Raw genomic sequence first — 71263 nt, forward strand, 5'->3', positions numbered from 1 at the left:
TCAAAGCATCTGCAAATCTTCATGACATTTCAAGATAAGATCATATAACCTTGAATGGTCTCTGTTCCCTTGACAATTGGTGAGTTGAACATAAGAGAGCAATGCCGATTACTTCATTTTAGATTAGCACCTCTCATCTAGAGCTGTTAAAGACAAGGTCTGCCCTCACACCAAGCAATGTTGAGGCATCTTGGAGGCAACATCATCAGCAGATCCACTGGGAAACCGATGAGTTACAGAGTGTTTGTGAGTCAAGACATCCTTGACCTCATTCCCTTAAACGGTATCATCACTACTAAACACATTTGATTCGTGTTCAATATCTGTATACAGGGGATATGACACATGGCTCACGGGGTCCGCGGAGACGATGCCAAGCTAACGGCTACTGTGAAAACAGCGTTTCTCATCTTGTGCCAAAACAGCTGTTGGTGATCAACATTAATCACACGTTTCTGAACATAATTAGTCGTGTGCATGATCGTATTTATTAACATGATCAATTATATCGCCAGACTCTGGCCAAGTTTGTGCTGATGTTGGCTTGTTTCCAAGCCACAGGGGAGATGTGAACATTAAGCCTCTGAAGTAACATTAGTGGCAGCATGAATTCAAATGAAAATCAGTGAGTGATGCCAATCCATGGAAATGGCTTTCCAAGGAGAATTTTAAAAGACTGTTGACATGCAAATGGATGCAGATTGTTGAAAGAAAACTTCACATCAAATAGATATTAAAATAGGAAAATGATCAAAGTCTAGATTTATTTCAAAAGACAGAAAAGAACGTAAGTAGTGTCTAATGTTTCTGTGAATGTCAAACGCTGATGTGAGACTTGCCAGAAGCTGTCTGACCCTGTCAAAGGGAAACTTTAGAAGCACTTTAAAGCCTCTTTTTTGTCTTTATCACATTTCAAAATGCTTTTCAACTCTCCATCAATGGTTCTTGTGTAGCTTGTCTACATGTAACAAGGCCAATGTCTGACTTAACTCTCACTATGACTACAACACAGACTATGTCACTGTCACTGCAGTTCTGTTATTTTTTCTAAATTTAAGCAAACACCAAAACCAGTGAAGCCACTCCATGGGATTATGATATATACCGGTGCTGCTGACACCGACCTGGTCTTCTATTAATATCTTTGTGATCGGGGCATATTTATACCTTAAAAGAAGTTCAATGACCAACAGATCTATGTTGAGTATATTTAAATTCCTCTGTGTCTTAATCAGATCACTGTGCAGCATTGTACACGGTTTGCAGACACATATTTGACCAGTTTTTCTTTTCAAAACCTCACAGACTCTTAATTGACATCTGCAATTAATTTAGTATGATTTTTTGTATCCAAAAATGTATTCATATACTTACTATAAAGACTATAAGTAACATATATTACAGATATATATATAAATATAATCAGTACAATTTCTAATGTTTAATTTACTTATTACTATTCAATGTATTGAAGACACTGCACTGGTAAGATCTGGTTCACCCAGTCCAACTTAAGTAGTTCATTTGTGTCACTGAGTGTTGACGCCTGTGTGATAGCTTGACTGGATTTAACATTGTGGCCAAGTAGGCCAAGTAAGCCTGGTATGCGTTATCACACATATTAACACATGAAAAATACATGCATTGAAATACATTTGCATTAAACTAAATGGTCTATAAAAAATGTATGTATCATAAATGAATATTTTCAATTGGTCCACAGAAGGGATTTTCTACGAGTGTGTTTCCTGCAGTTGTGTGTATTTTCAATATATATTATTATTTCACAACACTACCATTAGACCGAGAGTGATCAGAAACACAGGGTGATGAAAGGTTGTCATAGTTTGTGTGCATCTGTGTAAGCGTGTGAAATGAGAAACAGAAAATGAAGGACGACGTGGAAGGTGGAGAAGTGGGAAGCGAAACGCCCGAGGCTTCATACGGCAGGCACAGATGCTAGTTGACATTAGAAATAAACTTCTGAGCCACCGCTGTCTTCCTTGTAGAACAGCACTCTCTTTGCTCACTGATTTGCATTCCTGTACACGGGAGGGAAAAATTACGAAATTAACTGACCTGAATAAAGAATTCATCTTTTTTCCTCTTGTAATTTGAGTTAGAAAAGGGAGAGGGGTTATACTTTCTATTTTGTTCACTGACTCACACTGAACTGAGTAATTCTTGTGTTGCAGAGTGGGAAGGCAACTTCACAGAGCTCTACTGTATAGAGGCTGCTGCTGCACACTAGAGGATTTTCAACTCTTGACTGATTTTAAAAATGTTGGAGATCAAGGACATGATGACAGATTTAACTGATTTTGAATCATATAATCCTCAGAACACACACTGGACGATTTGGCTCAATTGCCGTTTGTAGGAAACGATTTCCCTGTGGCCATTCCAGAGACTTGGAATCTCAAAGAATCTCCCAAGACTCTTCTTCTTCAGTCTGTTATGGCAAATTACTTTTAGGCACATTACCGGCCACCTTCTGAACTGGAGTGTGGAACAACCCTTAATGGATTGTTTACAGTATATTCTTAATGTTGCAAGAGTCTGTAGAATTAGTGAGTCCAAAAAGTTTCTATTTTTCTGCTGGGTAAGTATTTAACTCTGGTAAAGAATATGATTACTTTATTGTTGTTGGTTATTGTATGATTAAATATTGTACTACCCATAATTCTGTTAAATGTTATAAATTATATATGTTACATTTTTTTATCCCTTCCCTGAAAGAATACAAGTGAAGCATTAAAAAACATGGTATCTCAAACCTTCAAGGCAGTCTCGTGGGATTGGTCTGGTTCAACATTTAACAATTAAACATTTGTCCAAATTCATTGCAGCTTCCAACTCTGCTATGACATTAACTGATAATGTGTGAATTCACCTGGACGTTGGGGTCAAAGGTTGAATCAATGGTTTTGATTTAAGCTTCTACAACACTGCTTTTGTTTGTAGTTCCCCTACTCATGATTGCTTTATGGTCCATTATTTAGCTCCAGAATAACTCTGCAAATCCAAAGTGGGTTTGAATATGAAGATTCATTAAAATACTGACGACAATGATGGAACAATGTGGTCCACAGTCATGACTTAAAATAAAACAATTAAAGTACTTGTAGAAGCCCATTGTACTTACATTATTTCATTGCAACCAACAATGGAGATGTTATAAAACACCATACAATCAAATTGTACACACACAGAAAAAAGATATTTCCCAATTTGTAAACACGCCTGCGGGCAAAATGTCTCATAATGAGGAAACTTACAGCTCTGACTCTGGTAAGTCACACAATCAAGATAATTAACATAAACTGGGACAACGATGAATATGGAAGCAGTATCTTTTAATTGTTCAGTACTGCAAAAAAACAACAACAACAACATGGTAAGACGGTGCCAAGCAAAGGAAACATCTTGGTCATCTCATCAGATGTTTACCGTATGGCTCGCTTTGAACTCTCCAACCTTGGGATACCCAGACCACCCCCCCCTGCAGGCCTCAGTGATCACCCACTGCCAGTGTCGATAAGACTATTTGAACTCTTTTGATAAACAGTGGAATGAAATGTAATTCAGCTGAAATGCTGCTGGATAATCTCCTCTCGAATGCAGCTCATGCACTGAGGGAATTGAATCGAGCGCAGCAAGAGAACCGCTGGTCTAACTGTGCCTCCCACCTCGCATCCTCCCCGAGACCCGTCAGTCTCATCCATCAGGCTTAATCACCTCCACTTAAACAAAGCTCGTCTTTCTTCCAATGGCTCATTGATCCATCAAGCAGAGAGTAAAGGAAATTACATTGATGGCAAGATACTTAGCGTTTTTTTCCGCCCTATATCTATATATATATATGTCTATATCTATAGGGCTTATTGTGAGGTTAATCCATTACCTACAGACTGGGATTAGTTAGCGGTGGAAATCCATACAGCGTTTGAAGGTGGATTTGTGGTTTCCTCAGGCGTGATATTGTGGACATTCCTTCTTAAATGAGGAGTACAGTAAAGTAAACGTTATACCACTTACACAAAGTAAAGCAGGACAGCCCACCAACGCAAGACAGGATCGTCTTATAAGAGCGAATAACACGCACAGGTTACATCATTAGGAGCAAACATGACAATAACTCATCATCATCTCCCTTACCTGTTGTGTTAAAATAAAATGTTCCTCTCCCAGTATCGGCCAGATTGACATCAAACTGATTATAATACTTACAATCCAGGATTATGTAAATGTATGGTCATGGGTCATTAGAGGTCATAAAGTTCCCACAGTCAAGAAACCTCAACCCAAATACTGAGGATTGTAATATTTTCCCCTTTCGCCGGTTTACTTCTTTCTACATATTTATCAACCAATTGAGGATCAGAATAGGGACAGAGGGAAGTATGGGAAGTTTCGGGACAAACCTGACATACAGACCATGAAATGAAAGGAAACCTTATTTTCTCCAAACTTGTTTATTTGTTATATTTACATATACAGAGATAAGACACCTTATGACTTAATCATCAAAATCATTGAGTAACGGAACCAACCTTTAAATGACAAAAGAAATCATAATGGAATGCTGGACGCCTAGTGCAAACAATTTGTATGGTAATAAGGGAGAGAATTATGAATGTGACTGTTTCTATTGGAAGAAATTCCTGCGAGCTTTTCCAGTAGCATAATATGATGGATAGATGTCCCCTGGTGACAGACTGTCAGTGTTCAGGCAGTTGAAGTGCTGTCGGTGTGACAAAGATGGTGGAGGCAGCGATCTGTGGCAGAGCTACACCACGCAGTGTTGGGTATGAATCATTTAAGCAACAAATCTTATCATGGAAGCTAAAACCTGATTGAGTGGATAGTTATATATTGAGTTTCCAAGGGGTTGGATGGATGTGATAGAGAAAGCACTGCAGGACTACCCTGGAGAAGTCCTGGCATTACGTCAATATGGCTTAGGTTTCAGTAAAAAAAAAAGTAAACCACTGTGCCCAGTCCATCCACTGTACCTCACATTTGTCACACTGACATGTTGACATCAATCTACTGAACTTGGATGCAGTTTATTTTCTGGGCGTCTCTCTGGCAGCTCGAATCACTCTATATTAAAGTGTATGTCTCTTTTACCCTCTTAACTAGGATTACCACACTGTGCTTGTATGGATCCGCCAACAAGTGCAGTTTCAGTCTACATTGTTTCCCAGAGGGACATGTGACTTTTGACCTTTGACCACTCAAATCGAGTCAGTTAATCTGTGAGTCAAAGTGCTGACTGGTCAAAGTTAGAAGAATTAACCCAAAAGGTAAACTTCAGATTCAAGATGCCAAGAACATGTTTTGTGAGACCACCTTGATGTTGGCCTTTGACTTTTGACCACGCACCTCTAAATCAGTTAATCAGTGAGTGAACATTTGCGCCAATTTTAAAGGATTCTCTCGATATGTTCTTAAGAAAACATTAAAAAGCTAAAAACAGTATTGTGAGGTCACTGTGACCTAGACCTTTGAGCTTTGGCCACTTAGACCATACTTAACAAATCCGTTAATCTTTGTGTCTAAGCGTTCATTTTCACAAAATTTGAAGAGAGTGCCTTAAGTTGTTCCTGAGATCTTGCGCTCACAACACCAAAATGTGTTTTGTAAGGTCCCGTTGACCTTGACCTTTGACCACAAAAATCAAATCAGTCCATCTTTGAGTCGAACTGAAGACTTTTACCAAATTTGAAGAAATTCCCTCAAGAGGTTCCTGAGATATCATCCTCACAAAAATGGGACGGACAGAGAACCTAAAAACAAAATGTCTCAGTGGCTATTTCCACTGCATAGGAATAATAATTCATTTGTTCAGGGTAAAAATGACAATGTTAACATTATCCAGGACTAATGGACAAGAAGGAGGATGGCCCTCCCGTCAACATGACACCTTGTTAGAACAAGCAGGCACACTTAGTAACAGACTTTCACATCTGTTGACATCTGCTGTGATCTGAGGAGCGCTTCAGAAAGTCTTCTAATCACATGTAACCATGGGCAACAGAACATCTTTAGAAACCAACACAGTCAATGTAATTAATTCATGATGGAAGAGTTGCAAAGCTTTTAAAAGGAGTAAATCCGCTTTGTTTTTGGGGGCACTTTTATTGTCTGGAGAGTCTAGTGGCTTTGGCTGTGGGGATAAGACAGACATTTATACAAGGAGGAAATTCTTGTTAGACCTGCCCTGATTGGCCAAACTAGTATATGCAGATTCCAGTGCAATGCTCTGCGGAGGTTAGTGGGCCATTAAATTGCCCAGTCTGCACCCATAGAACAAAATTCACAAAATACAACCTTTAATTCCTTTCCTTCAAAATGGATGTACCTTTTATTATGTTGTGTGGAGACGTGGAACAACCTCAGGGGAAAGCAGGATTAAAACCCATCTCTTCATACCTCCATCCACCTGTCTCTTTTTCACTTACAGCCACCCTTACTGCTCTATTCATAGATTGTTATTACGATTAAAGGATTCCTATTTGACATTTGAAATCAAAGGAATATGCGGCACAGGACAGGTTTAAGCTTGATTAAGGATCTGCAGCAGCTAAGGACGCTGAGCAGTTTGCAAAGTATGAAAAACACATCATCATAGCACACGGCATGTATGACATTCGTCTCCATCCGAGCCTCGGTAATGTGATTATTAAAGCACTACCATGCCGCAATGGCTTTTTGTGGAAAAGCAAAGGCAATAACCTCTTTGACAACATCATACACCTTCGCGAGGCTTGTGTTGTTTGATCACTGAACCTGGAAATAACCTGACGATGTGCTTCAGTGCAGCGCGCGAGGTAATGTTTGTTTGTCCTTCGGTCTATTCACCGCGAAATGACACATTCAGTAGATGTGCTTTCACAGTCTTTGTCCAGACGTCTACAACCGTCTCTGTACGATAAGCACCAATAAGTGCGTCCTAAAACTTTTGAAGTAATGTGCCACGGAGTGAACTTGTGACTCGAGCCGGGGTAAAGCGAACGCAGGAGAGACCTCGGCACGAATGAGCAACGCTGGGAGTCTGTGCACGCATGTGATTGAGGGAGAGACAGTCGACATCGAAGCACGCAAAGTAAGCAGGTCAGTAAATAAAGAGGCCCTAAATTGACATTTAATTAATTTGTCATTAATTCCACTGTCGTTCTCCCGCCTGTCATTAGTTTCCTCTTCCTCTCTTGCATCCTTTTCGACCCCGTTTCTCTTCGTCATTTTCACTCCACCTATTATCCTATTAGTCGTTACATTCTCCTCCCTTCAATTCTGTCCCTTTATTCCCTTTTCTGCTAGTGCACATCTCCCCTGTCTTCTTTCCTACCTTCCGCAGTGGTCAGCTGCTGAGTGACTCATGTTTCCCCCGATGTCTGCGGCCACTCTTCAACCTCATCTGCAGTAAATCAGTGTCCCATAAACACATGGATGCGACGATACAGGAGGGAGCAGGACAGATGACAGATAGACAAACAGGGCATTAGTCATTCTCATAAGCCCTTGTGGGCTCTCTTGCCCTTTTAAAGAGTTGTGTCGTGTTCTGATTAACATTCCAAACCAGCTCTGAATTTATTTATTTGCCTCTGTAGGAAATAGGTATTGGAGGTGGATCTGAGGCTCGGTGAGAGTCCTGGCCGGATTATTGGCCAGCACATCTTTGTCACATATCACTTTTCAAGTTTGCAGTTTTTTTAAATCACACATATTAGCGTTTCACCTTGTTGATATATTCAATTTAATTCAATATTCCTTATGTATTATTACATATGTACATTAATAATCCCCATTATCTATTATAAAGACACCACTTAAGTCTCTAAGCATTGATAAAGATACAGATAGGTAGTCTACTGCTGCTTTATAGTGCTTGCAGTCCTTTGAGTGTATTATTTTCCATTAAACCATCCTTCTGCTCTGTCAATGCAGTATCCGTACAACTGGCACGTGAGCAAGAGTGGAAATCCCATGACAGCATTGATGTATCAGCTCACATGATTGACTGAGGCTTCAAATCATCAGATGCTTGGGCAGCTCTCTTGTATCCTGGGATTCAAAAGGCCCACTGCACAGTCAAAGCAACTGTGAGTGGGTTAACTGTAGCTAGGAGGGGGAAACCACAACATCCATCCATTATCTATACTGCTTATCCATTGAGGGTCACAGAGGGGCCGGAGCCAGTCTGTCACAGAGCTGCAATACGGATAAAATCATTCACGATCACAATCAAACACACAGCTTTCCCCAAAGGTCTGCCTTCCTATTTATATTGTGCTTTTTCCATTTGCTGCGTTTATAATGATACTGAAGAGAGAAATCAAACACAACTCAAATTATGTTTTAGTTCTCTGTATTTCTGTACCTGGCTTCACCGAAAATAAAAAGGGAAATCAGAGCCCAGCAGTCTCATAAAGACGATTCAACCCACTCATCCATCAATCCATTCATTATCTATAAGACTTACCCATCAAGGGGTTGCAGAGGGGGTGAGCTGAAGCCAACACCAGCTGGGCGAGAGGACATGTTGCCAGCGTACAACATACAGAGACAAACAACCATTCACACTCACGATCACACCTATTAAAGGCCTCTAGTTGACCTAGCCCCAATCTGCATGTCTTCAGGCTGTGGGAGGAAAGCCCACGCAGACACAGGGAAAACATACAAATGCTACACAGAATGACCCCGGGCCGAGGGATTCGAGCTGGGAACCTTTGAGGCGACAGTGCTAACCACTGCTCCATCCTGACGCACAGCCCAGTCAAGCGAATGGTTACATTTCTCAAATGCGATGGGAGAGACATTTGCCCCGTTATTACCACATCATTAAATTGGACTTGGTACTGATTCTTGTTCAATAAGATAACGACAGCTGATAACCACCAAAAGAGGGAATAGGGAAATGAAGTGCATGCTATGTAAATGCAGGGCAATTCTCTCACGCAGTGCAAGCGCGGCTTTGGGAAATCACATTAGGCGACATAAGACTTGGGAGGCTTGCAGAGGTAGGATCCTTCCACTGCAGAGAATATATGTCTCTGAGATAATAAATCATCAGGCATAGAGGAGGTGGTCTGACAGCAATGTGCAGGCCTATCTTGTCTGTGCATCCAGGTACAAAACACAGCCACGGTTTGTTCAGTAAAACTGAGGGGGAGATTCTTTAAGGCTTTTGTGACATTTAGTTAAGCATGAAAAGTTTTGCGTCTCTGGAGACCAGGCATAGAAATAGCACAAACTGTTTACACAAGCCAAGGGGAAGATTGCCGTGAGAAAATAAACATGAACCAAATATATGTCTGTGAATAAAAACAGAATCTTAATTATAGAACAGAAGGTATCAATGAAGAGATTATCTGATTTGGGTAAAATCTAACGAGACAGGTTATGGTCTGTGATGATGAAAAATGTCATTCCTTTAAATTACTCTCAGGAAACTGTAAATTTACTGCAGCTCAACTGCACGGTAATTTCCTCTAGGAAGAAATTTGGCTGCAGTAAATGATCATCATCATCTCTGCCACATGCTTTGCTCTGAGCAACTGGACCTGCAGCTCTCACTGTGGTCAAAGGGACTTGAAGATACTCGGGTTTGGTCTATGATTTCTTGATTATGTTTGCACTGTGAAAGAACCGGGGACTATCACACTTCAGAGTGGGAGAGTAAAGGTCCTTCGAGCATCTTCAGTTATTCATATGCGAGCCATGTTCAACACCTTGATAAAGTGCTCATACTCGTCCAATGCATGCAAAAGGGCCAAGGACCACTCTCTCTTATGCATTTTACATTCTCAGGTTTCTGCACGAGCTTTAGTCACTGCCAGGATTGAAATGTAATAACCGATATGTCATTTTCTCGTAATGTGTAGCCGCATCAACATGACACAACGTTTCAGTATTTTTCGAAATGAATGAGTCTTAATCAATGTGGATTTCCTAAAAGTTTTGTCTACCTAGTCACAACTGATGGGAAATGGGATCTTAACCTGAATCATAACATTTAAAATAGTTTTTTTTACATTAACAGCCACCTTTCAAGCCCTTAAACAAACCAATCTACTGTAATCTTTTACATTGTTTTGCATTAGTAACAGTTTATTTCCAACGATTGTAACGGAAAATGACATGAAAACGTCAGTGGCAGTGTTGAGCATGAGCATCGTTTTATTTTCTCTCTGCCGAGTCCTCTGACTTGAGGGGTTTGATGAAGCCAGAAGAAATAATATGTGCTCGGCGAGATTTACTTGCAGATAGTGTCTTAGCCATGATTTTTTAAACGATGGGAACCTTTGTCACGACAACACTAAAAGTCCAGTGACCAGTTCACAGATGGCAGCATTTTACGAAACCAATTAAACTGTGGACACACTTTGTTCACGTCTTTCAGCACAGCAATAATATTTGGCGTCATATTAAGCTGTATTACTTTGTTATTGTAACACATTGTCTTTTGCTCAGTTTTCTTTAAGGACGTTTTCACACTTGAAAGTCCAAACCAAGGTCTTAACCAAGGTCCATGCCTTTGTCACACTTTAATCCTGATAGTTTTGCTATCGCATTGTAATTTAAGAAGCAAACTAAAGTGACCTAAATTGAATCACTACTTTAAAGCTGTTAATGAGTTTCTTTTAAAGCCGTTACAATGCGCTCAATTTCTCACTGGCTGTCTCTCATGCACAGTATTTCTCAGGACAGCAGTTTTTCCAAATGAAACAGACGCCTTATACACATGCCTTTCTTTTGCAAATTTTCTGGATTCAATTTCTTAATTGCTGAATTAGTAAAATAATTAATCATGTTTTGCCAGATAATAAAAACACAATTACCCCGGCAGCAGGGCTGGACTGGCCATCTGGGACAGCAGGAGTTTTCCCTGGTGGCCGATTGACCCTGTGGGGCAACAGTTACTCAAGCAACATCAATTTGATAAGACTATAAACCAGTTTTCATTATCCTGATTAGACCGACCATTTGGCTTCTTGTGTGACACGAGGTTACATTAATAAATCCGTCTTAGTCCACTCATCAACTTTACTGTTGTGCATTTCTGCATTTTCTTCTTCTAACTATGTTGGCCTGACATTGTGCTGCTTCTAACTATGCTGCCTTTACAAAGGGAGTCAGCTGTAAACACCAGACTTATCATGATAAAACTCCTATTCTTGCTGAAACGGATTCACAGAAAACACATCATACATTCAGTGGTGACGACAACACAACACACGGTACGAAAGTGGGATTTGAAGCTCATATTCAGAACCGAAAGCAATTTTCTTGGTTTCACCAATAAAAAACTAGACTAGGAATGTGGTTAAAAATTCAAGGCAGGCAGATGAGCTGAGGATGTGCTCGGTGACCTTGCCTGAAGGCATCAACAGCAACAAGCTGAGTGGAAAACGAGGAAAAACTTTTTCCTGTGTGATGTTCACATCAGTCAAGGAATTAAAAAGTGTTCTAAATTCCTCTGCTGCCATTTTCCAGCTCCACATTGTTTCCCATACCTCAACATGGGTTGTGTCGTGTTAAAGAAATGTTGGTTAGTTTCTAAACAACATTTCTTTAACACGACACAACCATTGCTCTACTTGTCCTCTTTAATGGCTTAATGAGCCAAGAGTCCAGGCCTCTATGTGGTACATTTTGACCTGGAGGCAAAAATGTACTGAATATATTAATATGCACCATGTTAAGAGAGGCTGATGTCAGATTCATGAAGAGACTGATACTCCTGTCAGCATGCAGATGCATTCGAACGACTAAGGTTACATCTAAAATGTTTGATATGAAGTAAGAGTAAAAATCCTGTTGAAAGAACTGAATGTTTGATTATGCGGTGACATGGGTTCAGTAGATTCTGTAGGTTTTTTTGACTTAGTTCTCTGATGCTATGAAAGGCCTGTAAGACGTCAATATTGACAACAGGTTACTCAGCTGTCGATACGACGACTCCCCTCCCTGATCACTACTGTGCAGATGGCAGCGCCCCTATGAAGGAAATCTAGGCTTAGTTTTTGTGCAATGGAAGGAGCCGTGCATTTTTATATTTCTTAGTTCTCTCCCCTCGCAAATGACCTATGGGAGTGTCTCTGAAAGTGTCTAACGGCGGAAGGAACTGGACCTTCATCGCCATGGTTACAATGAAATAAGAAAAAAGGAATGGTGATAGTTTGATTACGTTCACTCAATCCAACCAAACATACCTGCTTTCCATCGACACCTTAGCTGAACAGTACATGTTTGTGTATGTAACAGTGGATTTCAGTGGGATGGAAGTGCACTTCCTTCACAGTCTTACAACTGGTAGCACTGCCTTTGGGATTCCAAATCCACGCAGAGCATATTGAATCAATAAATTGTGTTTTTTTTCCTCTCATAGCCGGTAGCATCATGTCTCCAAAGATTATGAATTGATTTAGGTTCAAAACAGCCAACCATGTGCCTCTGCCATGACAATTTTAGATTCTAGACATGTAGAACTGTAGAATCCTTATGGAGTTTTTGATGGTCAACCAACCCACCGATGCGGCAGCTCACCAGGATTTATCCCAGTATTCCCAAAGTTCGATGTACCATTGATTTAGCAAGAAGCTAGCCTCATTTTTATTTCCACCAGAAGATGCTTCACCAGCTTTGAATGTGAGATCCTGATCCTGATCCTGATATCCAGACAGAAAGCTCTGCAACAGGTCCTGGAACAACTCTCACGGAACATTGAGATGGGTCGGTGGTGAAAGCTCAGAGATCATCTCTTCACTGCAGCCTTGTTAGTTGATTTGCCAAAAGTCAAAAAGATAATGCTGACAGTGGCAGTGGAAACACAACACATACTTATTAGAAACTTTTAAGTTCACACAACAAACTCGTTGGCACATTTCTTGTTTACTTATCCTACAGATTTAGCAACATTAGCATATTTTTGTCCACCTGATGAATTTAACTTCAATATTCATTCCTCTTTTTACCATGACCATTTACACGAATCTGTTTACCTCTGTACAGGTGTCCACCAACTCCTCAAGGAAAAATCGGACTCTTTAGCTGAAAGCAGATGCCTGTTGAAGCCGATTATTACACCAGAGCTGATTTAAGATATGCACTGAAGTCCGAACATTTCCCCCCCCCCCTTACAAAACGCCCTGAAAATGACCGAATGAGCCCATGTGAGAGCATAGCAGGAAAACGTCCGAAAAATTCATAGCAAGTGAGTTGGAAAGTTGTTGACATTTGTAGATATAATAAAACAATAACTCAGGATTAAAAAGAGGTGCCATACACGAAGAAGACAACAGGTTTTGAGACATTTTGGCAATTAAAACCAATATCGAAATTTACAAAAAAATTCCAGGGACTGGATCAGAATTTATACTTCAGTGTGCATCCACTCGCCTGAATGTTCTGGACATTTAGTTGTGAACACGTGTGACCCGGACAATCTCCTGCTGCGCATGTGTGAAAGACAAACTCCGGTTAATGTCCCTGCACAATGTTCTAGACATTTCCCACAGTTCATGTCTGAAAACGACTTACGAGAACCAAACTGAAATTCTGTCTGAGAAAAGTGAAATACGAGTTGAAACTCACTTCAAATTCTCCATAGAGTTGAGTGGGTGGATATCTACAAGCAACCGCTTTGACAGACAAGGACCCATGTGTTTTACTCTTAGTAGAACAATGGGCAAAAAGCAAGCCTGGATATGTCAATACTCTCAGTTTCCATCAGGTTCAGGCGAAGTTGTGGATCTTCAGTACACAAATATTTCCTGCTGTTCGCTGTACTTTTTTCAAAGTCGACAAAATTTTCCCCTTATTCTCTGAGTTGCTGAAGGCTGATGTGTTGACTCACTGTCTCTTTTTATTCTTCAAGTGCACAGCTGGAGCCACCAGTTTGTGCTGACCACGGCAGAAAGCAGAGAGAAACATAATTGAAACTGATATCAGCAGGATGACTGTGCAGAGACAGAACTATTGAATAAAACAAGCGGTTATCAGGCCTGTGAATTATGTTTATTCAACGTATCGACTACTGTCTGCTTTCCTCAGTCTAATTTTAATTAAAATTAAGATTTTTCTCCGAGTATTTGGAAATATAATACAAGTGACTCCATTAGTTACTTTATTATTTTAAATTACTTTTTTATTAGTTTGTGAAATGACCTTGACGTGTTAAAATGACCTTGATGTGTTGAACACCCTGGATTTATCAGTGCTGTGAAAACGATTTGCAAGTGAAATGTCACACTAAAAAACTTTAAATGCGACTTTGTGCAAATTAAGCTTTTGTGAAATCGGAGGGGGAAAATATGCACCCTCACACGTTGCAAAATCAGTTTTTTGGTGACGATGTAAAACAATATTCGGGTCAAGCAAAGGTAAGTATGGACCAAGGGAAAATGGGCGAGCTGATGTGACTTGAGAGACCATGTATTAGCATTATGACAGGACGATAATGAGAAGTGGAAGAGGAACCTGGGGTTTTCCATGCAAACCAGGCTCAGAGCGCGGATAGAGCCGAGACATAGCAGACGAGAGGCACAGCAGAGTGTGCTCATGAATAAAACATGGTATCATAACAAGAGAGTAAAACTTTACTCCTTAAAACCTGAGTTTACAGATGCAGAATGCTTCCCTCTGCCCTGAGACTGCCAGGACCTGGGACATTTTTGTTTTGTCGTTGTCACTCGGAACAGATTTCATAAGTTGTAAGACTATGATAATAAAGAAAAAGCTTCTAGGCAGTTGCCATCAATCAAATTGTATCTGTATAGCCCATATTCACAAATCACAATTTGTCTCATAGGGCTTTAACAAGGTGTGACATCCTCTGCCCTTAGTCCTCAACAAGAGTAAGGAAAAAAAAAAAAAAAACCTTTTAACAGGGTAAAAAGAAGGTAGAAACCTCAGAGAGAGCCACATGTGAGGGATCCCTCTCCCAGGACGGACAGAAGTGCAATAGAGCCTACTCTGTACGTTTAAGAGTAGGCTTAAAACCTTCCTTTACGATAAAGCTTATAGTTAGAGCCGGTCCAGGCTTGTCTTAGACCTGCTCCTAGTTATGCTGCTATAGGTCTAGATTGTCGGGGGACACATGACACACGGAGCTTCTCTTCCCAGCTTCTCCTTCCTCTTCTCCTTCCTTATCACATCAAAGAAATTAATATCTCATCAATACATGTTACTGGCTTCACTTCTTCCCCGGAGTCCCTTTGCCTTATCGTCCGCAGATCCAGGATTATGATGGTGGATCGCGTATCAGAGATCGTGATCGTAATGGTGGATCCAGTATGGCGGATTCTGTATCGTGCTGGCTGATCGTGATAATAATGGTGGATCCTGTATCGTGTTGGCATCTGATAATGGTGGTGGACCACGATCGAGGTGGCAGCTGATGGTGGATCCTGATGGCGGCAGTGGACAATGACTGTGGACTATAGTGGCATCCGATCTTGATGGTGGATCGTGATCATGGTGGCTGCTGACCATGGACTATGATTGCAGCAGGACTGCTTGATATATAGTATTTCTCCTCAGATACTCGACCATTACTGACAATAATCCATCAATTCATTGACCTTCAGTTATGCTTCACAATGTTTATTCTAATCAATGCTACAATTACCTTTATCTTGCTGATGTTCTCCTTTACAGTTGACATGTATTGCACTTCTGTCCGTCCTGGGAGAGGGATCCCTCACATGTGTCTCTCTCTGAGGTTTCTACGTTCTTTTTACCCTGTTAAAAGGTTTTTAGTTTTTCCTGACTCTTGTTGAGGGTTAAGGACAGATGATGTCACACCTTGTTAAAGCCCTATGAGACAAATTGTGATTTGTGAATATGGGCTATACAAATAAAATTTGATTGATTGATTGATGAATAGATGTCACGTGTAAAGGAGAACATCAGAAAGATAAGGGTATTTGCAGCATTGATTAGAATAAACACTTTGTAGAATAATGGAAGGTCATTGAATTGATGGATTAAGTGAAGCTTTTTTTTAAATTTCTCCTTTGGGCAAATGCAGACTGATTTACATGCCTCTAGTTCTTCATTTTGTAGCCCTCCGTCAGTCATCATGTGCTGCAGCTCATCCAAAATGCAGCAGGAGGGCCACTCAACTAGAATTAGCTCTAATTATGACAAAATGTATTATTCAGTTAACCTTAATAACATTAATGGCCTTTTAATTTGAAAGAGTACCTACTTGTATTAACTTTCTCTACAAGAAATAGACTTCCTAATGGTTTACTATTTTACTGCGAGAGTGAAACAGCCTTCTTGCCGTAATGAAAAATGCCTGAGTTGATTCATTCCGTGATGAGATGAAGCACTTCACACCAGAGGGAGCGTGAGTCACTCCACTGCTTGGGGGAAGGAGAAGAAGAAAAAAGACGGGAGGAGACTTAGAGGAGAAGGATCAAGAGTAAAGGGAAGGAAGTCAAGGGTGTGTTTGGAAGGAGAAAAAGAAAGAGGACACAAGAGAGGAGGAGATGAGAGGACAGGTGTGGTTCTGGCTTCAGAGGGAAGTAAAAAAAATGTAATTTCGTCTGTAGATGCGATGGCACAGATGCGTTTTGCTTTCAAAGTTCGTGTCTGAAAAAGTTGTAACAAGATTTTATTTTTCGTCTTAATAAAGTTGGGCAGGTGCTGCGAGCTCTTTGCAGACAGACCTGTGAACTTGTTTGGTTTCCTTGACAAAACTAGTTTAATGGGAGAATTTGTTAATTCTACAAATACTGCGTAAAAATGCAAACAGTTTGTCATGTCAGAATCGAATTAGTAAACCCGATAAAACAGGATAAATTTTGGAAATGTATTTGGAATAATAAGAACTGGTTATTGGGGGGGAAAGTTTGAACACCTGCATGTAACCCAGAAAAGAGACAGGTGTTGTAAAGTTTTTGTCGAGCTTCTGGAGAAACTCTACAAAAAGAGACAGATGAAGGTTTTCATGCAAGACATCCCTGAACTAATGGCTTAAAAATCGCTCACAGTCAAACTATTAATGATGACAGATGGGGCTCTGTTAGAGGGAAAGAGTCTTTTGTTCATGGCTTCCAACAGAGACACTTACCAGAATTATAGCATTAAAAAACAAGGGTTATTCCGGTTCCTCAAAAAAAAGGGTCTGAGTCACTCTTTGCTCCTTAAGACTTCACGGCATTTCAACGTTACAGTTGTTCAAGCGTTGTAATGCTCCAGTCTAATCAGTGTTTCCTATTTTTTTTTTTATTCTTCAAGGGAGCAAAAGAGTCAAGTCTATGAAAGTGATTGAAAGCCCCAGCTCCTCAGTGGTAAACAGAGGCCGTTGTTGCTGTCAAAATGGTCTTTGAGAGTTTGCTGGAAGACACAGAGGTAAAGATGCAGCTCAAGGACATGTCCTGTGAACAATTAAAAGACAAGATGCAGTAAGATTAATAAAATGAGACCCTGGTTCCAGGGATTTAAGAGGAAAGATATGTCAGGAAACTCTGTGAAACTAATTTGGAAAAGTTAAAAGATGTGGGTGAAGATTTAAGATGAGTTCTGTGGATTTTCACCACAGCCACATTGCAAAGAGGGTTTTTCTGTCTCTTACAAAGTTTTTGCCAAGTAACAAATGTTTGTATCTAATCATAAACCGGCAAGTATCAATGATGAATCATCACCTCTGCCAGGGAGGTTGTGTTTTCATTGGTGTTTTCTTTGTTTGTTTGTCTGTCATCAGGATTTCTGAGAGGTCGGACATGATCCCAAAGAACAGAATCAATTTTGGAGCAGACCCGGATAACATCTTTCAGTTTCTTTAACATGGTGAGATTCAGTGTTATCCTCTGAAGAGGAGTGCATACCTCCACCAAAGAGGTCATGTTTCCAGCCCTGTCTGCTTGTTGGTTTGCTTGTCAGTTGCCTTAGTGGAGGAATGTGGCCTTAGTGGAGGTATGTGCTCTATTAAGTGCCAGTCCAGTTTAATATGTGTATAACAACCAAAACTTGAATGTCAATGTATCAAGGTCCCAAATCAAACAATATTAAAAATAAATAGTTCAATTTCACGTTTTCAATGGGTTAATACAGTAGTAGGAAGGGCAGCTGAAATAATGTCTTAAGCATCTGAGCAGGAGGAAGAGATTGCCTGTAACTCAAGTTCGCACTTACAATTACACTTGATTAATCACTTAATTTGTTCAGTAATAGGCAATTATTCACGTGATGGTAGTGATAGTGAATTTGTGTAATGAGCACATAGATACTCAAACCTTTGTGTCTGGTGGGTTTTGTGTAGAGCAACGTCTATCTGGGGGGAAATCCCTGAAAACAAAAAAAGGTTTTAATTCAAATTCATCAGCAACTGTGCAGGGCTCCAGTGTTCAGAGACGAGGCTGCCTGCTGCTCCTGTTAACTTAGGACTGAGCAAATGAGCTGAATGAGGGCTGGTGTGGTTACATAAGCACATTACAGCCCGTGCATGCATGCAAGCACACACTCCACACTCCACACACACACACACAAACGGGAACAACTCGGTGTTGCATTTTGCTGCCTGCAGTCTATCATTAACCTTGACTGTATTTCCACTGTGACCCCCACACACACACACACACACTCCTGCCCTGCTCTCTCTCTCCCCCTCTCTCTCCCTCTCTTTCAGGCTGGATCAGGAGAGGTTAACTATCAATACGCGGGGCTGATGAGGGATGTGCCAGTGTGTCACAAGTGCTAGTTGTTTTCGCAGATCTTTCCCATAATTTAGATGCATGCAGCTGCAGTTCTTCATCGCGTAGCGACGCACTGGGCACTCACAGGATTGTCCGTCATGTCACCATATGCTGTACCAATTAAAATGATTACAAACCTACATTTAGATCTCGGGCTTTGCTGAATTTATGTCTCTTTTTCACTGCAACTCGTGCCAAATAAAACCCATTAAACCTGATGGAAAATATGCCTCCCAATCCACTTTATAAAAAATATAGAGTGTCTTGTTTTTAGACAGTTTGATGCTAATCAGTTGACATGTAGGTTTGTGTTAAAGCCCTGACGCAGTATAATAAATCTATTCTGTAAATATCTGTCTAAAATTAAGGTTGACTGTTTCAAACCTTTCTGGAGTTTGCATGTTCTCTCCGTGTCTGGGTTTTTGTCCAGGGACGCAGGCTTCCACCCACAGTCATGCAGACTCGGGTTGGTTTGATTGGAGACTCTACATTGACCTGAGGTGTAAATGTGAGCCTGAATGGTTCTTTATCACGTTGTCCCAGGGATCCACCACCTAACCTGTACCCTGCCTCTCGCCCAATGTCAGCTGGGACTCGCTCCGGCAGCTAACCCGCTACACGACCCTCCGAGGATAAGTGGTGTGGATAATGGATGGATGTTTTCAAACCTTATCAGGGTTACTACTTTTTTTTTCACCCTCAAATACTTTATTTAAACATCTCTCTACCACTGTGATTCAGTGACTAACAGAGCGGCTACAAAAGGTCACACCTCACCAGGACATTTAAAAGTATAAAATACACCAACCATTGGCTCTAGCTCATTCAGAGGTCACAGGTTCACTCAACACAAACTCAAAAAGCCAGTACATCTGAATTTGAACCGGTCATGGAGTTCGCAAACAAACGCTATCTGGCAGCGGAGTGCGGGGCTGCGTGGAAGAGGCGATACAGCTTGAGAGGCTGAGTAAATCACAGACTCACTCTCAGTTCTGGCAGCCATTTTGTTCGTGTAAACAAATCAAATGCCGTTTGTACTTCCAACTGTCATTACCGTTTGGAATTTACTTTGCAGTGCCACAACGGAGGAATGTGCTCCGTACTGGCGTGCGAGTGTAATTCATCGGTCCGTGCGGGAAACAAAATGATCAATTGCACAAAAAACACTCCACAAACCGTGTAGATCTACATCTCGTATTCATTTAGTGCTGTAAAACAGACAGACAGCAGGAGGAGGAGATTTTATTTCCCTTTCAACAAACTAACAGCACTGATTGAGTTGTTCAAGCTCTTAAATTTGATTTTTAAATTTAAGAGTGTGTGCGTGCGTGCGAGAGAGTGAGCTGAAATCAAACAGACGTTAGTTAAAGCTGCATTGTCACTTACAAAGCAACAGAGTCATCCAAATGTTTAATATTTTACCTCAGTATGGTTTTTCCTGACTTTTCCTCTTTCTGTTGGTGAGACTAATCCTGAGGTAAATTCCCCACTTTCAATAAATTGTCCCTCACTTAGAACTGCCCGTTCCAACCCAGGCTGTTGGAAATGGGCTGTTTGCTCGGGCCTGTGGTGATGCTGGTTGCAGCTTTTCTTTCTGAAACTGTAAACGTGACCTGCAGTAATTGAGCCGCAGCAAGTAAGGACCTGCTGCAGGACTCAGTCCACAGAACCCTGAAGCTGCACCACCGCTTGCTGCACAAAGTTCACTGAGGCTGGACTCAGTATGCAGAACCAGAATCAGTTGTTGACGCTGCGGTCGTGAAAGTGCCTGTGAGCACGATGTTGTCGTGATGGACGATGTCACTTACATTAAGGAGTCCCAGCCGTCGCTGATACAGAGCGCTCTACAGAGATGTCTGTTTACTGATGTTTATCGATGAATCATGTGTCCAAATCGCACCATATTTGACATTACACTATCTTGGGCCCTTAATAATGCTTGTGCCAAGTGTGGAGCTGATATGATGAGCAGTCCTTGAGTTCTGCTAGACACAGACAGACAGAGATTTCTGGAATAAGTAGATATAAGACTGTTCCTTACTTAGAACATTTAAATCAGATGTTTTCAAAATCGAGACTGAGCCTTTGAGAAAGTAACGTCCTCACCACACCTTAGTTTACTTCTCTTCTTTCATTGAGTTTCTGGATGCCTATATGAGCATGATTACATGTTTTAATCCCATTTAACGACTGTGCAAAGATATCGTAATGTTATTGTAATCATATTATAATTACACCAAACACATTAAATAGGTCTATTCTGAGACATGTTTTGGTTTCTGACCAAAAAAAAATGAGGGAAAATGAGAAAAAGTAATAATCCCATAAAATAATGTATCTCTGAACCATCTCTTGAACCAAATCACACACATTTAGCCTGTTTAAAGTGATCTCATCTTGACTAGCTAATGTAGTAATTAATACAACATACAGTTTTACTTCCATTCACTGAGCCTCCCATGAAACTGTTTGCACCCGCTGCAGGGGAGACCCGCCTCCCACTTTAAAAACCTCTGATTACAGAGCAAATGCACATATGTGTGAAATGGGATTAAGCTAATTTGATCACATCTGCACGGGGTTGATTCTTACTGTGCTTGGTTCAGCGGGGATATGTAAACCAGTAGTTTGAAGTATAACCTACAATGAACACATAGTTTTGCTGCAAGGTGTCTTTTTGAGGTGTCCTACTGAATTAGATTTTTATTTTTTTTTACCTTCAGGTTAAAATCTGATGAAACAAGCTTCACCCAAGTGAGTCGAATAAAGATTATTGATCATTATTGCAGTCTCTATAGGAGCAACATAGAAGGGCAGGGACCTTGTAGAGCTGTGGGCTACATCCAATTCAGATATTTACATAGATTACAAGTCTGACCTTGTTCGGGCTGATGACATTTCTTCAGCCCTCGTAGATCTTAGTCCTCAAACATAACACATCAAAAGGTACTTTGATTGTCTTTCAAATGTTAATGTGTACACATCTAAGTGTGCGTTTGTGCCCGTGTTTAAGTTAACAAACGAGGTTAGCGGAGCGAGTGGAGGAAGGGGACATGTCAGCTGTCAAGTGCCTGTCAGGTTATGTAAATGCAGGGCGAAGGCAGGAACACAGCGAGGACACCACGCTCAGGGAGCTGGAAAAAAAGATTTGCGTCACCGTGCATGATCAATCCCCCATCGATCCCCTGCAGTGACATGATCTTCCAATACCCACTCAGTGTCAGAGGTACCACGCCAGTCACATCCAGAACCCCCACACACACACACACCCTCAAATAAACACAACTCATTGAGCACGGATGGAAAAAAAAATACATACATTTATTTTACAAGAAAGGGCACATAATTTTTTTTGTACAAACTGTAAACTAAATACTGTAATAATTCTGAGGGTTATAAGCTTTGACATCACTTTCATGAATGAAACACCCAAAAACATGGAAATAAATAAATATATATTTATATATATATATATATATATATACTGCAAATAGACAGTGAATGTTGCATCTCACTGTAAATTATAATCCCACGCCGGAGAAAACATACAGCATGTAAATTTGCTACACACATTAAGGATTCTCGAAGATAAAAAGCACTTGTGTTCATCACGACTACATTTTGAACATCATTGTACAATACTCTATCTCTGCTCTCCCATCCCTAAATACTGCCATTTCTATTTTTCGTAGTTTTCGTATTTTTTTTGACATGAAACTTTGAATTGATGTCGAGGTAGGGACTCCGTCGTTCTCCTAGACAGTTGAAGTGAGCTGAAACGTCATCATTAGAATAAAACCCACATTCCCAGGGCCTGGCAGTGTTGCTTTGAGCCTTTGCGTCTTAACCCGTGCCCATCCCACCACCAAAGGAAGAGGAGGAAGAGGAGGAGGAGGAGGGATTCTGCACTGTCAGATGTACAGTCAGATGTTAAGTTGTCATTATTCATGCAACTACACTGACTGGGAGACCCAGTGCTGTCATTAGAGCCTCCCCCAAAGCAACTCGTAGGGCAGCCTAGGGGGAGACACTCCAGATCAAACAAAGCATTCTGCTTGTGGGGCGGTTTCCTGCATCGCCCTGCTCGGAAATCACAGCAGTGGCAGATGGAAAGATGAGTCACTGAGTTGACAAGGTGAAAGCTCAGAGGGGGGGCGGGCGCTTTTACATGGAGCCAAAATACAGCAGAGATCATTTCAACTCTCAGCTGGAGGTACGCTTCTATAAAAAAAACATCTGGTAAACCTGTAAATGCCAATGATGTCAGGACAGATGACAGATTAATCTCTATTATCATTAAAAAGTACACCCCTTCACTGCCCCCACGAACTTCGGCTTATAAAACACTGGTTAACTCACAGTATAAGCTACAGTACAGCCACATTCAGCCAAAAAAGAAAGATTTTGGCAACAGCAATAGTATAAGAACAATAATGAAAAAACAGCCAGGTGGGGCTTTGATTCGGTGCTTTGAACTACAGCAATGGAGCGGTAGGCCCTGTCTGTTTAATAATAAATTCAATCTGTGTTAACATTGGGAACGCTCATCAAGTCGACAGAGGCAGCCAAGAGAAAGAGAAAAGGGAATAGGAGGATAGAGTGCGGAGGCGGAGGGAGAAGGGGAGGACCAAATCGTCCTCAAGGCAGTTCTCTCCCATGTCCGATCCTGACAGATTATGTGCAGTCCACAATTTATTGCCTGTTCGAGACGGCTTGTGTTTTGGAATAATTAGGGATGAGCTGGTGAAGAGTGAAAATGGAGGGCCGTTGAGCTGATATGGTCGAGAATTTCTAAGAGGCAATTGGCAGCACTTGTGATGGGGTGTAATGTGGCAGTGGTAATAGAATTTGAGCAATTGGAAAAATTTAATTAATTCACAATAAAAAAATATAAACAACTTAGTCCAGTTCATAAATATTGGTTTTTGAAGTGATCGAGCAGCAAATGGCAGGGGCAGAGGACATGGAGGCAGAGAGGACAATGAGTTGCTTTTGTGTCACTGGCCGAGCCATGTATTGAGCTAAAAGCTTTCCCCCGCTCTGTTGCCATCTAGATAGCATTGGATTTTCCACAGCAGGAAAATCAAATGCTTCGTTCAAGACCAATTGCTTTCTATCGGATCAGTTCTTCCCTTCCCTGACGAGCAATAGTTTCACGCCTTCATGGACAAACACAGCACAGGGTGGACGCCCGACTAACAATGGCAGAAAAAAATGCAGAGACTTGAACCAGAGCGCCAACCGTGTCCAGCTCTGACAGTTATGCTTAACATGCATTGACTTGCATTTACATAAGCTCTGAAAAAATGTACACTTTAATTTCATTCAAGCTATGAAAAAAACTATAATCTTCATAAATTCTGGTTCAAATTATTTAGGTAGCGATAAAAAAAAAGTCTTGAAATTGTCCATTACAATGGCCACAAACACATACAACTTAAATTAACCAACAACTGAAAGAAGATATAACAAATTTAACAAATTTAATAAATAAGCGTTAAAATGCACCATAGAAAAATTTGATTTTTCAATAGATATTCTCGGTTTGTTAGCTTATAGCTTATGGTGGCTAATGTTAGCTTATGTTAAAAAATGTTAGATAAATTAAAACATATTCCTGCTGCTTGGCTGTTTTAGACAATTATTATGTAAATTTGTCTAACTTTTAACTCAAATTTGAATATTTCAAATGTCAATTTCATCAGTGCACAGAGTAGAAGTAAGTATAAGCACTGCAAAGTGTTGAAAACTATATCATTGAAATGTATCAGGCAGCAGTAGTTTTACAGCAAATCTGTGGCAGGTACATTCATTCATAATAAGGACTACCTTACTCAAAACTGCCTTTTCTTAACGACTTTATTCTAACGTCAACACTTTCTGTACATGGTAATCATATATTTTAGTGCTGCGTCCTTATTTTTAAAATGCAACTGTGCAAAGACAAATCTCTGGGTGAGGAGAATCAATACAAATATGTCCAGTATCTTCAAGGTATTCCTCATCATGACGATGTTTTATCCTGGACTCCCTGCAAACAGAGCCGTCACACTGCATGCTCCACATCCCCACTACAGCACAGCATGGATTCCAGCATGAGCAATTTACAAAATCAGATATCTGCAAGTTTGCAAAAGGTCACTAAGTGTCACTTGGATTCCAGCTGAGCAAACTCTGCTGCTGCTGCTGCTCTGCTTCCTCTGTCCAAGTGCGGAAGTTTAGACGTGTACAGATTTACATTCTTTTTTAATTACGTACCGACGGCCTTCGCCAAAAATAGAATCATTAGTGCCGCTTTAAGTGGTCAGAGTAGGGACTTAAAATGGAGGGCTGCCAGGGGAGCGAGAGAGGAGGGAGCAGGCCCGAAAGAGTGAAAGAAAGCATTAAAGAAAACGTGGCGCAGGTGTAAAGGGCCCGTGCTGATTGAGGAAGTGGTGGGGAGGAGGAGGAGGAAGAGGAGAGAAGACTTTGAGAATGGTGAGGAAAAAAGGGCAGCAGGAGGGAGAATGGGACTTTGCTGACAGAGCAATGGAGAGGAAAGGGCTCAAGAGGTGGTTTGCAGAAGAGAAGCAGATGTGGGAGACAAAGCTAATGAAGTGAGCGAGCCAGGAAGAGAAATGGAGAAAAGTTCAGGTGAGCCCGTCCGGTCGGTCCCAGGTGGAGATGACCAAGGAGGGCTCAGAATAGACTACAGAGGAAGGAGAGTTGACCTTATAGGAGCGCCTCGTTCTATGCCCCATTCTTTGTTTCTGTCTCTCACACACATCTGTCAGACCCTGGACATTTCGAGCTCTATGAGGATTTGGATCCGGAAAATAATAGGGGGAAAGGGGGTTGTAAAAATGAAATATCTTGGCTTAAGGTATGGAACTCCATCACGTGCATCCCACCTGTTTTAGTTTGGATCAGAACATTGTTACTTTGGTGTATGAAGTCATCTTTAAAAAAATAAATAACAACTGCAATACAGGTGATTCGGTTTTGCAACAAAATCACCCATAGAAACGTACTGAAGAGAAATAACTGCAAAAAACAACTAATTATACCGTACCAAAACCAATTCACCAACATTGTTCTCGCTTCCATGAAACACACATATAAAGCACCTATACCAACAAGACATTTTTTCTAATGGTTACTACATCTTGCTTGACTGTATATACTGTGTTGAAGTCCTCCCAGGACAGTGTCAGTACTGTACAGTATGCACGTGCAGATATACACATCTTTCTCTGAATACTGTTCAAAAATGTATACATGTGCACATAGCTAGTGTTCTGCTTTAATATTCACATTATCAACATTTATCATCAAATGTGTCAATTTCATCAATAAATGCTGAGAGTATTTTGCAGATAGTTATATCCAGGATAAAGTGCCTTTACTTTTAAACATTCTGTAGGTTTTTCCATGTGGATTTATGTTGACAGTCTTGACGTCCCTGTCCCCCTTACTGTTTCAGGCATATTCTTAGAGATGTCTGTCTCTTTTGTTTCTCTTTGCTGTCCTTCCATTTAAGCTTATCTCTTCCCCTTGTGCGTACATACATGCCTCGGTGTACTCCAATCTATCTTTGCCTTTTCTCAACATGACACAGCTTTATGCTGTCCGTTCTGCGTTATGGGATTGATCTTTTCCAGCGTGACCTCAGTGTCGCTGTCTAAATTCCCAGAGATGGCTGGGGACAGTTTCTCCAGGGCGTTGTTTACCATCCCTACCTCGATCTCTCCTCCACATCCGTCCTTCTTCTGTAACTCCTCCTCCTGACACAGGATGCTGTGTGGAATCACGTAGTTGGCCGAGTGGTTGCCCTCCTTTGGGATGTGACTCTTGGGCTGATACTGGCAGTTTGGGTTTGAGGTAGGGGCACCCATGTTGTTGTTAATACTGACGATCTCAATGGCGTTGCTCCCTGGGCAGAGCCGGTGGCAACCCAGGAGGATGGAGAAGGCCTTGCGGAAGTCAGCGTTGAAGGCATAGATGATGGGGTTGAGCGAGGAGTTAGCCCAGCCGAACCACACGAACACGTCAAAGGTGGTGGGGCTGATACAGAGGAAGTCCGTGGCACCATCTGGCAAGTTCGGCTCACAGAACGGAACCATGCAGTTAAGGATGAAGAAGGGCAACCAGCAGCACACAAACACCCCCATGATGACTGAGAGTGTCTTTAAGACTTTGGTTTCTCGTTTGAACGACATTTTGAATGAGCTCTCACTCTCTATGGTCGAACTGTTCCCCATGCTGCTGTGGCGGTTTTTGGCACTCTCTGCTGCCCGCTCCAGGGCAGATATTCTCCGTATCTGTTTCTGGGCAATGCGGTAGATCCGGGTATAGGTGACGATCATAATAGCCACAGGGATGTAGAAGCTGATAAGGGAGGAGGAGATGGCGTAAGTCCGATTAAGGCTGGAGTCACAGTTGTCAGGGGGAAGATCACCGGGATAAGTTCCATTTAGCTCTGCGTAGCTAGTGGTCTGAGCTTTGTGCCAGTTAAGCTGCACAGGAATGAAGGAGATAAGGACGGACAGGGTCCATGCCACGCTGATCATCAGACACGCCACTTTAGGGGTCATCTTGCGTTCATAGCGGAATGGGCTCGAGATGGCCCAGTAACGGTCGACACTAATCACACACAGGTTCAAGATGGAGGCAGTGGAGCACATTATGTCAAATGCCACCCAGACATTGCAGAAGGCGCCAAACGGCCAAAACCCCACGATCTCTGTCGCCGCCTTCCATGGCATTACCAAGATAGCCACCAGAAGGTCAGAGATGGCCAGAGAGATGACAAAAAAGTTGGTAACCTTTGACCTGAGGTGTCGAAACTTGGTGACAGCGGCACACACAAGTGTGTTGCCTAGCAGCGTTGTGAAGATGAGGAGGGAGAGGAAGCATCCTGTCAGCACGCGTTTGGACGAGTCTCTCTCTGGTAGCAGCTGCTTGCCGTCTTGAACCGTTGAGAAATTCTGATCCATTGTTTATGTTACACCGCTAATAAAGTGAGAGAGGGGGTGGGTGAGGGGGGTGTCAACAGTCACCCCATCACATCCCCAGCCCGCAGCAGCTGCGCCTCTCTGGGGAAGAGTTTTAGACGGACAGCGTAGCTGGCGGAGAGGTCAACTGTCTCGGCACCAGCTCTCCCACAGACTGGGTCATCCATAGGCTCCTTGTCACCACCACCATCCTTGCAGAAGAGTTGCTATAAATATTTCAGAAATATCTTTTCTGAAATTTGCCCCACAAAAATTCCTGGTCGATAGATTCCTGCAGCAGCTGTACAGGCAGCAGACATTCTACTGAGGAAATAAGGAAGAATATTCCAGCAGTTCTCTCCAATTACTCAAAAAAAAAGGCTGCAGTAAAAAGGATATTTAATGAAAAGTCATCGTTTGCTCCTCTCACTGTTTGCCACAGCTGTCAAGCCCTCAGCCAAAGTTTCACAGCATATTGTTGCCGAGCTATTGAGTAAACAGAAGCTTGGCCAATCATTAGACTTATATACCACCTCATCAATAACTTGTATTGATGGATTTCGCCCTGCGTTTATCTGATTTGTTTAATGATCCTCGAGGCGTGTCTGTGTGATTATACTGGTGCCTGCATTGACGCTGGTCCACCCCGGGCTGCTATAGGTGCTGTTTTCTATTTTTATTTATTTGTATGAACGGAGCTCCCTGTCGGTACATGGCACCGTCTCCAGCCAGAACATTTCCACCTGAGCGTTGAGCCAAAAGAAAAAAACGAGGCTGAAAACAGCATTGAAAAGTCTCAACAGTTCATTTGGAAAAGCAGAGGCATGCGTGTTAAATGTCTCAGAAGCGCATCAAAATCTCAGCTCCCTTTTGCATGCTTCCATGTCGCTGTAATCCAGGTGCGAGTCCATGCGTGTGCACACAGCAAAAAGACGACTGGTCAGCTTTTAAAAACACATTCAAGAGTTGTTATGGCCACCCACCTAAATGATCTATGGCTGTGCACTCCCCGTGTTGAAGTCTTTAAAAACAGACGAGTAGTTTATATTCTTAATATTGCGCCAGCGTGCGCTCCGCTGCGCGGATGAGGACAGCTCAGGACCAGCGGCAAAGTCTTGTGCCGGTTGAAGTGAATCCAAAATCAACTCCGCTAATTAAGCGGGCAAACGAAAATATCCAGTCCTCCAAAGATCCACATCTCCTCGGCATACATCCAACTTGTATCTTGGTAAGGAGTGAAAGGGAAGGAGCTCAGCCTCCTTGCGCTCCCCTCCATGGGAAGTCAGTCATGTCCCCCCCGCTGCCAGGGGTCCCCAGGTGTTTTATCGCTCCTTATGCTTTTCTTTTTGGGCTCATCCTTCACGCAGTTACCCTGCGATGTGTCTGCGGTCCGACTTGCCGGCGGAGAGTGATGGGAATGACCCTGGTCTCTCCAAGACCGTTTTCCTGCGCGCTCCTCTCTCTCCGCTCAGCTGCTGCCCGCTGCTGTGCGCCACGGTCTCTGCCACAACTGCTCCATCTATCCAGGGGGAGACGTGAGGACCAAAGCCACCCAAATGTTTGCTCCTATGAACCCCCTTTGTGGCTTAAGTGTTTGGCCACACGATTTATGATGGCATATACTCCTGCAATCAAAAGGTATAACTGTGTTGTATTGATTTAAACTTAGAATTTGGGGAGAAACTGCATAGAAAAACAGTTTCTCACAGTTTATGTGATGTCAATTTATAAAACCTGACATCCTTATTTTTCTTATATATTTCCAGGTTAACAAAATGATAAACTGTCAGCCTACAACCTCCATCTGAACCTCACTATTATACATGTTTTTACAACAACGGTTATGATGGCATTCTCTTTATTTGCACAAGCTGTGTTTTAGACTTCACCTACAGTGAGAAGAGCTGAAATAATAGTGAAGTCACAAAAAGAAAAGAGGAGCTAAAAATGAAGGTGCCGTCCTGAGGTGAACCAGCAGCGAGCAGCCATGCACACGGAGGTACAATGAGGCCATCTACTGGGTGCATTGTGGGAGAGTGTGTGAGAGTGATGGGATCTGAGAGAGGAGGACACACCGCACACACAGTCTCGCGTGTCCTGCTCCGCTGCGCTCTCTCACGCGCGCCTCTGAGCTTCGCCGCCGCGGCGCGTCATCGGCCTCTCATCCTTTTACGCATGACGCGCGCGGTTCAGAGCAACGATGGCCGGGGAAAAGATCTGTCATGCCGGCACCGTTCCATGTCACTGCCACCTTTCACTACAGTTTCAATATCTAGACTAGATTCTGAATGTGATACATGAATATGATATATAACTGCTGACCTGTTTTTTTCTTTTTTCTTTTGCGCATTTGCATGTTGTTACAAGACAAAGTGGAGAACACGTGTAATATACGGTCATAGCAGAAACCCAGGCTATAATTATATTATGTCAATAATTTAACAGGCGGAGGGGAGAGTCTCTCTCTCTCTCTCTCTCGCTCTCTCTCTTCATTGAGGCTGGCAGCGGCAGCGGCGCCGCTGCAGACACGCAGGCGGCGTGGACACGCGCACAGACGCGTGCGAGCCGCAGCAGTTGTTGCATAAACGTCACCTCGATAAACATGACTGAACAACTCTGAAATAGATTAGAGTCCCAAGAGCAGGCTGCACCAGGAAGAGCCCCGAATAAAGGGAGACACAGAGTGTGTGTGTGTGTTACATGTTAAAGAACTTTCCATTATAAATACTGACTTTGTCAGAAGGCCTCATGGGGACCCTAACTCAGTGCTAATGAGGCTAAACATCATTTCTGAGGTCCTGGTTAAGGTTAGATGTGAATTGTGGCAAAAGGCCTACAAGGGATGCAAACTTGTGTGTGTGTGTGTGTGTGAGAGGAGAGAGAGAGAGAGAGAGAGAGAGAGAGAGAGAGAGAGAGAGAGAGAGAGAGAGAGAGAGAGGCCAGTTTGCATTTTAACTATTTAGCGAGATTAAATCCTCAATGGACCCTGTCCCTGTGTGTGTCTGCACTCTTGTTATGTGTGTCTGATTTATATGTGTGCATCCATGACTCTGCATTCTTGTGTGTGTCGTTGTGGTAAAAAAGAGTTTGTGTTTGCATTCTGTTTGTGTGTATGTATGTGCTTGCGCATGCGTGCGCGTGTGTGTGAGTAATACATGTAGACAAGCCAAGTGTAAGAGGCCTGGCAGACACAACGCCCACATTTCCCTGTAGCACAGAGCCAGGGTGTGCGTGCAGCCCACAAAGTTCAAACCAAGACCACGTCACACACAGACACACACAGACTCACTCACTCACACACGCACACACAACCAGCCATGCAGGGTAATTTATGTCTGCTCCAAAAAGCAAATAGAATTGAATAGAATAGAATAGAACTGATTTGGTGACCAGAAATCTCTTTTTCTGGGACTTTTTTTTCAACATTCACAACTTCTTTTCCTGTACTTATAGCCCCACCAAAGCTAAACAAAACAGGTCCAACTGAAATAAATGGATTCTATTTGATTATGAACCGGTGCCACAAAACTTTGCATAACTTCTCATCATGCCTGGAGAGAGCGGCATTTCACTTCCTGGCAGGAAGTTCATCGACCGCCTCTACTGTATATGCTGCTCTCCTGGCCCTCGGTTATTCCAACAGGCAATGAGTTTAAGGTGATAACCAAAACTCTCACTGTGCCTGTGGGGAACATGCCAATCTCTGTGGGTATGTGTGTGTGTGTGTGTGTGTGTGTGGGGGATTAATCCTGAATCCAGCTCAATTAAAAAAAATATACCCACAAGCAGTGATTCAGCCATTCAAGCTGATATGGAAATGAGAAAGATTTAAGGCTGCACGAGCGGCCAAAGATCTGCAGGGGACAGCTCAGAGATGAATTTTTGGCACTCAACACAAATTTAATAATGCACTCGAGTATTGAAGAAAAAAGGTTCAGAAAGCAATGATCTACACACATTTACATTTATATTAGTGTTTTCATAAATGGATAACTGCCAGATGGGGAGTGTGTAGCCAAAATAACAAGATTAACACTTTATTGGCATTTTGAAACATTTACAGCGTGTGACAAGTATCTAATGGTAGGACAGCTATCAATATTAAAGTCTGTACTTGTACACGGAAAGTATAGAAGTGCTTAGAACAAACAGACGAAACTGAGTAAATTCAAATAAATAAAATTAATTATAAAGGCAAATAGGCAAGTAAAACATATCAATAAGGACACATAAAGGGATGCCAAGCGACAGCGTACGTCGACACTCTGCGAGACCAAACACGGCGACAATTCCGGCCAGATTTTTAAGTGCATGTACGAAACGTTCAATTGAATCTCTAATTTAGTGCAGTACATTTACAGAAGTTAATGTTGCTGAAGAATTCTGCTGAAGTGCATTGATCACGTCTCATTGAGGCCTTGTTGTTTTTCTCCTATGATAAATGAAGCGATTATCGGAAAAAAACAATGAATACTCAGCATGTGTAAAAATGATTTGTCCGTTATGTCCACTCCATTACATGTTTCACTTAAAGTTTAATCTGTAAATTGTACCATGAATGATACAGCATAGATCAGTCAGTAATCGTCAGTAATCGCCAAGCATCTGTATCAATGATATAGATATGTACAAAAGTTAGTGTTTGAATGAGGAAGAATGATAACTATGGTCAACTGGCATATACAGACAAAGTCAAGAGAGCAAAACAATCAATAACACAGTCAGAGGAGCTTTGGCCGACACCATCTATCAACAGCAGATTAAGAAAAGTGCAGTCTTTAGAGAAGATGTTTACTTTCAGGAGAGATTGCTTTTGAAAGGCGAATTGCTTTTTCCCTGTAGTAAAAGAAATCTCATTTAAACTGTGATAATAAAACATCGGTTGAAATCAATGGGACGCCTATCAAGGTGATCGCCATGATGACAACGTTTTCCAAGACAGCGTGAGGTTATTCTCTTTGAAATGAAAAGCCAAGAACTGTCAGATGTTACCGACTCGTTTTAAATGTGTTGCTGACACGTTGCAGGGCGGAGAGACGCCTCTGTGTGTTTGTGGAGGGACGTCCAAGGAAGAATAAGAGACTAATCCGCAACAAAGATGTCCCACTACAACAGAAAATAAAGGCACCAGTTTAAAGACTGAGTCTATATTTCTCTTTCAGTCTTTTCTCTCTCTCTCTCTATCTGTCTCTCATCCTTCCTCCAAATCCTCTTTGTCAGTGTGACATCCATCAGGTCGCAGGTTGTTGTCGAGGCTCTAACTGCCACACACCCAGCATGAAGGAAATGTTGTGCACTAATCCCACCACCGAGATTCACCAGCGGACACACACACATTCTCTCTCTCTCTCTCTCTCTCACACTCACACTCACACACACACACACACACACCTCTGACATTCAACAATACCGCTGAGATTCGCTCGCTGACACAAACACAGCAGCTTTAATGACATTCAACAATGACAACATAAGCCTCCACAGTGTTAATCTTAGGCAGCGCAATCAAAACCTGTGATCTATGTGCATGTGCGTGTGTGTGTGTGTGCATGTGCGTGTGTGTGTGTGTGTGTGCATGTGTGTCATTACATGCATTTGCGGCTCATTGCAGTGTACAGAAGCTTTTTGTCCAGCAGAAGATTATTGCTGTTTCCAAAAGGACCTCTGGCTGATCTCATTGAGCCATTTGTGACTTGTGTTTAATCCCTGCACTGCACATGTATCCCATGGAATCTTTCCACTATGCATGTTCATGTGCACACACACTGGCAAGCGCTGGTGGTTTTTATGTCCCTTTCTTGTTCTCGTTCTCCCTCATCTCTTCCTTTATATCTGAGGATAAAAGATTCAGAGCAGTCACATTCGGGACCATCTGCTGGCAGCAGTTTCATTTGATAAAGTAGGTTTATAATGATGTGAAAGCATCAGTCATGCAAGAAGGTTCATCTCTAATCATATAGTACACACACAGACACACACACAGACTATCTATCTATCTAAATTAATAAACAAGATTACTTGCCAGGACATATAACCATTTGACGCAAAAAAAAGAAAATTGATTTTATTATCCAACCAAGTTTCAAAGGAATTTCAAAGGAACAGGTCAGTATATAGCAGAAAGTGTGATTTATTTTCATTTCAAAAGAAAGGGTCAAAATGAAAGGTTTATTCATCTGTTCCCCCTCTTTTCATGCAGAAAAATAAATTGCCACACAGCTTCCTCAGTATAAACACACATCAAAGACAGAAAAAGTTTAATCTCACTTAACTCCATGTTGGTGTGGTGGTGTGTGTGTGTGTGTGTGTGTGTGTGTGTGTGTGTGTGTGTGTGTGTGTGTGTGTGTGTGTGTGTGTGTGTGTGTGTGTGTGTGTGTGTGTGTGTGTGTGTGTGTGTGTGTGTGAGAGATTCGTTATAGCAGCACTAATGAAGGTGACAAGCCTGCAGTGGCATGAAACAAGGCACTACACAGAAAAGGGTGATGAATGCTGCATCTTAACGCCCTCTTCTGCTGAAACCTTTCCCCTGAAACAAGGATCTCACCGCTTGGCCTCCGGGTTGCGCAATCTAAAATTTATGAAATGTGTGCTTCTCAGCCAGGGTCGCTGGGGAGAATCAGCCCTGGGGTATAATTAGCAACGAGCAATGAATGCAGACACGGCAACATTGGGCGGTTATCCTGTAAAAAAAAAAAAAAAAAAAGAGAATAACTTTCCCAAAAATGTAATTGACGTGACTCTGGAGCTGGAAGTGTACGGGAGAGAGAGAGTGAGAGAAAGAGAGAAAGAGAGAGAGAGAACGATTGTTGAGAGTCCGAGCTGGTAGATGAATGAGCAAACCAGCTTCTGAAAGAGGCTGTGATCAACTGTTGCAGGAGCAGGGCACACATTGGTGTGCTGCACAATCGCACACGCACAGGCAGACACACCAGGAGACAGACACACCACAGTGAGATCGACACCAACAGATATGTATGCCAAGAAACAGAGAAGAAATAAGCTAAGTTACTTCAAAAGAAGAACAGATGTCCAGCAGATGAGACGACCAAAGCTTTGCTCTCACAACTCAGTGTTCACTAACCTGAGGATTAAAGTTTATTACCTCCACCAAGGAGATTGAAATCTGCTGGATATGACACCGATCAAGTAAGAAACCATTAACTTTTGCGACAGATCTGGACAAAAGAGCAGATCGTTACTACTATTGAGAGATTGTTAGTTTTTTGACATTTTCAGAAATTGCAGGGATAGTAAATGGAGCTTGGGGGATCAGGAGTCTTATATCTACGAGTGTGTGCAATTTGGTGCAGCTTGATAGAATTTAAGGGGACTGTTGGACTTTGGTGGGCTTATTCTTCTGAGTGCCGTCAGTCCTCTCTGTCTGTTTGTCGGTCAGCTGGATTACTAAAAAACGACAGAAACGATTTTCCATCATTTCGTGAGGGGGCATGACCCAAGGAAGAACCCATTAACTTCTAGAGTGGTTCCAGATAAAAGGGGCAGATCCAGGAATTATTTCTTTCACTTTCAGGGCAAGATAGGGCGTATACACTCTCCGAGCACGCCACTAGCTGAGATTTGATTTAATTCAGAAACCACCCAATCAGTTTTATTTTGATTTCATATTTATCAATACATTTGTGTTTATTTATTAGCTTTAATTGAATTAAGCAGGTCATTGCTACGCATTCATCCATTAAAGTCCCAATGATTATCCGGTCTGAACTGACTCCAGGGAGGGGAGTGAACCTGCTCGGGCTCTGCAGATCAAAGCACGACTTCAATACAGCTGTTTTCATCCACTGCTGTGAGAGACAGACTTTCATCGTTGCTGTTGTCAATCTGATGGCGGCCTTCACAGTATGTCCTGGAGTCCTGTCTGTGATAAAGCTTTAGCGGAGCTGTCAGCAGCGCTGAGGAACTGTCAACGTTTGCTCTGTGCGCTCAGTAAAATCGATACGGATAGGAAACAAATATGATGGTCAAAATCACTGGGAAAGATATCAACAAACGGGAAGAGTAGAAACGATGTCGCAGACAAAGAGTGACATGATGATGTCAACCATGTTACATGTTAGCTGGCTGACATCCTGGTTTCACATATCACCGTCATCACTTGAAGAGATGCTCCCCCCCCCCATCTTTCAAACTCAATTTGTGGCAAAGGGAAACATTGCTATTGTTATTATTTTATCACATAAAGCAGTGAAATGTGCGTGGTCCTACACAATAAGTGAGTAAATACAATGTCATCAAAACACAAGGGGGTTAAGTCATTTGTTATGCTTCATCTGAATTATTAACAGCAACTTATTGGATTCTGCACCTATGCACAAACACACATAAATTATGTTATAATGGTGTCGGTGTTAATTCTTGTACTGATAAAGAATTAATGAGCAACAAATAAACATGTGATTTTTTGTCGAAAAATGCACAAAAACACAGCGAACAGACGAGTGCCTCAGCTCAGCAGGAATAAGAGCCTGCAGGCGTCAGAGCTCATGTTCAGTGATAGTTTTCCTGTTCGCCGATTTTACACATGCTCAATATGTTCAGATTTCTCTTCATGCAGCCATGTGTCACAGTTACTAAATGTGTCGGTCATCCACAATACACACATTGTAAGGAACTTCCGGAATCTAAGGTACCAAGTGTCATATGTGATCATTTGTCACGTGTATGGTTTAGATAAAAAACATAGATAAGGGGCCCAGATGATGATTAGGTTAGTCCATATGGTGTTTTTTGATACAAGGCAGAAAACCAACTGATTATTGTCACAACGCATTGAAGTAACTAGACCGGCTGCTGCAGGTGTAGGCAATCCTTCAAAATATCAATACCACAACATATGTTTTACAAAAGTGTTGTGCCTAATATTAGATAGAAATATTCTTAGTTACTCAAATGAGAAAAAGAAACTATAACCCATCATGTGATGTAAACTGCATTGATATTTCAGATTTCTTTGCTCTCTCTCTCTCCCTCTTTCGCCCCTTCTCTCTCTCGCTCCTTCCCTCTCCTTGGTTCCTGTTGCTCACCGCTGTGCCATTGATGCTGTGTATCTCCTGACACCGCTACGCCTCGGCAGTGGGAGGCTAATTTATCTCCCATTACCAGGTCCAGCACATGTACCCACCACCACCATCACCCCCACCCCCACACACAGCTCAGCCGCTCTATCTCTGTCTGCAGTGGTCTCTCCCTGGGTATTTGCTGCTATAGAGCAGCGTGTGTGTTTATATTTTACTGGCCCTGTTTTTTATATTCAACGAGTGATGTCTCTGTTATGATAATGACAACGACCTTTATGTTTGGGGCACTTTGCCACATGTAAAAATCTATTTTTAACCAAGCCATAATTCAGTCATAGTCCCCGTAATAGGCTTTTCTAGACTCAGGTCACATTGTTAATGGTAAATGGACGACATGTATAGAGTGTATGCAGCTTTTCTAGCCTTAACAACCACTTACAGTTCAAGTCACATTCACCCATTCACACCTCGCTTATATATATATCTCACACAAAATGATCATACAGACTGTAACTCCCTTCTCTCTGTCATAAATCAAAAGTCTAAGTCAGAACGTAGCAACTCAGCTTCTTATTGGTTTTCGTTTCACACCACGAAACCCCAATGGCTTCGCTCCATTGGTTCCGTGTTTGGATTAAAATTGATTTTAATATGTAATTGATCGCCTGTAAAGCTCGCCTTTGGTTGGTGTTGACCCCATATGAGCCAGCCCGCCTGCTGCTGCCATCAGGACGCTTGGGAACGACCTGTCTGCGGAGATAAGGCTAAGGCGAATTCAGTTATTTATTCCAAATCACTTTTAAAAACCTATTTTTACAGACTTGCCTTTGTGTGATCGTCGTCTTATCTTTTCCTGTTTTATTGCTTTTATTCTCTTTATTTGTAATTACTGCTTTTATGTGATGCTGTCTTGTTGTGATACTTGGAGATAATTAAATACTCCATCTAATTCTTATGTGCCACAATGCTAAAATTTACAATAATTATTTCAGCAAAAATCAGGTCACCAAATCAATACCTGTTAAGTATAATTACACAGTTGATGTATATTTAACATTACACAGTTATTATTGTTATGTAGAACATGTGCATGGTTTAAGCAGAGTGAGATAAAGACAGACAGAACAAAGGGAATACAGAGACACACACAAACAGAGAAGACACCTCAATGACCTCATTACTGCCATTCACAACCAGAACCTGTGTAATCGTAAATTCCCTGCACCTTTTACCAGTCGCTCTTGTTTAAAATTGCAGGTGCCCGCCGAGCTCCGTCTCTCCACCTTCTCATAATTACCTCGTTCTAAATCAATAGCATCCACTTGTTTTCCTGATTAGAAAGTCACCTGAGTGGAAACACTTCCAAGGGCACAAAGACAAGCGAGCTGTTTTTATTTTTTACTGATAAGCCATTGTTTAGTAAGAAGTGCTTAGTTGCTGCAATGCTCCAACAAGCATTACCCATTGTTGAATAATGGATTTCACGTTATTGGTTGCAAAGGACGTCCTTGAAGTTCACAAGATGGAATAATAGCACTTGGATGTGTTAAGTGGGTAGGAATTGTCATGTGTGATATCATTTGGCATCTTTACAGTTACATGCTTTCAAAAATATGCTACAATCAATGTGTTTGGACTCCGCGTGGGTGACTATGTATTTTTTTCCGAACAGCTTTTAATTGCTTCTTTACATTTCTCTTCCTGCACGTCTTCAAACCTAACCCACCATAGTGGCCATTTGTCCACGTATGCATGGCAGCAGGCGGTGCATCGCACCTCTGTTGCCATGGTAAGAGAACATATAGTCATAAACAGACAGATGCTGTTAAGGTTGTAGAAGGAATATGGATAAAATAAGAAATTACTATTCGTTTCACATGGAAAACAAATCATGGTTTCCTGTGTGGAAGTCCTGGATCAGGTTAACCCACCCATCCATCAACCTTCTCCTGTCACTCTGTAATACTAAATCACCTAATGTCCTCCTCTGCTAATGTCACAATCACTACAGCCGCTGGAAACCAGCCAACAATAAAACATAACTATGAGTCATTATAAGCTGCTGGCATATACGACCTCCACTGAAAAGAATAAAATAATACTCTGATGGATATCATGCAAATTAATTAAGTTTGTTCAAATTAAAGTGAACAACATTAACACAATTGATGACTTTAATTTGAAAAAAAAAACGTTGTTTCCTCATCATGGTTTCAAAGTCCATCTCCTCTTCCAACACAATTTTCTTCTCAGTACCACCTCATGATTTACTCTTCATTTCCAATGCATTTTCAGCACACACATCATTTCTATTTGTATCAAAACACTGCATGAATAGTCAGGGATATGCATAAAATCCCTTTGGAACAGGTATGAACCACAGGCTGTCCATAAAAATGCACCTCACTTCCTCTCACTATCCAGAAATGAGGCAGAAATTTCCAGGAGACGAGTGACGCCATCTTGCACATGGAACCAGAGACTGTGCAGTAGTGATGGTGGTGTAGAGCTGTTGTGGCTGTGTCGGCTGTCAATCATAATGTTCCCCCCCCGTTTTTATATCATCAAAAAACGACTTCAAACCAAACTTAATTACAAAAAACAAACATTTGATTAAGAATGACCTAAAATGACAGAAGCCATCTATGAGAAAAATGTATTTAACGTGCGCTTCATCTTTTAATTGGGTTAATGTCCCAAAGGAGGTGATTTATAACCTAAACCCTAAACTGCAACCAGCCACCAGGTTGCGATCAAGACACTTAAGAGGTGTTGTTGAATAAAAAATATAATTTAAAGAATACTGAACTAAAATGACCTCTCTCGCATAAACTAACGAAACAAAGGAGTATATTCATCTTTTAACACATCATATTATTATTAGCCTGAAACATCCACTGCGTTTATTGGCAAAGCTAGAATGGGAGTCAAGATGCATCCATCTTTATTTTATATAATACTTGATGCCATCAGTAGTCATGTCCTCAGCTGCCTTTTTGACCCAAACTGAGTGAATAAATGTGCAGCTACGCGTGAAGACAAAGAGCACAATATAGTGGCTAAAATAAAATCTGCAGTGTTGGCCAAAAGGAATTTTTCTGCTCATATTGGCTTATGGGAGTAAAGTGAAGTAAAATAAAGTACAAAGGCCTAAAATAAACCTCTTAGAAATAGAGAGAAATACTATTTTTAACGTTGAATAAATGTGTTTCATGCCTTATATAAGGTGCTTTTAATTAAATGGGGTGATTTGATCATTAATACTAAGATTGTATTTGTGTCAAGAACAAAAATAGAACCATTTGTTCCTATTTTTATTTCATATCCCCCTGAACTGAAACCTATCAAGAGCTTTTGGGAAAAGTCAGCCTCCACAGCTGAAGCTCAAACTGCTTTTGACAAATCCTGACTGTGTGGGAGGCGCCATGATAGATATGCACAAGCAGCAGGACTTTCAAATCAAACGGAAAGGGAAAAATGTTTTAAGACATCCCAGTGCTTATACCTTCAAGCTTTGAGGACATGATAAATGTGAAGTCAGACTGAAAAAAGTCACTCTGACTGGCTGAAATCACAAAGCCACATGAAAGCACAAGAAGGAACTGCAGATATATCACTGGAAGACGATTCATACACTGATACATACTTATTAGAGACATTGCACTTAGTTAAAATGCTGTGGTCCTTCTTTTTTTTATTTCTTGTTTGTGGTATAGGAGTTGAAAGGATTGTAGCTTTTTTGTCCCACGTTGAGGAACCAAGGTAATGGATGGGAAAAGAAACAGGAGATAAAGGAGGGGTGAGGCAGAGGACAAGTCACTATTCATTGGATGCAAGGGAGATGAGGGGGAAATGCTGCTTTTCAGAAGTCAATCTGTCTCTATTTTCAGCTCTGAACCATCTTAAGGCTCCCGGCCGAAATGGACCCTCCTCAGAGAATTCAGTGGGGTATAAAGTGAGTCCAGCAATTTGTTGATGAAAAAGAAAACTTTGTCTTGAAAAGCATTTGTTTCATACCCCCTCCCCCCCCCCAAAAAAAACCAAAAGAAAAGATAATCGCTTTGAAGGATTACTGTTGGTTTTGTTGTTGGCTTTGCCATAAAATGTTTAATTTCAATCCATCACACAGCGGTCGGAACCCGGCGGAGAGCACTCTGACACACCATCAAATCAATGAGCTTTTTCTTCTTCTTTCATATCAACTCTCCCCCCCGCTGATTTGCCATCCAAACAGTCCCTGCAGGATTTAATAAAATATTGGCACAGCAATTTTTGTGAGAGGAGTTTTCTTTAAAATTACTGAAAAAACATGCAGTTCAGAGAAAGGTAAGTCTGTCAGTTCGACTTCTGTGTCTGCGACTGATGGCTACCATTGACTGCCAGTCCAGAGGATCCAAATTATTTATTTATAAAGAACCAATTTATTTTCTTACTGCTGTTAGTTTACATGACTATTGTTTCCCACTCCTCTCCATATATTTTTTTTAATCTGCCAACATATTTTCAGGATAAACCGCTGCTTCCATGTTCGCCCCGTGTGATCATCAAAAACGGCCAAGTGAAGCAATTCCATTGGCCATTTAGACAGCGGGGGTGACCGTGGGCATGTGGGATTAGGTTTTCACACTTAAACACGTAAACATAATAACACACATGTGTACACATACAGCTCTAGTGGTCCAACACAAGACACAAGGTCATGGCATTTTCATGTCAGGACAGGATGAAAATAGAAAGAGGGCCATGAGCTGGACAGGCCGAGGCACAATGAGTCAGTGGGCTGATAACACAGACAGACTGACTCAGTGGGCTGGAAGCAGAAGGCGGTTTGTGGGAGTGTGTGTGCGTGTGTGTGTGTGTGTGTGTGTGTGTGTGTGTGTGTGTGCGTGTTCTTTCAAGGGGGAGAAAATGGAGAGAGGAAGTCAGTGAGATGATGTTCTCAGGTTTTCAGGGGCTTAGCTGCAGGTGGTGAACACCAGCCCTGCAGGTCCCTGTGGATGTCCGCAAACTATTCTTCAGCCTCCACCACAGACTCGAAATAACTCGTAACCCTCAATATCGATTTGATTTATTCTCTCCTCCCCATTCTTACACACATTTACCCACAGCTCCTCTGCTGTTTAACATGCATCATCCCATCTGTTTCCATTCATAGACTGTATATAAAGATGGGCGACGCATGTCCACTTCTTCCCACTATCCAGAAACGAAGCGGAAATGTCCGAGTGCCGCCATGTTGCGGATTTGGAACCAGAGTCTGAACACTTGAAAACATCAGTGTGTTAAGAACTAGCTAAAATGACAGAAACCACATTTGAGAGAATATATTTGACGTGTACTTAGTTTGACTAATTGTCCCTTCCACTACCAAGGAGGATGACCTATGACCTATACTGCAGCCGGCCACCAGGTAGCGATCAAGATGCTTTGGCTTCAATTTTGCATAGCTGTCATGACATACATATTTATATACAGAATATGTTTCCACTCATTTAAGTTGTAGTACTGCAAAGTGGAGGAAGAGATGTTTACAGAAAGTGGACTTTTCACCTTTTTTACAAAATGATATTAAAAGGTATTGCACCATTTTTATATATGGGCTCAAATTTACTATATGGAAATATGTGTTAAAACATATTCAGTTTGCTACAGAAATAAACAGATTGGGCATCTTATCTGCATCTAACCAGCTTCTAATAGCCGAGATATCCTCGAACTGTCAGAGCAATACAACAGTGCATGAGAGGAGAGGGAGAGGGAGAGGAGAGGAGAGGAGTTGGGAGTGTTTGGTTTTCCTAAGGGAAACACTGTCCTCTTGTGGTAAACGTTTTGAGATGGGAGATTGTATAGACCATAGGCCCTGTTGAATGTCAAGAGATTTATTTGTTTGGCAGAGTGACTGACTTTGGACTATAAAAAAAATATGATTTATGTATCAGTCAAAGACAAACCAAGATTTAAGGCTGTCTTGATGCACCAGCTCCTTTCATCAAATAGTAGAGAAAAAATAATTTGTAAGACAAGAAAAGAAAAGATAAGGACGTGAGGATATTGTACATTTTTCATACTGCCAGTAAATCGAATGAAATCACCAAAACCAACAATAAATGAATCATGAACAAATATTGTATGTGCAGCCAAAGCATGAAATATATCTTATTCCTTCAAACAACATCTGATTTGTACCAGACACATCACTGAGCCACACTGGGTGACAAGTTCTCTTATCAAGATGAACGAACACACACACACACACACACACACACACACACACACACACACACACACACACACACACACACACACAAGGCTGAGTGATTATATCTTCATAGTTTCTATATAATGTTGAAACCATATTAGAACAATTGACAGTAAGAAACAAGAAATGAATCATCACATGCTTAAAAGAACGTTACTTTCAATTGTCATCATTTCTAAAAACATTACATTTCGAGAAAATTACATTAAAATCCCTTTAAATTGTGATTAGTTGTTCATTAGAATATTTCCACATATATGTATGAATAATATATTGATATCTAATATATCAAGGGAAGTAAAACAGCACAAATGCAACAGTGGGTGAAATGTACCTCAGCACGATGTCTTCGTCTTCTTCGTCTTCTTCTTCTTCTTCTTCTTCTTCTTCTTCTTCTTCTGTCCATCAGGATGACAACACGAACCACCTCCATTAGGGGCATTAAACAAGTTATGTGCGTAAATTGACATCCGCTCCATGTGTGGAAAACTCACTTAACTCAAACGAATGGTGAATACCGATCTATGCGTTTATGTTCTATGTCCCGGAAGTCCGCAGTCGTTACCGGATACGTCGTGTTCCCCACAGCGGGAAAAGTAGTTTCACTTCAGAGCTGAAAAACACGCAGGACGTGAGGTGAGTTAATTCCACACACACACGTGGAGACTGTTGTTACTGAACACACTCACTGTGTGTGTGTAACGCTGCAGTGTAGCATGGAGGCTAAACGTGTGTTAGCTAGGCTGCTGCTAGCATGAGGTGTGTGTATCATTAGACTCAGGCTAACTACACGCTGTTTATGTACTGACTTAACTTAACTTAGCTTGAAACTCAGAGAACCAACAGACACACTGAGCTCTGTCACTCAGGCAGGTGTGTTGTCACATCCAGAGTTCAGCTAATGTCCATTATTTATGTTCTCTGTTAACTTCATGTTTCTGGGTTGAAGGACTGTCAAACCCAGCCCAACAGCCAATCAAAACCAGCCTAAACCCAGCCCAACAGCCAATCAAAACCAGACTAAACCCAGCCCAACAGCCAATCAAAACCAGCCTAAACCCAACAGCCAATCATAACCAGCCTAAACCCATCCCAACAGCCAGTCAAAACCAGCCTGAAACCCAGCCCAACAACCCATCAAAACCAGCCTAAACCCATCCCAACAGCCAATCATAACCAACCTAAAAACAGCCCAACAACCAATCAAAACCAGCCTGAACCCAGCCAATCATAACCAGTCTAAAATCAGCCCAACAACCAATCAAAACCAGCCTAAACCCAGCCCAACAGCCTATCATAACCAGCCTAATCCCAGCCAATTATAACCAGTCTAAAAACAGCCCAACAGCCAATCATAACCAGCCTGAACCCAGTCTATCATAACCAGCCTAAAATCAGCTCAATCCCAAAACTCAAAATGTACCATATTTTGACATAAAATAATAATGATTACTTTATTTTGATAGCCCTTATCTGAACACGGTTACAAAGTGCTTCGCAAAATACACAAAACAAATGAATTCAATTTAAAAGGTAATTTATAAGTGCTAAATCATAACGTATCTTTTCAATGACAGCACAGGGGAAAGTATGTGTTTCTTTTTATATTGTTCTTTTAACAATGGTCTTCCACTGTTGCAATACTGCAGACCGTCCTGTTATCATCACTGATGTTCATCAACTTCTTTCTCTCTCTTTCGCCTCTCAGAGAGCAAACATGTCAAAGATAGACAAGATGAGCATCCTGGGGGTGAGGAGCTTTGGGATCGAGGACAAAGACAAACAATTAATATCGTTCTTCACTCCTCTGACTGTGCTGGTTGGACCCAATGGAGCGGGGAAAACGGTACGAGAACGTGTCTTGAGAGCAAAGGTTGACTCTGAAGCGTGACCTGCGGTGACTGAACAAGAAAGTTGAGAGATAACACGCATTAGGCTGCCTGGACTGATGTTCAGTTTTCTTTCCTTCTTTTTCTGAAAGTAGCCGCAGACAAAAGTTGGAATAATGTCTTTTAGGTCCTTGTATAATGTCACCCTTTTTGGTTTTCAGACTATTATTGAGTGCCTTAAGTATGCAACATCTGGTGAACTTCCCCCTGGATCTAAAGGAGGGGCTTTTGTTCATGATCCTAAGGTGAGCACTCTCTCCTTATTATTAGAGATGCCAGTTTATCTAAATACTAATATGGATTTAAGAACTGCCTGGAACTATTTAATCTACCAGAGCTTTATATTTCGGTCTCTGTCACATGAGAACTACACATGCTATCCTTGTTAAAGTTACTGTCTCCTGTGTGTACTGAATGACAGGATGCCCATGAGACAGATGTGCGAGCACAGATTCGCCTCTTATTCTCGGATGTTAATGGAGAGAAAGTGAGCATCCACCGCTCCATGTCGTGCACTCAGAAGGCGAAGAACTACTCCTTCAAAAGCTTAGAGCAAGTCATCACCAGAACGAAGTAGGTCACACGCTCAACTTTCTGTCTCTGATTAATATTGAAAAACAAACAAGTGATTCTGAAGAGCAATGAAGATTATATGACTGACATGTCCCCATTATCATCATTCATCCAGAGACGGTGAGAAGGTGAGCATGTCGTCTAAGTGCGGTGAACTGGACCGGGAGATGATTTCCGCCCTGGGTGTGTCAAAGTCTGTGCTGAATAATGTCATCTTCTGTCACCAAGAAGAGTCTAACTGGCCGCTTTGCGAGGGAAAGGCACTCAAAGAAAAGTTTGACTCTATCTTCGCTGCGACAAAGTAAAGCCAACTCATTCTTCCATGTTTGTCTATTTTTCCTTATAATAGCTAAAGTGAATCTAAAGCAAACGTGCCAAAGTAAAAGTATCAACCTGCATGCATGCAGATATGCATTAATGTACTTTCCTCTTGTTCCCAGGTATATCAAAGCTCTGGAGACCATGCGTCAGCTGCGTCTAGCACAGAACCACACGGTCAAGGAGTGTGAGGTCGAGCTGCGCTACCTGAAGCAGAACAAGGAGAAGGCCGCGCAGATAAGAGAGACCATGGACACCAAGGAGGCTCAGCTGATGGCCTCTAAAGACAGCGTAGAGAAGATAGAGAGCAAGATAGATCCACTTGAGGTGGGTGTGTGTTGAACTTTATGCGTGTGTTGTGTGCAAACATTTTCGGCACTAAAAGTAACGAGATGATGTTTTTTTAAATGTTTTGAATTACTTCATACAAAGTGCCATAAACGAAAAAAAACGAAATCAAGTTAACATTGGTGAGGTCAACCTTAACCTTCTAAACAGCAACAACTCTCCCAGGTACATTTGAGTCCAGATACCTGGCAGGAGGGTTGTCTCAGTGTCTGCCGTTCCTCCATGTGATCATCTTTTGCACGATTCTGAACATAAGTCTTTAGGACTCTGGCTGTATGTACGCTGTCATGCTGCAGAATGAATCTATGACCTGTCAGTTTCCTTCCTGATGGTATTGTGTGATGATTAAGAATCAAGCCATCTAAAGTACCTCAAACCTATTCTCAGTACTGTCTATATTTAAAGACAGAGCCAATAGAACATTGTGTTTTTTTTAATTTGACAAAAAGAAAAACGTTTTAGACATTTGACAACAAAGATTCGAATCCGTGTGATCTTTGCCCATTAAGTGAATATGATTTAGCAATCACTGCATCTTAATAAGAATGAGAGTATGCCGTGCGGTACACTAGGTGGTGGGCAGGACTAAAGTGTAACAGTACCTTTTGTCATCATTATCAGAATCGAGTGATCGACATTGACACGAAATTGGGGAAAGTGATGAAGCTGGACAACGACATCAAGGCTTTAGAGAGCAGGAAGAAACAAATGGAGGAGGACAACAAGGAGCTGGAGGAGACAATGGAACAGGTAACAGAATCAGATGTAATATATATCTATATATGTATGTACATCTAAACAAGCACTGTGTTTATTTGTATTAGTTAAACAATGTTAAATTTTAATTTGATGGAAAGCTTGAATTTGTGTATTAGATCAGAAATAAACTCAACACTGCTTCTGCCAGCAGAATCACTGCTCACCTCTCCACTGACTGTAGAGGGTTAAAATGTCTTGGGGAAACCTGACAAGCGTGTATGACGAATGTGTGAAGATGAGGTTGAAAACTCAAGTTCACTCAAATCAAGTCTCTCTGCCTGAGGGCTTAGTGAACCGAACACCTGCTAAACAGTGCTCCAGACTCCGATCAGTTTGACGTGTTATAACCATAAATGGGAAACTAAGAGAAAAACTGCAGATGGTGAATGAGGTTGTTTCAATTTTGTAATGGCCACCCAGTTCATCATCGGCCTGTAATATCACAAAATGTGTTTTTAGACCGATGGATGTTTCCGCTCCTGATCCTCCCGTGCCAGTTCAATCCTGTTTTCCTCTGTGTCAGTCAAACTCAAACTCATCTCCTGTTTGTTTACTGTAGATGCACGAATACCACAAACATAATGCATTAATGATATAACAGTCTTGATTTGTCTTAATGATTTTATCCAGATCCTATTTAAATATCTGTTGGTGCATATAATTTAATAACGCAAGGCCCCCTTGTGAAGTACGACCTCTGGCCCTGACAATTCTCTAAGCTGTACTCGATGTGCTTCAGAGCCGCTCTAAGCTAGTGAACTGTGTATGCGGCAGGTGTTTCAAGGCTCAGACGAGCAGCTGCAGGAGACTTATCAGAACCACCAGAGGACGGTGAAGGAGAAGGAGCGGCGGCTGACAGACTGCCAGAAGGAGCTGGAGAGAGCTGGCCGAGAGTGCCAGCGACTAAACCGAATCAAGGCTGATCTCCTGGTAGAACAAGGTACACACATATGGACACGTTTAACAGTCTGTGCGACGGTGCCAACTCAAGCCCACACGTGTATATTTTAATTAAAAAATTATTCTGATAGACAGAAGGATGAATTCGCTGCTGAAATCCTTCCTCTCCTCTCCCAGGTCGTCTTCAGCTGGAGGCTGACCGGCACACTCAGAACATCAGGAACCGTGACACTCAGGTGAGGGGAAAAAATAAATACTTCCACACACCTGTACTGCAGCACGGCACATATCTTTGTTGTTTGCTTGGAAGGTGTTCAGGCTTATGTTCCCACTGAAGTTAAATGCACTTCTTAGAAGTCACCTTGGACAAAACTCTCTACTGTAATAAAGAGTATATTTTTGATATTATTGCCACTCCTATCTCTGCCACAGGTTCGCTCTTTGGCGTCCTATCTGGAAATGGAGGGATACGACCGACCGCCCTTCACAACTCTTCAGCTTGAGAGTTTTCACCGTCAGGCCACTCAGAGATTGGAGCAGGAAAAAGAGACAGCCAGTCAGGTTTTGGTAAGAAAGTCATTGTTTGATGTCACCACTTCTTGTCAACATGCTGTTTATAGAATTGTATACCACAAACAGGATTTACAGCTAATATAATGTTATGATTAAATTAATATTGTGGATAAGATAAAGTCACAATAGGCGATAGCGTGTTTTTATGTTTCCAAGCTTATATTGAATGCTTCCAAACAGCAGTGTTATTTACAGTCAAGTCATTCAGATGATGACTTAAAGTGCTACTCCTGATTGCATTGCCTGATTTCTACTCACTTTTACCACTTAGGCGGACCTGCAAGAAAAAGAGCAGCAGAAGCAACAGTCCATTGATGAAATAAGGGACAAGAAGACTGGCCTGGAGAGAACGGTGGAGCTGAAGAGGGACCTGCAGGGAAAGAAGCAGCAGGAACTGAGGAACATCCGAGCAGAGCTGCAGAGGCTGGAGGGTTCGTCCACTCGGCTGCAAGTACTGGAGAATGAATTGGCTAAAGCAGTGAGTATACAAACAATGGATATGACAAGTTAGTCTGCTTTAAGTCACTTCCACGACCCGTCTCTTTTCAGACCGACGGATCAGTCTGAAAAGAGAAATGATCTGTTATATGTACATAACTGTGAGCTTTTTATAAGCTTTTACGGAACATTGTTGGAGTATTTGTATTTTCTTTTAACAATATTTCTCTCACAAAATGCTTTGATATATTTGATCTGTGATATACAAGTCGTACATAAGATATAGTATCTATTCATCGTTAAAGTGTGGGTGTGTGTGTGTGTCTTTTCCTCCTCAGGAGCGTGAGCTGCAGAGCTCCATGCAGAGCTCCAACGTCGAGGAGCTCAAGGTCGAGGTTGTGGAGCTCCAGAGAGAAAAGGCCGAGCTTGATCGCACACAGAGACGGCTCGACCAAGAAATGGAGACGCTCAACACACACACCTCAACGCGCACGCAAATGGAGATGCTGAAAAAAGACAAGGTAATGTGTAAACGATGGTGCAGATGATTCATCTCATGCCTGTTCTTAGATTGGAGCAGGAAACAGTAAATGATACAGAACATCAGAAACACAAACCACTCTTTTATATGTTCCTCTCTCTGCATATTACCCGTGGTAAATATTACGTGACCCTCTGTGGCAATTTAACCTTGTTTGTTCATCTTCTCTCTCTGTATTTCTCTTCTCCTTCTTCACCTTTCTCCTTCTTTCCTATTGGCTTCTGTCATCATTCCTTTCCCCGCTGGCTCTCCTCTTTTCTCTCCTCGTTCTTTCAGACAGAAAAGGAGGACCAGGTACGTAAGATCAAGTCTCGTCACAGCGAGGATCTGGTGTCGCTGCTGGGTCACTTTCCCAACAAGAAGGAGCTGGAAGACTGGATCTATACCAAGTCGAAAGAAATCAACAGCACCAGGGACAGACTCGCCAAAATGAAGTGAGATTTATCTGCACAACAAAAATAAAATCCTTCAAAATGATCTCTCTATAACACTGTGGTATTCCTCAGCAAGGACCTGGCATCAAGTGAGCAGAATAAAAGTCACATTGCTTCTGAGCTGCGTAAGAAGGAGCAGCAGTTATCCAGCGATGAAGAGAAGTTCTTCAACGTGTGTGGCAGTCAGGATCTGGAGCAGGACCTGGGCAAACTGCAGGATGATCTGGAGAAGATATCCAAGCAAAGAGGTGAATGGTTCAACAATAAAATAGAAGGATGTGGTGTGGAGGCCGGGAATTCTTGGTTTCTGAGCTGATGACATTTGGTCGTCCCAGACAATTCCAGATTTTGTTATTGCTTCCCTGCAGTAAACATTTTGTTAAAATTCTAGTGACGAATACTTTATTTTATCATGAATAAAAAGAAAAGATGTAGTGCCCATAGCATGCACACTACTCTTTGCTAAACATCGCACAATGCAATGCTTGACATTTGTTAGTGTGAATTACATTTATGTGACACTACATCTGATTGTGTAACATTGCAGACACCACCAGAATCCTATTTTATCCTTAAATTGACATTGATATTGTATCATGTAAAACAACCAAGGGGCTGACATGTTGCCATATGGTTTGTCTTGAATTTTAGTAGTAGCCATAGTCATAGAATAGATACAAAGTATATGTTATATATATATATTTTCCCCTGTTGTCTTTGTATAGCCATGCTAGCTGGGGCCACAGCGGTGTACACCCAGTTCATCAGCCAGCTGACAGAAGAGACGGAGCCCTGCTGTCCTGTGTGCCAGCGGACGTTCCCATCAGAGCCCGATCTGCAGGAGGTTATCAGTGACATGCAGTCCAAATTACGCCTGGTGCCAGACAAGCTGAAAAACACCGAGCAGGACCTGAAGAGGAAGGAGAGGAAGAAGGATGAGATGATGTCTCTCAGGCCTGTCAGGTAAAGTGTAACAAGTGCACGAGGACAGTCAGACAAATGCTGTAATTTGTGCAGTCATTAGGGATGGTTTATTAGAAAAGGTAAAAAATGTTCAATTCAATAATTTATTTTTAAAAAAAAACCTCAGCTGAGGAGTAAGCTTTTTTTTCTCCACTAGATGGAGCTACATTCTCATATTACTGAGGATTATATCCTTGGATCGCTTTGCTTTCTTTTCATGACAAGAACAGAACTCTGCAGTTGGGGTGAATTTAACATTAATTAGGTCCCAAAACAGGCTCATGTTATTATCTTACTGTTATCTTTTTTCTAAAATAATTTCATATTAATTAATGAAACAAAAGGGAGACTTTCCACCATTGCTCTTATCACAGTGAATCCTTTACTCTCAATGCTTAAAGTATATTGTTTGTCTCTTTCCTTAACCCAGGCAGTCCATCGTACAGTTTCAGGAGAAGGAGTTGCCTGAGTTGAGAAACCGTCTGCAGACTGTGAACAGAGAAATCGAGAGGCTGAAGGGAGAAGTGGAGGAGCAGGAGACGCTGCGTGGTACCCTGATGTCGGAGGAGGAAACTGCCAAGGCCTGCCTGCAGGACATATCGCTCATGGACAGATACCTGGTACCATACTCCTGTCACAGTCTTTATTTACCCCCTCCATACAACTTGTTTACTCTGATCTTCAAATAAAAAATAATAAGATTGGCACTTGAGATGTGACACATCACTTCTAAGATATTAAAAAGTCCTGGAGATGTATGTACATCTCTCTTATACATGCCTCCATTCTGTCTTTCTCCACCTTATATTTATTTTATTTGTCTTTCCAGATTGACCTTAAAGGGGTGGAGAGGAATATAACTCAACATGGTGCCAAACTCCAGGGAGTAGACCTGACCAGGACCACCCAGCAAGTTAGTCGGGAGAAACAAGAAACTCAGCACAGGATAGACACCAGTAAGATGATATTACACAATTTTGGCATCACTGATGGTTGTTTATACTTGAATTGATAAGACACAGGCCCCTCACATGTGGCAAACCATGAAACCATGAAGTCAATTTAAACTTATCATGTTATCATAACCTCTGAATTAGTAAGAAGAACAAGACTCACTCAAACCTCTGAGTAGAACATCTGCACTGCTGTTAGACTGTTCAATAAGTCCTGGTCACAGAAGCCTTTGACTACACTTAGCACAAGTTTCTTTTAAAGGTCGCCTTAAATACAAGTCGCAACAACTATTAAACTCTCATTTATCCTGCAACATCATTGGCTGCCTTCACATAAGGAGCATTGTATAATATGTTTTCTCTTGGCCCATTTGTTTCCCTGCAGCCTCCAGCAAGATGGAGCTGAAACGTAAACTGATCCAGGACCAGCAGGATCAGATTCAGACGCAGAAAAGTGCTGTGAATGAAACGAAAGCAGAGAAGCTCCAGCTGAGCAGCGATATGCAGAAGCAGCAGCAGCTGGAGGAGCAGTGTGTCGAGTTCACTACCGAGATAAAGGACTTAACCAGGGACATCAGGGTACTTCTTTGTTTCTTCGACTAAGAGGTTGATGTAAACTATAGGTGCTTTGGGATTCCTGCATTTTTACCCAAAAATGTACATGACTATTGGGTTGTAGTGATACTGCCATTTACATGTACACAGTAAAAATAATGCTGTGGTGCTGCTGGAGAAGAAAGTCTGCTATCTCTTAATAAGCCACACTGTCCCGTTCTCCTCTTTTTTTTTTTTTCCCCACCAGGAAGCAAAGGAGCAGCTCTGCCCTCTGTCTGCTGCTCTAGAGAAGCTGCAGCAGGAGAAGCAGGAGCTGGTGGAGCGCAAGAGGCAGAGGCAGGAAGAAGGGCAGGAGAAGGTGGACATATTCTTACTGTTATCTCTCTTAGTTTTGTCCTGTATTGGAAACTGCTGAAAGTCGACAAGAAATTGCTGCTTCAGTCACATAGGCCTGGGAAAGATTGTATTCTCCTTTGCTTGTTATCTCTTTTCGTCATGATCAGGTAATGATCGGCCTTTTCTGTAGGACATTTTTAACAGTAAAAATGTATTATTCTATTAATATATAAACCTGAGAAAGTCTTTGCACGGTTTATCAAACAGGTCACATTGTCTGTAATGAAGTAAGTCAAGGGTAAGGTATTCTAACTCTTTGTCACTGATAGATCAATGCCATTAAAGAGAGAGTGAAGGTGATCACCACCTTGGAAAGAGACATCACCAAATACGTTGACGGAGGCAAAAATGAATACAAAGAGGTAATATTCATTTGATATTCAGTGTCATTTTGTGAGGACATTAAATAAATACAGTCACCGTCTTCCATCCATGCCATCTTCATTTACCTTGAAACCCCAGTCTTCACTTTTCTTTTAATAACTTTGTCGTTGTTTCCTTTGATATTAGTTGTAAAGGCTCAGTTGTAATAGATTCAAATGAGCATTTAGTCGTTCAAGTCCAGGTATTGAACAGCTTTAATGACACTTGTTTTTGTCTCAGCAAAAAGAGTCTGAGCTTCAACAAACCGACACTCAGCTGCATGATGCTGAGAAGCAAAAAGAGAAGATCAGTAAGGAGATGGGAAACACCCGTCAGGACATAGACACTCAAAAGGTAGAGCCTCCGGAGTCATTTAAGTCCTGTGTCTTCTCCTCTACTTTTTAAATAAAGTTGTAAATCCAGTCCATGATTGTAGCCCAGTAGGTTTTTAACATTTTAATATGTCTTAGGTCCAGGAGCGCTGGCTGCAGGACAACCTCACCTTGAGGAAGCGTGTGGAGGAGCTGAAGGAAGTTGTGGCCAAATGTGAGACTCTTATGAAAGACATGGGCAGCATGCAGGTCCAGCAGCTCCGCCAGTAAGCGCACTACACCATTATCAATCATCTGTTAGTTCAAGGAACTTGATAGAGTGATTAAAGGGAACCACGCTACACAGAATACCTGTTCAAAACAACCTCAAATCTCTTTTACATCTGCACACTCACGCTTTGGGGGTTTGATCTTGGGCGATAATCCAGTAAATCATTGTCAGTCTTGTGGTAGAATTTATTCAGAATGTTTTCACCTCATCTCCCCTTTGTGCTTGTCCAGAGAAAGACGTGACGCAGAACGCAAACTGGAAGACTTGAAGAAGAACCGCAGTATTGCACTGGGTCGACAGAAAGGCTTTGAGGAGGAGATACTGCATTACAAGTGAGAAATATAGATATAGTTCTTCCAGGAAGTATTCAGAGCCCTTCACTTTTTTCTTATTTTGTCATGTTACAGACAAAAATGTCCCCTCATTAATATACACTTCAAAACCCTGAATGACAAATTATAAACAGAATTGGTTGCATATTCATTAAAAAGGAAAAGCTGAAATATCACATTGACATAAGTGTTCTTGCTGTGACATTTGTAAATTCGGCTCAGGTGCCTCTCTTTCTTATTATGATCATCTCTGAGACGTATATACACCTTGATTGGAGTCCACCTGTGGTGACATGATATTTAAGGCTGTAAATGGTCTAACACTATTCACTGCATATCAGATCATACACAAAGCTTTGAGGTTGAAAGAAGTGCCTGCAGAGCTCAGAGACAGGATTGTGTTGAGGCACAGATCTCTGATTGATCTGTCGGGCCTCAACTGTAGGTGCCATGTTTGTAGGAAACTGGGCACTGGGGCATGGTGGTACGGACAGATTCTTACCCAGGACCTCGGACTGGGCCAAAGCACACAGCTGAGACAATGCAGTGGCTTTGGGACAACTCTGTACTGTTAAGTGTCTGAATACTTCTGTCAGTTTATAAATTTAATAGATTTGTACAACATTTCTTAAATTCTGGTCTTGCTTTTACATTATAGGGTTTTTAGTTTAGATGGATGAGGGAAAAAACATAATTTCAACATGAGGCTGAAAAGAAGTGGTTGAGTCTGAATACTTTTTGAATGCATGTGCTGTTTGCTGTATTTAGTGTCACAGGCTGATTTAATGTGTCTTTGCACCTTGAGTGTTGAGAAGTTAAATTATTTACCCAGCGAGTTGACAAGTTGATTAATTAGAGAAGAACAAAAACTCTTTTATCTAAATGACTTTAACTTGCTCTTTGAATTGATCGCTTGCAGAAAAGAGCTGCGGGAGGATCAGTACGACAAAGCTGATGAGCGCTACAAAACCAAGATGATCGTAATGAGGACCACAGAGCTGGTCATTAAAGACCTGGATATCTACTACAAGGCCCTCGATCAGTAAGTGTAACACTAACTTGAACTTAAATGTGGTGAATTTGGGCCAAAATGTGTCGTCTGAAGTTACAAACGTTAATCAGTTACGAAGGAAGAAGGTTGAGAGGTTTGTGGAGGAAGACGTCGGAAACATTTACTTATCGTGGAGGAATGTATATGACACACATCTGAATGAATGATTTCAAGGTGAAACACAACATTTGCTGTACTGGAACCATATGTAAAAAGCTATAATGGCCCTCACTAAATCGTAAACTCCACTCATAGATCTCAGTTAGCTAAATATGCTTGTTTTTGGGGGGTTTTCTCATCGATATCCCTGAAGGATTCCCTGCGAAATTGGTAAAAATGTCCAAAAATATCCCTGATTCTTGCAGTGTTAAAGAAAGTGGGTCTGTCCCCTTGTCCAGATCCCGGTCCTAAATTTAAATGGGTCCCTTCTTGGCCCATGTCCCATCCCTCCACCAAGTTAATGAAAATGAGAAACAAGATCAAATAATGTATTCTTATATAATAGCATTAGTGACGGAGCAGAGCGCTCGTTAAAAAGCAACTTTCAAAAGGTAGGTTTGAAGTGTTTTCCAAAAGTTTGCTTAGTGCTAACAACAGTGGTGTTGATAAGATATATTGTAGTTTTGACTTCAGCATGAGTCCTCTTTTTCTTCCCCTTAAAGGTAGATCATCAAAACTACCACAAACTTTTAGATTGTCAGCTTAAAAGTCCTGAGTTTCAACAGTGATGTCAATTCCTGTGTTACTCAGGGGCATTGGGGATGTTCAGAGGCCTTTAAACTTGCAGAGACCTCCTGCACTGAGCAATCCTTTCTTGTGGTGAACTAATCTCCTGCACATTCGCCCACTGAAGGCAAAGCAGTGACAAGATATGTCGTAAATGAATTGCATGTTTTGTCAGTAGTTCTGTTTCCTGTGTGTAGGTGATCAAAGTCTTCTCAGACAGACACGTCACTAATCATGAATTTTAACTTCGACGAATCTCTGCTCATTATGAAATACATTATCAGGTATAGAGTGTTATATGTTATTGGCGTCCCATGTGTGTAGCTGTAGTAATAATACTAATAATCTTAGTTACAAGATGCTGTTCAAGTTACAAATGAACAATTGAAAGCAAACGGCAGGAAACAGTTAAGAAGCAAACAAGAAATAATGTAAAGGCAAGATGACTAAAGTCAAGTGTCAAATGATCCGAAAGTCAACAATAAAATCTTTTGAAAAATTCTAAAATTTATTTGAAGCAAGTAATAATGAGTGGGACTGAATGTTTTCTGTACATGTGATGTATTACCCTTCTTTAGCAATACTACAAATATCCATAATAACCCAAATAATGGATTATTTGCCTCTGCACCAAATTGAACTCACTCATAAGTATGATCGATTTATTTCAAGACCCAGGCTTTATTCCTGCGAAAATGTCCCTTTGTTTCGCATCCATGCCGAGATTTAATGACTTCTGTCTTGGCCCAAGTCTCATCCTTTTGCCGAGTTTCATGGAAATCCGTTCCATTATCGCGTAATCCTGCTGACAAGCAAACTAACAGACACGGGCAAAAACATAACCTCCGTGGCACAGGTGAAAATGTATGCTGGCAAACTGTTTTTATTGCTTTTTGGATAAGAGGATAAATGTGACAGGATGAAGAGTTTCAGTGAGAAAGTGTGAACTCAGATACCATCTGAGAAGGGAGCAGAATCATCACTTACCGATACTGTATGTGTGGTTTAGTGAAGGCATCAGTGTCAGCAGCGTTATCAAGATTAAAAGCAAACCTAAGCAGCTTTCCAGCAGACCAGATATCCAGGTCACAGTTTCTGTCTGAATACACCGAAGATGGTTTCATGGTTGTGATTTGAATAATATGAAAGTACCCTTTTGGTATTAATTCGATAACAAGTTGCTGTATGCAGATAAAAACCCTGAATATGTTATTGTCACGTATGCTTTACTTTTGCAAAAAATAGCTATAACTGATTGTGTGTGTGTTTTGTTATTCTTTTATAGTGGGCAGTGCACATTGATTTACAATGGTATTTTTAAGAAATTGTCATATTTATTTGTCAAATAAATGGCAGTAGTCAAAAATGGGATTTTTAAATAGAGTCAACAAAATCCAAGCACAATATACATTAACATGTAATAAATTTATATTTTTAAGATACTATAGCGACTTTCCAAAAATGGTAACAAAAAGGGCGATCCACGTATTTGATGTGGCAAAGAAAACAGTTTCAAGTTCAAGTGTTTGAATTGAAAGTATTTGAAACCTGCTACTATGTTACTGGACCTGGGTCAGAGGACACCCTGTAGGTTTCTAAACCAAATCTTCTCTGACTGTATCAGTCTGATGATCCGAGCTGGGAAGTAACAACAAAATTTACCTCATTTTCTTTTAGTAGATCATATTAGTTGAAGTAGTTTTTATGCAGCTTCACTTATACTCCATGATATGCTTTTATTTATGTATTTCTTTACATATCTCTTTTATTGCTAAGGCACGCTTAAGGAAAACGGGATCCACTTGATCCTCATCATCACCTTCTAAGCTCAGCAGAAGTATTCTTTTACACATGTGGTACATTAACAAATGGCACAGGCACACAGCCCAAAATACTGAAAGGCTGAAACTGGTTCATATTGGAAGTTGTCATTGGATCTCTGCTTCAGCCTGTGTGTTAACTGCTTTGAAAGCGTGACATCAATATGGACATTTCTGTAACACCTCACACCCTTGTGATTCTTTGTCTTTTTCTACTGTGAAAATATGACTTTTTAAGCAGCTCAGGCAGCTGCAGAGCACAGAAATCGTGCTGCGGTGAACTCTGTGCTGACACTGAACTGACAGAGCATTAAATAAAAATAAATAAAACACAAAAAGTCATGAAATCACCTCATCAGTAATACATTGTAATTCAAATTTAACTAAGTCATATTTCTTGATACCGTGGAGTCCAATACCCTTGTAATAGGAAGTCCTAAGCCATTACTTCCTCTCGATGTAATAGCAGTCGTGCAAATTAGATCAGATGGATGGATAAGGACTGCTCTGCTCCTTCTTTCTTCTCATCGTCTACATGATTCATTTGTGTTTTTGGAAACCACATGAGATTTTCTTGTTAATTTGCTTCTTGGTATGCAGGAAAGCAGCGTCCAGTTTGCATTGATGTATAGATATGTTATCATCGTCAAGTTTCAGTATAAGTTGTATTTAGTCACAAGAAGAAAATGCTATCTCTTTTATTTTGTAACTAAGTGATCAGAAAAGATTTGTTTGCACATTGTTGTATATTGTGCAAAACAAGAGTTTATACCAAATACTGAAATGCAACATTTGCACTTTTGTTTCACTGCACTATTTTCACTCTATTGCACCAGGACACATGATCATTTGATCAACACAAATTGTATTTTGTATATTTATTTGATACGGTCATTCATTACTGTTGGATAAAGTAATGGTAGAAGTATATAAACAAGTACAGACACAAAACAAAATGCCTTTTCATTTTGTGCACCATTGTGATGACTTGTTAATTTTCTTTTTCTATCATTCAAATGTTTTATTCTGTTTGATGTGCAATTTGAATATTTACAACACACAATCAGACACATTATTTATTTATTTATTTATGTGTTTTTATTTTTGTTTTCCTTAGAACAATCATGAAATTCCACAGTATGAAGATGGATGAGATCAACAAGATTATCAGAGACCTATGGCGCAGCACCTACAGGGGTCAAGGTGCATCTTACTTATAGCAATTATTTGTATATACATTGCCCCCCCCCCTGTCAAAGTGTCACCATTCCGTCTTGTCCTCCAGATATCGAGTACGTGGAGATCCGGTCTGATGTGGATGAGAACTCATCTGCTTTAGTGAAGCGGAGGGTTTACAACTACAGAGTAGTGATGGTGAAAGGAGACACAGCTTTGGATATGAGAGGACGCTGCAGTGCTGGTCAAAAGGTGCCATATTAATATTGTGTAATAAAATTGCAGTTTTTCCCAGTAAATATATATTGTAATCCCCCCCCGTGTGTGTGTGTTTAGGTGTTGGCGTCCTTGATCATCCGTTTAGCTCTAGCAGAGACCTTTTGTCTAAACTGTGGGATCCTGGCTCTGGATGAGCCCACCACCAACCTGGACCGGGAGAACATCGAGTCACTGGCACACGCCCTCGTAGAGTCAGTACACACACACACACACACACACACACACACACACACACACACACACACACACACACACACACACACACACACACACACACACACACACACACACACACACACACACACACACACACACACACACACACACACACACACAGAGTACCTCTTATTTCACATGATTATTAACTTTGACATATCCACATGCCATAACCCAAAGTCTTATCTAAAACCTAAAACCAATTTTTTGGTGAACTATCCCTTTAAATTCAATCAAGATGCACCAAATTTCATACACTCATAGAAATCATTTCATGACTATATGCCAGATTTTTTTTCATGAAGACTCATGGAACACTCTTGGGGAAAATGTAAAAAAAACACACACAATATTAAAGAAAGTGACAAAAAAACTCATTCTGGATCAGCCCCTTTGTCCAGATCCACGCCAAAATGTAATGGGTTATGTCTTCAGAGAGACCAGTGTGTCCAGTCGTGGCTTCACGTAGCTCTGCACCAATAAATTAGACATGAACAAGGAACGCTGACAGAGTGCTGTCTTCTTTCTGAACATGGCCTTGTTCCTCTGTGGATATTACATGAGCAGGTGATGTTACGGGAACAGCGTGAATTTCATATCTCTTCATCTCCTCTTGGTCGCTTTCCCCAGAATCATCAAGAGTCGCTCTCGCCAGCGCAACTTCCAGCTGCTGATCATCACCCACGACGAGGACTTTGTGGAGCTGCTGGGGCGATCCAGCTACATTGAACACTTCTACCGCATCCGCAAGAACCAGGACCAGAACTCTGAAATCACAAAGTGCAGCATCACCTCCCTCTCCACGTATCTCCACTGAGCAGAAACCTGACTCTTTCAACGCAGCTGGAAACGCACAGTAATCCTTCATCACAGGGTTCATGTTCATTTCATGGAGTTCATTTCAGCCAGGGCTGTTGAAGTTTTGAGTCACTCCCTCCTTAATTAACTAGAAAGTGAATTGTTCTTCAAAATATTTAAACTCCACAAACAAAAGACACTGACAAAATATCCATAGTACAATGTGTAAGATTTTTAATCACAACTTTTTTTTTTTTATTATTCCTTTACTTCACATAAAGGCCATTCTCCTGCAACTATTTAGATTCAAGAAGCATACAGTGTTTATAATGTTCCTTTTTTATGTCAGTGTCAAGAATATTACATCCTCCTTTTCACTGAAAATGTAAAGGGTTCAATTCTTACAAAAATCCGATAAATCCACTTCCTGTGTCTCTTTGTTCTGTGCTCCTTCAGATGATGCTAATCAAAAATAAACTGACACTGAAAGTTAAACTCCTGTGATGGTAATGATACTAAAAGATACCCTGAGTCATTCAGCTGTCTAAAAGCTGGAGTGTGTGTAAATCTGGTCATAAATTCTGATGATGTTTAAAACTTCACAGCAATGTTGCAGTTTCCATTTATATTTCCATGTTTGTCACTTTGTGAGCTTCACCGGGTTCTGTCATAAAATTTCTTGGGAAGGACATTAGCTGGTTTATACGTTGCTGTCATTTTTTTTCACATCGACACTTCAGAGAAAAGTAGATGAAGTTGCTCATAAACCACAAAATCTTATCTCACTGCATGTCTTTGTGAGGGAAAGCACACGTTAGCGAAGGCGGGGGCAAAAGCAAGTATAAATCTTAGGTCTGCAGTCGAGACCTCAGAATGAGCTGCAAGTCTGACAACAGATCCATCGCTTCAAGGGCTTCTTCAAACAGTTCTCTCCCGACGTCGACAGCCAACAAGCGAGTATCATGAAGATGACAATGGTTCTGCTGGTGGCCACTGTGGCCCTGCTGGTCAGCGTGGATGCTGCTGCCTTGGACATGTCAAAGGGCGACAACCGCAATAAAATAATTGATTTGACTGACCAGTTTAATGAATCTTCCTTTAAGGTAAGAGCCTAACTGTTTTATCGCATAATAATGCATTATTTAAGAATTCGATCAGAAAAAAGTTGATAACCTGAAACTTTTTTCTGCTTCATGCAACAGGAAGAGTTTGTGGCTGATGTGACACCACTGGCTGGCGAATGTGGGGTGAGCACTGTTTTGTCTAGTTCAAATGCGGTGACTTATGTAGCTGTTGAAGTCATGTCAGGAACTAACGAGCACAAATTGCAATGAAAATTGCAGCGTTCATTCTGCATAATTGGACGTGTGCCAGTTTTTGGGGGTTTTGTTTACTAATATTTATCTTTTCTTCCGTACAGAGCAAGTTCTTCTGCAAAGTGACTGATATCCTGGATAACAACAAAACCTTCAGCACCTGGCCTGAAAAGAAAGCGCTTGTGGAAAACTTAAAGATGTATAACAAGCAAGAAAGGGTAAGAATTCCCTCTGGTGTCTCATTTTCCAAATCAGATGTTCACGTCTGCTCTTCAGAGGTTTAAAGTGCCACACTCGACCTTTTCAGACCAAGCAAATGCAGTGTCACTTGAGAAATATTGATGAAAGGTGGTGCACTACCTAAACCCAGTTGATTTCTTGTCTTTTTCAGGTGAACTGTACAGAGATGCTGAAGGACGTGCAATCAAATGGTGTCAAAATTCAAATGGTCTCTCTGATGGAACACCTCAAGCGCTGTATGAGAAAAAAGAATTGGACCAAAAAGAGCAAACCTTGAAGTCGTCCCAGACACCAACTGTCCGACAGGGAAGCACCTGGAAGAAAAAATAGAGGCATTCAGGCGTGTGTCTTCATCTTCTTCTTTCCCTCGAAGAGACGTAATTTATTTTCATATTTGAAAGGTTGACATTTACAATGACAGACCAAATCATTAGGGGATATGAGTAAAGGCTTTGGATAAGTTATTTTGTTTTGGGGTTTTTTCCGCAAATTATCTAGGAACAAGTATTATCTTCAAGATAATAGTAAAACCTGCATATTTATTTTTTATTGTATTTAGTATAACTTATAAGTTAAGGCTGTTTCACATATTTGAATGATATATATATCTTAATATATTTATATCTATAATGCAATCCTGTCATTCTTGTTTCAAATAAATGTTTACAGAAAAAAAGATCTTGTTGCCTTGTTTGCTTACTGTTTTAACTTCTTTATTAACACACGAGTTTGGTTTTTTTTCAGTGTCTGTGGTTTTTTGGTTGGTTTATTTGCAGGATTATGCAAAAACAAATCAATTTCAATTTTTTGACAAATCCGCCCGGGCTCAGTACTCTCCTGAGTGTCATTCTGTTCTAAGATCCTTTTCTATAAATGCATTTTTATTTATTTTTTCAGTGAAATACCTGTTGATTTGATATGTTACTACTGTTTGCAGCACATCTGACTATGTGAGAATTTCTTTTAGCCCTCGCACTCAGATGCCAAAACAATTACAGTGTAGAAACTGAAGATTAACAGATGTTTGCAGATGTTTCCGCCGCTCATCGGACATTAACTGACATGATACAGGCCTTAAATCCAAGTTCTAGTTCAAGACCGCGATGATGCGCAGGCATGGCGCATATTTCTATATAAATTAATAATAATAATAATAGTTGTTTGATTAAATGACTACAAAATAATTCAACACAGGGGTAAACCTGTATGAGAGAGTAGACTGCACAAGCACAGAGAGTGAGAGAAGTGGGGGGGCCTCCTAGTGGGTTCATCCAGCCATTAGAGTTTACTCTGTGGAATCCCTTTGCTTTATTGTATTAAGATATAACAAGATCCTCTATATATCACACAAATAAAAGTTTTTTATTCTTATTTATTTATTTAACTGTCGTCTGCATTTTCAATTTCAAATTGCGGACGGTCTGTATTTCCAGACGATGTAAGCGAGCTGAAAGTAAATCATCAAACCAGGCATTGCTAATTGTAGACTAACACTTTTAACACGTGTTCAACACACATTGGGAAAAACAAGACCGTTGAATGATCTCTGTAACAAACAGTGAGTTTTACAGGATTTCACATCTTTTATCATGTTTCATTTGTCACGTTTGTGTAAACTGGATTTATGTGTCTCATAAGTACTGTGCTGACCTGAGTGGGTTGTTTATGTCCATTCACAGTGATACGATTGGATGAAGCCAGATCCTTTTATATCTAGATTTTGTAAAGAAGGCATTATGAATTGAGACAAGTTCACTTTTATTACAGTTTATATCGTGTTTATTTATTTTATATTTATGTTTATTGTTTTTTCACTACCTTAACAGACTTTATTCCACCACCTGCCCTTTGCTCCAGACTTGTGGTTCACATATTCATGCCTTATACCATCTGTATAATTCGCACGCTTCACGGTGACTGGCTCGACGATTCCAGAGGCGTTTGTCTCAGAAGATCATTGTTGATCAGTAGTAAATCATTAATTAACAAGTTGTAAGAACATAATTCCAAATTCTGCATTTCACAGGATAATTATGTCAGATGTGTGTTGTAAACCAGATATCCTGGATAACCATCCAAACTTCTGTGAAGGCGCCATCGAAGAGAATGAGACCCTGAAAAATAGAGGCAGAAAAGTATGAACTGGGAACATTGGGTTTGACAGAAGTGATACCAAGTTTAAACATTGAGGGTATTGTACGGTTTATTTTTCGGTAGATGCAAATGAAACAGAAAAGTAGAATGCCAGTGGAAGAACATTTCTGAAGGGCTGACCAGCTTCCTTGTCTTCCAGGTGAACTCTACAGTGACATGACAAGTACAGTGGATAAAACTGTATCATCCAAACAGAGAGGCAGTCCGTGAATACAACCCTCAGCAAATACAAAATGAGATGAATCGACCAACAGGAACAGGAGCATCAGGAAGGGTGGACATGGTGAAGGTGCTGCTGATTTATTACCGTTGTTGCTGAATGTAACACAGAGACCTTTCTGTTTGTGGTTGTGTTGAATATTTGCAATCAATTTGACTATCGTTTGTCAAATTGATGTTTTTTTATTTTGTGTTTTTGCAGAGTGAATTCACAATGGGGTAAACAATGATTGTGTGCCGATTAATATACTGTATGTGCAGTGTTGAGTACAACAAAAAACTAAACATCAAATTATGTGTACTCGCTCTTGACCAGGTGATCAGTCCATCATTTACTTGGTCAATAGGCCCTGGGGAGTAAGTTGACATTCATGTGTTTGCAGAAGCACTGAAGGCTTTTGAAATAGCGACGTAGAAACGTTTAGAAGTTCAAATGATCGCTCAAATATTGATGATTGTGTAAATCATTCAGCCCACGAAGAAGAACGCCTGCTGCAGAACCCTGTTTTCGTGGAGTGCACTCAACCAATTGGGGCGCCCTGGAAATACATTTGTGTCGATGCTCTCCGCCTGGCTGTGGTGAGCTGGTTCCCCCGGCTGACTGAGGAGCTCTCTGAGAGAAACATGTTTCACCACTCTTTCCCCCCTTGCCTTGGACAATGTACCCGTCACTCGGTGACTTGATGCAATGTGAGAGCTTTGGGGAGGCTTGCTCCTGGTGGTGGTTGGGTCTCTGTGTGGCCTTCAGCTCGTGCGTATGTGCGCCGCTGAACCGTGGCTCCCTCATTACTAAATAAAGAGAATCACTCTCCTTTTCAACAGCGCTTTATATAGAACGGTTCGGAATATTCCCAATACTTTGTCTAACCTTCCCTCCCGTGCTTCTCTTGAAGGACTTTAAAAGGACAAATAAAGTCTAAGATCAATTTAACATCGTGCATAAGAGACGCTAAACCTCAGGAAGCTCGGTGTGTGTGGTCTTTGTCTCGTAGATCACAGACTGACAAGTATTCAGAGCTGTTGATTTAGTAAAAAAAAAGCGATGCAATGATGTGGAATAAACATCAATACAAAAACCCTGCATTCACCATTTTACTTCACTGAAAGTTCAAAGATATTGGCAGCAAAATAGTATTTTATCTACACATTATGAATATTCTAAATACTACATAACATGTCCCATGATAGTGTTATTAATAATATTTTCAATAAATATATTACATCCTATACTACATGTACATTACAACTTCATGGCCACGTGGAACGAGAAAAAACGTGATCAGCTACACAGAATATTTTCTATTTTCTTCTTGCCTCAGTTCGTTTTGGTCCCGTTCATAGACTTTATATGAAGGTGGCCGAAATGACAGCTCCCCCAAAAATGAGGCCAAAACATTCTGATCGCCCCCTGGTGGCTGGCTGCAGTATAGGCCATTAACCTCTTCTCCGCCATGTAAATGGATGGGTCATGGTCCAAACTAAAAGGTAGATCTTAAATATTTTTCTCAAAGATGGTTTCAGTTTGTTTCAGTCTTTTTCCTTTGTCATTTTTTTCCCGTTCATTATTTGACGCTATAAAAATGAGATGAACGTCATAATTGACTCGCCATTCGTCGATTGCGTGTATCGGTGTTAACTCGATACCTCGGCTCCACCCCACAATCGCTACTGTGCACATCCTGGCTCTGCATGACCTCAAATGAACAAGATGGCGGCGCCCATATCCAGGACATTTTGGCTCCACTTTTATACAACGGGAGGACGTAGAGACATGTCGTCCATCTTTATATGCAGCCTATGGTCCCATTGGACAGCTATTTTTTAGTTATAGAGAATATTATCACGACTACCAGTGCAAACCCCTCGTGGGATTTTTTTGAAAGTATGCAAATGTGCTAGAATCACCTCAAAGCAATCAAACCTGACCTGATGTTCACCCGCTCCCTGATGTGATGGGATCCAGCAGGTATCATTTCAGAATTTCACTGGGTCGGACGTCTCGCGACACGCGTTCGAATCTTCCCTCATTGACCAGCATCGTGTAAACATGAATCTCTTTAGATGAGTATAAAAAGGCCGTGCCGCTCCTGGAGCCTACTGGTGTTTAGAGCAGCTTGATAAATATCTTTTTATGTTCCTCCCCCTTGATCTGTACACACACAGACACGCTCGCTCAGCACTGGCTGCCCCCACTGCTCCTCTATTGTGTTCCTGGTCGATTAGCCTCGGGGCTGTCTTCGGGGCCTGGGGCCAGTGGGAGCAGGAGAGGGGTTGGGCGGGTGGCTGCGTCTGCTAGGGGACCTGCTTCTGGGGCCCCACTGTGGCCCGGCTTAGTTTTCATGTCTGTCTTCAAAGGCACAGCCCCGTGGAGGGAGGGGGAGAGTGGGGCAGACAGTTCATCGACGGTGATGCTGTCGCTGTTATTTCCCCGTGTGCCCTGAGTCGGTGCAGAGTATCTGGGGTGACGGAGCATGTCAACACCAAGCTGCTTGTCACGGCCCTGTTTATACGCTTTCCACCCAGAACATACACAGCAGTCACTAGATATTGATGCTATATAGATATATACTTATACAATATACTTCATTGGCAGCATGATTATTATTCATATAGTGTAAATTATTCATCTTTTGGTTTAATGTTAACAGATGGAAAACATGGTTAGGTAGATTTTAAGGCAACGTGTATCCACAGTTAATTTTGCGGCCATATCAGTCGGCCAAATTATACTTTGTTATATTTCTGTTGTCGACAGATATTTCTGAGGAATCCAACCTTTTTCTAATTCCATAGGTTGATCACATGTTACAGCTTTTTTTCCACCTCATGCAATATTTATTTCTCTGCCCACATATTGTATTTATATATATCTGGTATGTGCACTTATTGGAACATACATAAAGTGAGTGTTAGTTAAGATGTGTAAATGGACATGACTGTGGATTGGATGATGACGGCATCCCCCGTGCAGGACGGTGCAGCCTCCTCTTGTAGCTCCTCGCCTCTCGGCTCGGGGTCCTCTGGGTGCTCCTGCCGTCGTAGGAGTTTAACGTCAGATTGTAGCGGCGTCAGAGACCCACTCACCTTGACAAGATCAACTTGGAAAAGAATAGAACCAAATCCACACAGTCAGGATGACAGACATGTCGTCCACCGGGGATTTATTCTGTCTCTTCTCCCTTCTCTTTATTTCGTTTCATCCTTTCCTTTCACATTTTCCACCGATTCCCTCTGTTTTACCCATCTCCCACTAAACTTTCCTCTCTTCCCTGTCCTTTCTTTCTTTCTTCTGTATCTTCCACCTGCTTTTTCTAGTCTTCACCTCTCTGTGACAATCCTCTGCTCCCTTTTTTCTTACACTACATCTACATTTTCTTGGAAAGGATTATGATGTTCAGCAGACTGCATGGTGATCATATGCTCATATACTCTGATCTGAGTACGTGTGCAGACCTGCACCTGACCAGCTAAGTGCTTTGTGGAAAGAAAAAAAAAAATCACGCCACAGTGAGTTATTTCTGGCTGGGCTAATCTTATTTCTCTGGGCACTTTGATAATGGAGAGGACTTGAATTATGAATGGGGTGTATAATACTTCTTCTTCCTCAGGCCGGCTGAATGAATTAAGCAAGTGGTTATAAGTGAGGTTGTGTTAGTGTCTCTAACATTATGCACGGGGCCCCCTCCCTCCTGTCCGTTCACGTCCTCACTGTTGTTTTGGTCTTTTTTGGATTTAGAGCATAAATACACACTCGAGCAGAACTTAGGGAAGGAAAAGAAAAAAAACTGGAGTAAAGTGCCTGAACGCTGTTAAAGCTGAAATACAGACAACACAATTACTCCTCTCATGCCTCACCATGGCTAGAGGAGGGATCTCTCTCTCTCTCCCTCCCTGTGCTCACATCTCTTTGTGTGTGTGTGCACATCTCAATACTCTCTACATAATGCATGGTGTGTTAGTTAGCAGACGGTTTGGCCTCACACACAGACTTTGAGACTCTAAATGTTTCTCTGACGCGGGAGTTCTCTCTGCTCTCGCCGCAATATCAGATTGATAATCGTGTGTGAATGGGGGCCGTCGATATTTCATAATGTATAAGTACGTTTTTTAATCCATTATTAATTGATTTGATTTATTCGGATGTTTGCTGACAACTACAATTTGCTTTGAAGTGATTTGGTAACAGCAGTCAGCTTATTTGTGACACTGAGACTGCAATTCAAATCTTTTTAATTTATTTGTCTATTAAATGATCATTTAGCATTTGCAAACTAAATGTTTTGTAAAAAAAATACACCTCACAAAGTGATGCTCTCATGACCAACAGCTACAAATTTAACTTTTTACTGGTGTAACAGAGAAGCAGGAAACAATCACACTTGACGCACTTGTGAATGAAAACTTACTCAAATCCAATGTCAGAATTATGAATTATAAATATTATAAATCTTCTGTTATTTTATTGTTTTAAGAAGGATTTCCCCACCGTGCAGCACCACTTGAACCTGTCACTTCTATTTTCCTATCCCTCTTTATATCTTGAAGTATTCAGGTCCTTAAATAGAAGTAATCCCACTCTGTAAATCTGTGAAGTATAATCAGCATTATAGTGCCTCCCTGAAGTAGAAATCAAATTAGCTCAAGATTAATATACTTCAAAATAGAATATAGGATAAAGTGAACTGTCACTCGCATCTACATCCACTTAAATGTCTTATTTTTCCTCCATCTGAGAAAGAAACTCACAAACAATGTGGATTCAAACACTGAAGTGTTGAGAGAGGCGGCAGCAGGAGACACAGGTGGACACTGGACAGCATCCCCTGCTTAAAGACATCCATCACCCTGGCCTCAAGTTTCCAGAGAGTAACACAATCTGTGTGTGTGCCTGTGTGCGTGTGTGTGTGTGTCCACAGGTATGTGTGCAGACTCCAGCAGTGGGTATAGGTCCTGAGCTTCTGATGATAATAGAAGGTGACTAATAGAGAGCTGTCTCCCTTCGCTCTGGTCACATTCTCATTTGTTGCTACTGGCGTCTGATGAATTATTGAGTTTGGGGTGTCTTGTCTTGGAGGTGGACCGTGTCTGTGTGTGTGTGTGGGGGGGGTGCATTCTTCAGCAATTAAACAGAGCTTTCATCCTCATTCTGTCAAAAATGCTCTTCCCTGCATGAAGACCTCTCAAGCAAAGACAAACACACACACACTCGTGTCACTCCCCTTCTCTTTGCCCACATTTGGATCTTTCTCGCTTTTTTTCTCACATCTTTTTTTGAACTCTCTCTGTCCAACATCGGTCTCAGCTCTTACTCCTCACCGTCCAGCCTTTATTTTAACCATTAATCAGTGTTGCTCGGGAGTTTTTTCATATTTACAGACGATGCATAAATTGGCCTGTGGAGCCAACACGTCTCCATTATTGCATGAGAAACTGCAATATAGCCGGAGCTGCTGCTGAATAATTGAGGTGCCCTCAGTTCGCCACATGCTGCTCACAAGCCTTCAGCTCGACTTACCACACAGCCCGTGCGTTATGATATCAATACAAAGATCAATTATTCACACGCTCCTGTTTGTTTTAACCCCACGTTTTGAAACACCTCATTCCGCACGAGGATAATAAGATCAAATTATTATTCTCACATTTGTTTTTTTTTAAATGATGACCAGGAAGTTTTTGTGCATTTCCTCGCCCTCCCCTCACAGAGTCATAAATAACAAGCATCACCTATAGGCTGGAGTTGGATCAAAGAGAATATTAATTAGAGCCACGAACGCTTCCTGCGCAATTTGCGTAGGGATCGAACCCCCGGCTGAAACAACCCGGCGACACTCTCACTGGGAAAAACCACACAGCCCGCGGTCATGTTGACTGTGGGAGGAACCCGGTGGAAGCTTTTCATTATTTTGTGTTCATCTATTTTAGTAATTTCATTTATATATTTATACACACAGCTCTGCAAGAAAAAAAGAAAAAAATAACTCTAATGCAAGTTTATCCATTTCTATTGTTTTACTATTTACAGGTTAAAATAAAATGAAGATTGTTGTTCTGTTGTTTGTTTTTTTAAACTACTGACAAAATTTCTCCTAAATTACAGATTTAACAGACACATGATTTAAATGGCTAATTCTACTCAGAGAACATTTAAAAAAGCACTGTTATTAAAATTGTTTTACTGAAATACGCGAAAAAAGATCTATAATAATAATAATAATAATAATATAGTAATAATAAGAATGAAATCCCCTTGGAGGCCTATGTTATATTGAAATACATGATCATATCTCCCCTGTCCACTGAAAGTATAAATATAACAAGAAATCAAATGACAACAAACATAACAAATAAAATAAAAAGATACTTACTCAGTCAAACAAAAATAAATAAATAGTCCTATGATTAAAAAAAAAAAGAGAGAGAATAAAGTTCACGAGGCCACGTGCTGCTGTGACTTCTCCCCTCCGTCCTCAACCTGTTGTCGTGAATCCAGCGGCTCGTCCCCAGAGTCTCCACATAGCTTCAGCCCTGCTCTGCTCCCAGCTCCTGCACATTACTGCGCTTTATACCCAATATGTACAATTAATATTGCATCGTCATGACTTAATCATCTCAGGGCCCCGTGCATGCGCCACATAACCCGGTGACATGAGGGCCATCCATAATTCAAGCGGCGCTAATTAGAGAGGAAGGGGCCATTAGCGGCGGCGCGGAGGACGCACACGCGGCGTCAACGCTGCTGTGAGGACGCAGGCGCTTTATTTTCCACGGCGCTTATATCACATATACGACGATACATATTTAATCCAAGCGGATCTTTGGGGATTCATAAATAAAACAGATGCAACACTTTCAATAAATGGGTTTTTACAATTTTGTTTGGTGCATCTCTTTCTTTCTTTCTTTCTTTCTCTCTTCAAATTAAAAACTGCAAACACACATGTACAGGCCTCATCCCACAACATCAACTTTAAAAACTATAAATGCACAAAAATAACAAACTCGCTGCTTCAGAGGATATTTTTCTTTTTTTTTGTAGAAAATAACCAATCATTTATTAAGTTTAAACTTCACACGTTTTTTTTTGTTTTTTTTTGTTCAAGTGAAATAAAGAGTGAGGAAAAAAAATAAATACTTAAAGCAGGTGATGTATAGGCCTATATATACTGTCTATTATATCTGGGCTATATAATAAATATATAGCTCACCTGTAATGCTCCAAAACATGTCCACGTCAAAATATTAAAATATAGCAGCAGCCAAAAGCCACACGGATGTGCCTCATACAGCCTATAACAGTGTCATTGTATTATTCTATTTAATAATTAAAGATAAATAGATTCAG

At 41.1% G+C, this 71263-nt stretch overlaps 3 protein-coding genes across 3 annotated transcripts in view; 1 reads left to right on the plus strand and 2 right to left on the minus strand.

Annotated features, from left to right (window-relative positions):
- Positions 1-22016: 22016 nt before the first annotated feature.
- Positions 22017-29209, minus strand: drd1b (dopamine receptor D1b). The gene has a single exon (XM_035179529.2). It carries the CDS (start codon positions 27689-27691, stop codon positions 26300-26302), a length of 1392 nt encoding a protein of 463 aa, XP_035035420.1. The 5' UTR covers positions 27692-29209; the 3' UTR covers positions 22017-26299.
- Positions 29210-43468: 14259 nt separating this feature from the next.
- rad50 (RAD50 homolog, double strand break repair protein) lies at positions 43469-60591 on the plus strand. The gene is made up of 28 exons (XM_035179140.2): positions 43469-43621; positions 44694-44831; positions 45036-45119; positions 45296-45447; positions 45563-45748; positions 45888-46092; positions 46735-46863; positions 47647-47812; positions 47950-48008; positions 48205-48339; positions 48617-48823; positions 49122-49304; positions 49601-49758; positions 49831-50006; positions 50484-50721; positions 51152-51341; positions 51551-51677; positions 52060-52253; positions 52477-52587; positions 52895-52987; positions 53229-53342; positions 53459-53586; positions 53822-53923; positions 54843-54965; positions 58638-58723; positions 58806-58948; positions 59033-59166; positions 59822-60591. The coding sequence occupies exons 2-28, from the start codon at positions 44703-44705 to the stop codon at positions 60006-60008; spliced, it is 3939 nt and encodes a 1312-aa protein (XP_035035031.1). The 5' UTR covers positions 43469-43621; positions 44694-44702; the 3' UTR covers positions 60009-60591.
- A 10333-nt stretch (positions 60592-70924) lies between these two features.
- Positions 70925-71263, minus strand: part of pou4f3 (POU class 4 homeobox 3) — a 2663-nt gene continuing 2324 nt past the window's right edge. The window contains exon 2 of the mRNA XM_035178818.2: positions 70925-71263. This exon is cut by the window's right edge and continues 1679 nt beyond it. The gene's annotated coding sequence lies outside the window, so the exon portion shown is untranslated.

This window comes from Hippoglossus stenolepis, chromosome 15, assembly GCF_022539355.2.
Source record: "Hippoglossus stenolepis isolate QCI-W04-F060 chromosome 15, HSTE1.2, whole genome shotgun sequence".
Classification (NCBI taxonomy): Eukaryota; Metazoa; Chordata; class Actinopteri; order Pleuronectiformes; family Pleuronectidae; genus Hippoglossus; species Hippoglossus stenolepis.

What these genes read in the sequence shown, in the direction of transcription:
- drd1b (XM_035179529.2), bottom strand. Translation starts at nt 27,691, where the DNA reads ATGGATCAGAATTTCTCAACGGTTCAAGACGGCAAGCAGCTGCTACCA.
- rad50 (XM_035179140.2), top strand. Translation starts at nt 44,703, where the DNA reads ATGTCAAAGATAGACAAGATGAGCATCCTGGGGGTGAGGAGCTTTGGG. An exon ending in TGGAGGAGACAATGGAACAG is followed by an intron (nt 46,864 to 47,646) that starts GTAACAGAATCA and finishes TGTATGCGGCAG; the next exon opens with GTGTTTCAAGGCTCAGACGA. An exon ending in TCAGGAACCGTGACACTCAG is followed by an intron (nt 48,009 to 48,204) that starts GTGAGGGGAAAA and finishes TCTCTGCCACAG; the next exon opens with GTTCGCTCTTTGGCGTCCTA.